Source organism: Abramis brama, assembly GCF_963993115.1.
Source record: "Abramis brama genome assembly, chromosome: 13".
Taxonomy (NCBI): Eukaryota; Metazoa; Chordata; class Actinopteri; order Cypriniformes; family Leuciscidae; genus Abramis; species Abramis brama.
This window is the reverse complement of record NC_139975.1, coordinates 33,881,285-33,953,373: the sequence shown is the minus strand read 5'-3', so window position 1 is coordinate 33,953,373 and position 72,089 is coordinate 33,881,285. Positions and strand designations below refer to the sequence as shown.

The 72,089-nt window shown below is 41.9% G+C and overlaps 1 protein-coding gene across 1 annotated transcript; it reads left to right on the top strand.

Moving 5' to 3' along the window:
* Window positions 1-26,231: 26,231 nt before the first annotated feature.
* LOC311095377 (putative inhibitor of apoptosis) lies at window positions 26,232-50,163 on the top strand (the record flags this gene model as incomplete). Its single annotated transcript, XM_084133868.1, has 5 exons — window positions 26,232-26,337; window positions 26,566-26,714; window positions 39,973-40,092; window positions 40,150-40,785; window positions 49,506-50,163. 5 exons carry the CDS (start codon window positions 26,232-26,234, stop codon window positions 50,142-50,144), a joined length of 1,650 nt encoding a protein of 549 aa, XP_083989994.1. The 3' UTR covers window positions 50,145-50,163.
* Window positions 50,164-72,089: the final 21,926 nt, after the last annotated feature.

Below are 72,089 nucleotides of genomic sequence, written 5' to 3'. Positions count from 1 at the left end.
TATCGACGTATCACATCACGAACATTGTTGGCTGAAAAACAGTCAAAACAAACAAAAGTGAATACCTCAATGAGAGAGAAAAAGAGTTTAACCCATTTAACCCACTGTGGAAGAAATATCATCTTTAATATCTGTGTGACCATCATATGACAGTAAAAGAGCACACACAATCGTTATTCTGATATGGAATGGTGAAGAGTTCTGGTACGTTAGCCTCCACTCAAGGATAAAATATGAGGAACAAGTCTAAGGGGCTGTTTACACGATACTGTTCAACTAAAGACGGAAAACTTTTTATACCGCTTTGGCCATTCATTTACACGACTACAGTGTTTCTGGAGCCTGAAAACACAAACGGGTTTCAAAGTGCAAGTTTTTGAAAACGGTCTCCGTGTAAACAACAAAAATGTGAATCTCTGAAAACGATGACGTCATGCACATGGGTATTACATGTTCTGTCTATAGTGTTTCATTGCCATCTACTGGCCTGGCAGCAGAATACAGCGTTTTTAATCATTTTTGCGGATCTGTGTGAATGGGGATCGCTTTGACAATGGTGTTGTCTGTATGCGGAAAACTCAAAGAAAAAACGTATCCGCTTTAAGCATATCGTTGTCGTGTAAACATACCCTAGAATGCTCCATCATTGACCTAGAGACATAACATTCTGAGAGTCAAGACTATAAAGGAGGAAGGATGCCCTCCCCTCACTGTCACACTCTGCAGACACTCTGTGTGACTGTACGACTGCTGGCCTTTTATTGCAAGAAAATAAACCTCATCAAAGACATATATAGTATATTTGTCTCTTATTCAGAATTGATTATTGTTTATTTGCAACAACACCACCTTCAAATAATTTGACATGGATATTTTTCTTAAGTTTGTTTGGTTTATTTTTCCAGATAAAGTTAAAAAGTATATTATCCATTTGTAAACATATTTTTAGGGGCACTAAGCTAAGAAAAAGTACTCAGCTGTTGAGACCTTATTAAAACTCCTCCATGTATAGAAAGATGTTTGAATATTTTTCTGAGAGGTTAAAGGGATATTTCACCTCTGGAAAGATGAATGTGTATTTAAAATAGGTCATTTATGTAGAAGAAATGTGAAATTATTTTTGAATTTGGAGCTTTCTAGACTAAGAAAAGCCAGAAAATGTATTTTTGGCTTATGTGGATGAAAGACAACAACTCCCAGAATGCACTTGCTTCGCTGCCCTAGGAGGCCACTCCCAAGCCACGCCTACCAGTAAGAGAGCGCAGTTGAAAACAACAAGGCTAGGCTACTAGTGAGTCTCCGTGACGAGTTTGCCCGGGATTTCGAGATCGCCCAAAATGTCCGGGATTCGGCTTTTCAGCTTTTGCGCTCTACAGTCGCCATTCATCATGTTTACTGTGGCGAGCAGGACGAGACTGAGGGGTGCGGGAGAACGGCGCGAGGCCGGTGGCATCATTACTGAGACGCACCGGTCTCGTATCTCTCACGGAGGAGCGGGAATTTTCTTAGCAATGTTAAAACATACATCAACCGATCACTTGTTTAGCGTTCATCTAAACACTACATTCAGATTCACCAATCGGAATGAATTCAGCTAGATTGAAACAAAAGGTGTACATGTAAACAATGAATGGCGACCGCAGAAAGCAAAAGCCGAATCCCGGACATTTTTTACGATCTCGACGCCCGGACATGTCCGGGAAAAAGAGGATGGTAACCACTACTACTCAGCTTTCTCCTACTACTCAGTTTTCTCCACAGAACAAGAGCCTGTTAACCTAGCTTCCAAAGAAAGACGACTGATACTATGTGTACATTCTGTGAGTGAGATCCCACCCTCTATGGGCGGGTTGAAAACATGCGGGACAGCCCCTCCTACTGGCTGTAGTCTTTAGCCTCTGGCCAGAAAATCCTCAGATGACGCAAAATGACGATTTTTGCGTCATCTGAGGATTTTTTCCAGACAAAAAATACATAAATCTCTCGTCTCAGGGGGATATGAGGGTGGAAAGCACGGTCATTCGAAAATATTACAGGTTTTCTACTAATACAAAGCTTAATGCTAAATCCTGAAGTATCCCTTTAAGCTGATAGGTTTTCTTCATGACTTGATAAAGATTTGATTGAGTACTTGTCTCCTGGATATTTTATACTGCCATTGTTTAATTAGTTTGTTTTAATATTTTTATGACCCAAGAACTTAAGTCTAATTTGCTCATTAAAGAAACTGTTTTGGAGTGTGACGTTGTTCTGACAGGACAACTAGTAGCCTTCATCCAATCTGAACCAGTAGCCTTCATCCAATCTGGACTAGCAACTAGATTAAAGACTTTTTGACAAGGTTTTTCACTCAGCACTGAAAATTTTGAGGAATTATTAATATCGGTCCCACTTTACATTAGGTGTATTTAACTAAGTACTTAAAAATATTAATTGTTAGGTACAATGTACTTATTGTGTTTACGTTGCATTGTAAAACACTTTTGCTGCTATTGAGGTGGGACACGGGTAATATATATATATAATGTATATATGAATATAATATATATGTGTATTGTCATATGCTATTTTGTTTGTTTGAAATGGTTATTACAGTACTTGTCAGTGTAATACTGTGTAACCTAGTGAGTTTAATCACTCTGAACATATTTGGAACAAAATTATTTGATGGTTTACTAAATGATTTAAATTACTTAATTACTAAATTACTAAAGTCTTTTCGCACACAAATATATCATGACTAATGTAAATGACTTAAGTCCTGGAATGTATCACATCACTCCTGCATCCTTTTTGAAGCTCCAGCCCCCCTTAATTTTAATTGCATCAGCTTCCAGTAAGTGAAACAACTATCTCTATAAAAACTTTGTGCGAGCTGTGTTTACCTCGTTTTATCTTGTCATATTCATTCTTGTCCTTCCTCTTGTTCTTCTTATGTTTCTTGCTTTTGTTTTTCTTGTTTTTGCTTTTCTTTGCTTTTCTTTTTTGACGAGTCTCTTCTGAACTTGAACTTGAAGAGGAGTCATCACAAGATTCTTCTGTGACTGATAATTCTACATCAGTTGGTGTATTCCCATCACTAGATAGGTCAACACCGCCAGTGTCTTCATGTGCCACTGATGTTTTAGGAATCAGATCATCTGAATGAGGAAATATAACAAATATTGCATCAAAATCAATACAAATGCAATATGCATTTTCGAGTTCCTTTTGTATGCCATTGTATGATACATAAAAGGAAATTCAGGTACACTATCTGAAACAGTGCTCAAAATAAATTAAGAATACAAATATGGAAACCACACATCTAAAATATACAGTGCTATGCATAAGTTTAGACACCCATGCTAAAGTTGACTAAAAAGAGGAATAAAAAAATAATCTTTTGGAAATTGAGCTTAATGCCTTAATTAAAAAAATTAGGAAAAATCCAACCTTTAAGGACACCAATTTTCTTTGTGAATGAATAATGTATCGTAAATAAATAAATGTTCTTCCTTAAAATACAGGGTGCATAAGTCTGGACACCCCTGTGTTAAATTCCCATAGAGGCAGGCAGATTTTTATTTTTAAAGGCCAGTTACTTCATGGATCCAGGATACTATGCATCCTGATAAAGTTCCCTTGGCCTTTGGAATTAAAATAGCCCCACATCATCACATAGCCTTCACCATACCTAGGGATTGGCATGGTTTTATTTCAGTTAGCCTAATAGCTGGTTTGATTTTGATTTGAGAGATGATCTTATGGAAAGTACTCCATGCCAATCTCTAGGTATGGTGAAGGCTATGTGATGATGTGGGGCTATTTTAATTCCAAAGGCCAAGGGAACTTTATCAGGTTGCATAGTATCCTGGATCCATGAAGTAACTGGCCTTTAAAAATAAAAATCTGCCTGCCTCTATGGGAATTTAACACAGGGGTGTCCAGACTTATGCACCCTGTATTTTAAGGAAGAACATTTATTTATTTACGATACATTATTCATTCACAAAGAAAATTGGTGTCCTTAAAGGTTGGATTTTTCCTATTTTTTTTAATTAAGGCATTAAGTTCAATTTCCAAAACATGATTTTTTATTCCTCTTTTTAGTCAACTTTAGCATGGGTGTCTAAACTTATGCATAGCACTGTATAATCTATACAATCCAATGTATATATATATGTGTAAAGATTATACAATGAATGTTGAGCCGTTACTTTGCTGTGCTGAAAGCTCCACTACTTGCTGTTCAGGGCTTCCAACTCATTCACTTTATTTTGTAATACTTCCACCTTGTTCTGCCACATCAGTATTTCTTGCTTTATTGGCTTCATTGTATTCACTGGAGCTAAAACAACAACAAAAACACAGTGATAACACGTTTATGTAGTTTACAGAGTTAACAGCACTATACAGAAATAACGGAGTATATAAATATATTAAGAGAAAACAGATTTCCTATACATTGAAGGGCATAAATAAAACTAAAGAAACCAGTGTAGCAAGTGTAAGAACTGCTATTTGCTAAATGATTACTGTTTGACAAATGACTTACCTTCACATTCATCCTCTAGACTTTCTACATTGTGTTTGTTACGGGTGTTGTAATGTGACATCTAATAATCAAAAAATAAATACATTAATAAATCTTGTCACATACAGTAGTGTAATACTTGTTTGTGGGTGTTCTCGGGGCTTTAATCCAAAAATAACTTTAGAAATATAACAATAAAACCCTCGGACACGGACGAGTTCTTCTTTAGCCTCTTTTCTCATTTTATTAACCCTTTCTCTTCCGCTCTCCTCTCTGTAACCCCCGTCATAATAAAAGTCCTAACATCAACATCCACTATACTGCTGAATTATAATTTAAATATACAAATATAACATCAGCATTAATCTTTTAATTTAATGTGCTACACTTTTAACTCTTACACTACTTCCCCCTTATGAAAAGAAACGTCCTCGTTTCCGGATATACTGAACAGAAACAATACATCTGTAACAAAATATGCGTTCCTTATCTTTGCAATTCAAAACAAAACACTTTGGGGGGGTACAGGAAAAAAAAAATGTGAGAAAACAGTTCAGAATGCAAACATGATTTTTTTTTTTTTTTTACAAAATACAGCGAACACTTTGAATGTGTCAGTTTTTCTGAACTCATTTGACATTACTCCACTCTTTCAACTATACATTACACAATCCCATACTCAAGAATTTTGTTGTATATGAACAAGAATATGTGGAGATGGATATTAAAGACATTATACATCCCTATACCGTAATGGAGGGCGCACCGAACGTCCTGACCTTGTTCTAATGACATTTGCTGGCTGTTCTGTAGGGAGTTCTATACGGGAGTCAGCCCTAGAACCCTCCGAAATTTCAACCTGAGCCTGAACAGGAGGTAATGTACCATCCTGCCTTTGAATCTGTGAAGTTGGCCTTACAGAGTCATGAAAAACATAAGGTCTGGAGCCTGAGAGTGCTGTAAGTGGAGGGCGTCCCATATGAGGGGATGGCATAACTGGATGGGGATCAGGTGACCACACAGAGCGATAAGGTTTCAGATGATTATAGTGAATCACTTTAGGCTTTGACCTAGAATCAAGCAGATCTTTCACTTTATACGTCACTCCAATGTCACCAGTCGGTAAGTCCAACCTGCTCAAGACTTTGTATGGACCAGTCCATTTCGGAGAGAGTTTGTGTCTTGACATAGCTGGAAGATCAACCCATACAAGATCATGAGGTTGATAAGCCACATGTCGGACATGACGGTCATAGTAATGCTTTTGCTGTGCTCCCGCTGTCTGGATGTTATCTTCAACGGTGGTAAAAGCAGAGCGTAGTCGTCCCAGCATAGAATGTGCATATTCAGCTGGGGTTCCGGGTGTAGCCCTGGAAGTTGCTGGGGGCACACCAAGAAGAAAATCAGCAGGTAAGCGAGCTTCTCTGCCATGTGCTAAGAAGAAAGGTGTATGTTTGGTTGAGGAATGAACACTAGTATTGTAGGCAAATTCAACCTGTTTTAAGTGGTCATCCCATTCCCCACCTTTGGCATACAAATATTTTGCAAGTTGATCTTTTATGGACCTATTTGCACGTTCTACCATACCATCTGACATGGCATGATATGGGGATGTCCGTGTTTTACGAATCCCAAGCAGGGAACACAGTTCTTTCACCAAATCAGAATCAAACTGTCGGCCTTGGTCAGTGTGCAAACTCTGGGGCACACCATGTTGGCTCACATAGTCTTCAAATAAGCACTTGGCAACAGTCGTTGCACGTTGATCAGTAACTGCATAGAGATTGAGGTATTTGGTGAAGTAATCCATTACTAAAAGAACATACCGATTACCTTTTTGTGTAATGGGCAACTCCGTTAGATCTGCAGCAACTTTTTCAAAAGGCATGCTTGTGACTATGTTTTGCATTGGGGCCTGCTGATGAGGTGTTTGTGGTCTCCTTGATTCACAAGCTTGACATTGAGCACACCATTGTGTAATGTCCCTAGATATGTGGGGCCAGTAGCATCTCACTAGAGCACGTTGCAATGTCTTTTGTGCACTGAAATGTCCAGAGAGTGAATGACCATGCAAAGTCTCAAACACGTTACATTGTAGTGCAGTTGGAACTACAACTTGCAAAATCTGTTCACCTGGTGGAGGTCTGACTCTTCGACAAAGGACACGATCTACAAAGGTAAGCCTTTTTAACTCTTTCCAGAAATGCCTGAATCCATTAGCAGCCCCTTTGAGCGTTGCATATGGGGGTCTTTTCTGCATTAACACCCATTCAGAGACAATGCTCAAAACAGGGTCATCTTTCTGAGCCTGTAGCATTTCGTCACTATCCATACCCAGGCGTGTAACACTGGAAAAGGCAGAAAACGCAGAATTTGAAGGCTCAAACCCAGAACCGGCACCAGAAGAAACAGGCTGTGCAAAAGTAGGATGTGATTCGGCCACCTTAGTCTGCGTCGAAATAGAAACACAATGGACAGGCTTGATCTCCAAGTCATTGGAAATGTTGCTCTCCCTGTCAGGTCGACGAGACATGGCATCAGCATTGGCGTGTTTGTGACCATGTCGGTGCTCAATGGTCCAGTCATAGAGGTCGATCTCCAGAGCCCACCTTGCTCTGCGCCCCGTTGGATCACCATCCAAAACCATTCTTCTCAGACTAAGCAAGTGCTTGTGGTCAGTAATGATTCGAAAAGAATGACCCATGAGATACTGACGGAAGTGATGAATAGACCAAACAATAGCCCACAACTCCCTATCATATGTTGACCATCGTTTCTCAGTAGGTGTCAAGATGTGACTGCCATAAGCGATGACACTTTCTTTGTCGTCAACATTCATCTGGGACAGAACACTTCCGATAGCTGTGTTGGAAGCATCTGTGAAGAGCAAAAACTCCTTTGAAAAGTCTGGGTAGGAAAGAATTGGAGCATTGGTAAGTGCATGTCGCAAAGAATTGAAAGCTTCCTGTTCTAATTCAGTCCAAACAAACATCTTCGCTTTCTGAGTTAGAGCATGCAGTGGCTGTGACATTTGAGCAAAGCAGCGAATGAAACGTCTGTAATATGAACACAAGCCTAAGAATGCTCGAACTTCTGTAGGATTTCCAGGAGTAGGCCATTCCTTAACCTTCTGAATATTTTTAACATCAGGCTGAAGGCCTGCAGAAGACACAATATGGCCCAGAAATGTCACTTGCTGTTGGGCAAAAGAACATTTAGCTGGTTTCAGCTTCAAGTTTGCTGATTTCAAACGCTGGAAGACCTCCCTCAAATGTTGAATGTGCTCTGCAAAATTCTTGCTGTAGACGATGATATCGTCTAAATACACAAAGACATGTTTTCCAGGACAGACCCTGCAACACTAGCTGCATCAAATGTTGAAAAGTGGGCGGAGCATTGACAAGACCCATTGGCATCACTGTAAACTGATATAAAGAGCGACCAGTAGTGAAGGCCGTTTTTGGTTTGTCTGCCTCATTAAGCTGCACTTGCCAATATCCGGATGAAAGATCCATGGTACTGAATATAGAGGAACCTCTAAGCGCATCCAAGGTATCATCTGTTCTGGGTAAAGGATGGGCATCCTTAATGGTGACAGAATTAAGGCCCCTATAATCAACACAAAAGCGCCAGGTGCCATCTTTTTTCCTCACCATAACGACAGGTGCAGCCCAAGGGCTATGACTGACTTCCACAATACCTTTTGCCAACATGTCATCCACCTGTGCCTGAATCACCTCTTGCATCTGAGGAGAAGTACGATAGGCACGTTTTTTAATGGGAATTGCATTGTCGGTATTGATTTTGTGTTTGACCATATCTGTATTACCAAAATCTGTAGGGTTCTTACTAAACACATCACAATACTCATGCAACAGTGAGTGTAGTTCGTTCACCTGAGGGTCAGAAAGATTCCCACTCTGAATCTCAAATGGAAGAGGCGGCACCTGTGTAGAAGGGGTGGACACATTACATACAGAATCTGAGTGCTGAACAACATCCTCTTGGTTTATTGGGGTGAATTCCCCCAGCTGCATACCTGGTTGCAGAACAAAAGGGCTATTTGTTGGATTCATGACTCGCACTACAGTTTGACCATTTTCAGCTACTGTAAGGGTGCGTGCAACTGCAATACCATCCAACTTAGATGGATATGGCTCAAGCAACCCACTGTAACCGTCTGCTAAACCTGCATTAACAGCAAACGGGATAAGCTGAGCTGTACAGTGCATCTCACATTGGGGAGGAATGGTAGTAGTTGCAGTAATTTGAGCTATGCAATGTACAGGGGCAAGTTGAGATGTGCTTAACAATTGTAAAGTCTGATCATAAAGGCAACATAGCCCCTTACCAACATTCAAGATTACCTCGTGCTTCTGGAGAAAATCCCAACCAAGTATGATACCCTGACTCACATTTCTGATGACCTGCATGTCATGTTGTAACGTCAGTGCACCTAATCTCAGGTTAACAGTCACAGTTCCCAGAGTATCTAGATTCTGACCAGTTACAGACTTTGACAGAATGAAATTACCCTTTAGTGGTCTTTTGCACAACGAAGGAATTGCCATACGGGTAGATTCATTAATGAATGAAATACTAGAACCAGTGTCTATCATGATGTGCATGTCAGTACCTTCAACAATGCCATTGATGTGTACTGTACAAATGTCCTTCATGCTTGTAGCAGGACAGTGTTCAGTCTCTGGACGGCTGGTGTCTGTGGTTGTCATTCGTACAGTGTCTTTGTGTGGGGCTGGTAGTGAAACAGCTGATGTGTGCCCCGCCTCATCAGCTAGTGGAAGTTTCCCTGATGATAGTTGTGATGATCTGGGTAGACATCATGTGGACCACTCTGAAGATCCAGGCTTGAATGCTGAGGTTTGTAATGATGGGCTTTGTACTCCTCAAAGGTGACACGCTTGTGATTAGGGCTTGGACTGCGTTGTTGAAATGATGAGCGGTTGAAAGACATGGTGTCATTTCGTTGTCCCCGTCTGTCATCCTCGAAGTAGTCAGTGCAGACTGCAGTGGAGTATTTAGGGGAATAGCAATCCTTGAACCTCTCCCTACGGTGAGGCGAAACATCCACTCTGACATTATGCTGGTATGTGTCATCGCGTCGTCTGCAAAGGTCTCTGCGACGGCTGGGAGATCTTCTGTAGCTGTCAGGTGAAGGAGAACGAGCATCTGAATGTCTGGTTGGCGAATGTCCATATGGTGCACTCCATGCCATAGCATATCTCGTTGGACTGCGCTGATGTGGTGATGGGGTTTGTCGAGATCGGCTGCGTTCATCATGCAACTGCAGTTTCAATGCTGATACATCCTTGCTTAAGTCTTTAACTGTGTTAGTTAGATCAACAACCACTTGCTTCAGAAAAAGAGTGTCAGTGTCAGAAATAACATTCACTGTCTGTGCTGCTGAATTGCCTCTCACCACAGATGGAACCGGCTGCACCAATCTGGCGGCCTGGCGCGCTCGTTCAGCTTGAGTAGCGACTTGGAAGTCATCTTTGAACGTGTTCACGCCTCTCTCATGGTATTTAATCTGGAGTTCTTGATCTAAACCGGCCAGAAATCTCGACAGTTTCATGTATTCGGAAGCATTCTGCTCAAAATCAGGAAAAGCTTCTTTGACCAGTCTACATATGTCTGCTGCGTACACTTCCATTGGTTCATTGGGCAATTTGTGGCGTGAATTTGGAAATGTTTGAAAAGACGCAATTACATCCTTCTGACCAAAAGCATCTTGTAATTGTTTTTTCGCTGCAGCAAAAGAGTGCTGAATTTCGGATGGAAAATTGTCCCAAACAATAAACAGTTCAGGTGGCAATCTAGTAGGCAACTCAGCTGCTAACACTGCATCCAAATCAACACCGCTATCTTTATAGCGAGCCTCTTGAATTACCTCATAACGACGGGCCCACAGCTGAAAAGACTCGGAGCCATCGTTGCGAAATGGCGGCGGTAAAGGAATGTCTTTCGGAGTATGTGCACGGCGCGTCCGCGCACTGTTCTCCCGCGGCGCTTGTGCTTCCTCGTCTGACATTGCTGACGTTTATTCACGGCACAACAACGTTCACAGCCTCGCTGAAATCACAGTAATGTAACTTACAGACAGCGATCGCCCGAGGTGTAGGCGAGAGAGAAAAAAATACAGAAAAAAAAAAAGAAACTCTGACGAAAAACACGCTGCCACCAGTGTAATACTTGTTTGTGGGTGTTCTCGGGGCTTTAATCCAAAAATAACTTTAGAAATATAACAATAAAACCCTCGGACACGGACGAGTTCTTCTTTAGCCTCTTTTCTCACTTTATTAACCCTTTCTCTTCCGCTCTCCTCTCTGTAACCCCCGTCATAATAAAAGTCCTAACATCAACATCCACTATACTGCTGAATTATCATTTAAATATACAAATATAACATCAGCATTAATCTTTTAATTTAATGTGCTACACTTTTAACTCTTACAGTAGCATGCATCCAATCAATGTAACGTTACCAATGTTCAGGGTAAGACCAGGCTAATTGCATAAACAGTCTTTATGGTAAGAAGTTAAGAACTAGTCTGACCAACTAGCAGTTAGCCAAGGGCTCTTACTTTGGTCTTAGATTTGACCCAAATTTGTATGCACTGACTTAAAATAGTTATAACAAGTCTTTAAAAAAAATTGATTACTATCTTTAATACTATTCTAAGCAGTTTGTGCAACAGGCCCCACTCTTCCTGACTAATGACTAAATGACAAAGTTTATTTTTAACACTTTATCATTGTTATTTTTCTGATATACTTGTATGCAAAAAAAAAAAAAAAAAAAAAAATGCTTTTAGGCATAACTAGTTTACTACAAGTGATTACAAAATATAACACAAATATGTTCTGTTTAATAGAAACAAATAAAGCCGATCACTTTACACTAAATGACATTGTAAGTCAAAAACTAAATAAAATACCTTTTTCCACAGTTGTTAAGCGTTCGTTCACACCGTGCGGGAGTTCAGTTCAAAAATGGCTTTTCTGCCGTTAAGGAAGATCCATTGGGCGGTAAAACATTTTAAGTAGTGTTCCTCAAGAGGGCGTTTGGCTGCAAAGAGAGTCGAATAATCTATTCGAGTCTGTTTTATATAACACTAAAATTTATAATCTTTTATAAACACACAATTTTATTTTCATTTATCTGACATACAAATGAAAATCTGCCCCAGTAATCTTTAAAACATGATTAAATTAAAATTGTTTGAGTAATCGGAAATGACTGTGTGACAACAGCGCTGAGAAATCTACCAGTTACCTTATTGTGACATCGCCATAGGTGCAGTCGGGACAGGAAAAAATACTAAATAATAACACAAATAAACCTTATTACAATTTAATAATAATTAAATATTATAAAAACAAACACCATAAAGTTTATTATTTTATTTAAAATAATATTTATTCCCAAAACAACTGGGCCGTCAAGTCCCACCCATTTCCAGATTTGTCTGTTAGAAATCGCGCCATCAGAGCTCAATATATATATATTTTTAAAACATCTGAATTTGATACAATTCAGGTTATGAAGTTCGGGTTGGAGGGAAGAAATCAAACTTAGAAGGTAAAATAAGTAAAAAGAATAGATGGACATTTAATCAACTGTATAGATGAGCACTTTATTAAGAGCACTCATTGAGAAAGTTTATGTGAGTGAAACGAACAAGTCACGTCTGAAATTAATTAAAGGTGCTATAAGCGATCTCGGTTGGCGTAACCTCTTGTTGATGTTTGAATTATTATCAAACAAAATGGAGGCTAGCTAGACCCTCCCTCCTCCTCATCCGCGCACTAACCCCCCCGAACCCCACCCCCACATCATACTTGTCGGTTATAGGCTGGAACAGTTTGTTATGTTTCGTGCTGCGGGTCGCTCTGTTTGTTGCTCAGTTTGTTTTTGCTGCAGTTTGTGGAGCCTGGGCTGTCTGCAGAGACCGTGTTTTTTTACAGTGTGTTCAGGGGACAGGCAGCTAGCGGATAGTGAGTAGATGTTTGCGGTATGTGCAAAAAAAATTTTTGGCCTAAAAAACGCGTGAGATCGCTATAGCACCTTTAAGTGGATGCAAAAAAAAAGATTACTCCATGGTAGAATGAAATGCAGGCGATGCAAGAAACGCATGAAAATGATGACCTCTTCTTGTAAAGATGGTTACATCTGGTAAGTATCTGATTATGTACTTATTTATGGAAATATCAGGCATGTAAACCAGAAATATGTGTTTATTGAAAATAATAACGTGGAAAAATAAAGTTTCCGTTCACATAAGCATTAATGCACAAAATTATATACTGTACAAATTATATACTGCATTACACTTTAGCTAATCTTTTTTTTTTTTTTGCTACTTTTACAAATAATCTAATAAAATGCAAATACTTTTTTTTTTATTAATTAGTTGTTAAAATATTGCTGGCCCACTTTGGCTGAGTGTGTTAGATAAAGTGAGATCAAGTGGGATTCAGGAAAAATGGGTGACCTTTAACCTTCAGTAATTACTCAAATTCGTTAAATAAATTGACATTCACTGGTTATTTTATATTTGACATGTATAATCTACTTTTTAGAAAATTGAAGTGAGTGTGCATTACCTCCATTCACCCCTAAGGGAAAGATTAAAATACTTTTATTTTTCTACATACAAATTGACAGACATAGTTCCAGAATTTAACAATATGACAATTCCAGAAAAGGTGGGATAATGTTTCTGGTTAATTTATACAGAATTCACATTCATTGGTCATTTAAACTAAAAGTCCATGATGATGACACTAACAGAACATAATGGTGACAATGACAAGGTAGTTATCGAGCACCACAGGGCTTCTCAAACTTAAGTCAAAATAAATGAAATGAGATTATCTTGATATCACACACACACACATATATATTTTTTTCTGTTTCTTCATGTAATCACAGACGGACTCGATGATGGTGAGATCAGATCATACCGGCTGTTGTCAGACTCCTTGTGCATACACAAATCTCACTGGATTATTAATTTATGAATATTATTATTTAAATTAATGACAAAAATAATGTTAGGAAATATAAACTGATATTTCCCACTGACTACAGCAAAAGATAAAAAATAACTGGCTTAAAACCATTAAAAAAAAAAAAAAAAATGCTACCGTGCTTAAGAATGTTTTTTATATGATGAATACTTCTCATTTGCAGGCAGTGCAAGAAGTCATGTGGACAAAACAGAAAAAGCATTAGGACTAGGGATGCAAATTATCGATTAATTCATTAATCATTAATTGATTTACCTTATCGATCGATTAACGATTAACTGATAAGCGGCTATTTTCCTGAGAATGTAAATTTCTCACGGTATCAATAGTGTCTTTAACATAAAAAGCAAAATATTGCTTATAGGCTACTGAATAAAAATCCATGTTATATTGCTCAATTGATGTTTTATTGTAACAGTTGGGATACGGTACAGATAATGGCATTTATGTAGTTTAACAAAATAAATGATCTACAGAAAATTAAAATACATAAAAAATAATTATGCACTGGCTCACCTGTTGCATGTGAAACATTAAGCAACATAAAATACATTTTAAATAAAAATCTACATGGGTAGGCTTAGCCTACAATATTAAGCCTACATATAATAATCTATCTGGTAAACTACTTGAATGAAAAACTTGAAACATTAGCAGCAGCAGCAGCACTTTTAATCCCCCTTGGTCTGAGAAAGGTAACAGTAAGATTACTAGACCTGGAAACTTCAAATATAGAACTGAACACAGCTTAAATCATCCCTGAGGAAGGTGACAGTAAAATTAGAGGGTGTCCCTCGTTTACACTGTCAGTGAAATCGGAAACCAAATTCCGATTTTTTGCTCACATGTGACAGATCCGATGTGTTCTATGACAATGTAAACAGGAAAAAAACGCATGCATTCGGATATATCGAGATCGGTTTCAGGCCTCATTCATATTTGGAAATAAATCGGATATGTGCCAATGCGACTGTCATGTAAACAGGCAGGTCGGATTTTCTGAGGCATTAAGCCGCCTTTCCACTACACATGACATTCGCATTAGATTGTCGCATTTCGCCCCCTGGTGTCAGTAGCACGGAACTTTGAAATTGGTCGTGAAGCAACCGTTACCCTCAGCTATTCACAATAGTAAAATTAATGATTTTAATGAATGTAATTCTGTCAGGTCCATTAAGTCAAGAACACAGACAATAAAAATAATTAAAGAATTTATATTGAATAGATTGCAAACAGGTTGATGTTCCTGAATTGAATTTGGCGGTATGGCTCTGTTCAGGGAGTCCTCTGACCTTTCATGAGCACCATGAAATAGAGGACAGCAGCAGCAGCATTAGGGAACGCTCACACAGTTTAGGACTGTGAGAGCTAAAATATCCCCCCTGTGAACAGAGCAGGCAACATGACAAAGCAAATACCATGTTATGCATAAGGAGGAGCTGGGGAGGTGGTGGGCAGCAGAAGGGAGCAGCAAGTATGTATGAGCAACTGAATGTGCTTTAAATAGGGCGCCTTGTTTGAGCTTTGGCCATTGAGCAGCGAGGGGAGTTAACGAGCTAATGCAGCTCAGCTGGAGCAGATCAGCTGACGGGGCAGTGTTGTTAACAAACAGCATTAGCAGCGTCTTGACTACCTGGCCTGCCAGAACTGACGCTGACGCTCAATTTCTGTCAGGTCCATTAAGTCAAGAACACAGACAATAAAAATAATTAAAGAATTTATATTGAATAGATTGCAAACAGGTTGATGTTCCTGAATTGAATTTGGCGGTATGGCTCTGTTCAGGGAGTCCTCTGACCTTTCATGAGCACCATGAAATAGCAGAGAGTCAGAGGACAGCAGCAGCAGCAGCATTAGGGAACGCTCACACAGTTTAGGACTGTGAGAGCTAAAATATCCCCCCAAACAAAACCACACCTGGCAATCCTCTGAGATACAGAGGATGATTTTATTTTAACAATTTATATGCTTAGTAATCTACAAATATACACGGATAATTTGCAATATGTTATAATCAGATGAGTCCTGACCACCCATGAGTTAGCAGAATCAGGGGACAGCAGCAGCAGTATGTTCTGATCAGATGAGTCCCCTGACCATCATGAATTAGCAGAGTCAGGGGACAGCACAGTATGAGGAGATAGCAGCCGCATATAGGGACAGCATTATCAGCATGAGGGGATGCAGCAGCAGCATAAGGGCTCTCACATTGTTTTGACTAGATGAGCTATTCCCCCCAAAACAGAAATTGAGTGTCTCGAACGGTGTCGTCTGAGCCACCCTAATTTAGCAATTATATTATGGTAAAAATTATTAATTAATTACTGAAATGACTATTCAAGACCACAATAGCTAAAACATGCTGTTACCTAGAATTATCTGTCTTTGACTGTTTTGACAGTCTACAGTGTAAGCGCTATGAAGAGATGACTAAGCCACCTTCTGAGAAACAAGCTAGATGAAGGAATTAAACAGCTTTTTACCAGCGTACAGATCAGCAGAAGCGAGCAGCAAGTATGTATGAGCAACTGAATGTGCTTTAAATAGGGCGCCTTGTTTGAGCTTTGGCCATTGAGCAGCGAGGGGAGTTAACGAGCTAATGCAGCTCAGCTGGAGCAGATCAGCTGACGGGGCAGTGTTGTTAGCAAACAGCATTAGCAGCGTCTTGACTACCTGGCCTGCCAGAACTGACGCTGACGCTCAATTGCATGCATGAATATATCCACACAAAACAAATGACCCTCCATCCATCCATCCATCTTCTACCGCTTATCCGGGGCCGGGTCGCGGGGGCAGCAGTCTAAGCAGGGATGCCCAGACGTCCCTCTCCCTAGACACTTCCTCCAGCTCTTCCGGGGGGACACCGAGGCGTTCCCAGGCCAGCCGGGAGACATAGTCTCTCCAGCGTGTCCTAGGTCTTCCCCGGGGTCTCCTCCCGGTGGGACATGCCCGGAACACCTTCCCGGGAAGGCGTCCAGGAGGCATCCGGAAAAGATGCCCGAGCCACCTCAACTGACCCCTCTCGATGTGGAGGAGCAGCGGCTCTACTCTGAGCTCCTCCCGAGTGACCGAGCTTCTCACCCTATCTCTAAGGGATCGCCCAGCCACCCTGCGGAGAAAGCTCATTTCGGCCGCTTGTATCCGGGATCTTGTCCTTTCGGTCATGACCCACAGCTCATGACCATAGGTGAGAGTAGGAACGTAGATTGACTGGTAAATCGAGAGCTTCGCCTTGCGGCTCAGCTCCTTCTTCACCACGACAGACCGGTACAGGGACCGCATTACTGCAGAAGCTGCACCGATCCGCCTGTCAATCTCCCGTTCCATCCTTCCCTCACTCGTGAACAAGACCCCAAGATACTTGAACTCCTCCACTTGAGGCAGGAGCTCTCCACCAACCTGAAGCGGGCAAACCACCCTTTTCCGACTGAGAACCATGGCCTCGGACTTGGAGGTGCTGATTTTCATCCCAGCCGCTTCACACTCGGCTGCAAACCGTCCCAGTGCATGCTGGAGGTCCTGGTCTGATGAGGCCAACACGACAACATCATCCGCAAAGAGCAGAGATGAAATCGTGTGGTCCCCAAACCCGACCCCCTCCGGCCCCTGGCTGCGCCTAGAAATTCTGTCCATAAAAATTATGAACAGAACCGGCGACAAAGGGCAGCCCTGCCGGAGTCCAACACGCACCGGGAACAAGTCTGACTTACTGCTGGCAATACGAACCAAGCTCCTGCTCCGGTCGTACAGGGACCGGATAGCCCTTAGCAAAGGGCCCCGGACCCCATACTCCCGGAGCACCCTCCACAGGCCGCCGCGAGGGACACAGTCGAATGCCTTCTCCAAATCCACAAAGCACATGTAGATTGGTTGGGCAAACTCCCATGAGCCCTCCAGCACCCTGTAGAGGGTATAGAGCTGGTCCAGTGTTCCACGACCGGGACGAAAACCACACTGTTCCTCCTGAATCCGAGGTTCTACTATCGGCCGGATTCTCCTCTCCAGTACCCTGGCATAGACTTTCCCAGGGAGGCTGAGAAGTGTGATCCCCCTATAGTTGGAGCACACCCTCCGATCCCCCTTCTTGAAAAGAGGGACCACCACCCCGGTCTGCCAGTCCAAAGGTACTGTCCCCAACCGCCACGCGATGTTGCAGAGGCGTGTCAGCCAAGACAGCCCCACAACATCCAGAGACTTGAGGTACTCAGGGCGGATCTCATCCACCCCCGGTGCCTTGCCACCGAGGAGTTTCTTGACTACCTCGGTGACTTCAGCTTGGGTGATGGACGAGTCCGCCTCCGAGCCCTCAGCCTCTGCTTCCTCAATGGAAGACGTGACGGCGGGATTGAGGAGATCCTCGAAGTATTCCTTCCACCGTCCGGTGATATCCCCAGTCGAGGTCAACAGCTGCCCACCTCCACTGTAAACAGCGTTGGTAGGGCACTGCTTCCCCCTCCTGAGGCGCCGGACGGTTTGCCAGAATCTCTTCGAGGCCGACCGATAGTCCTTCTCCATGGCCTCACCGAACTCCTCCCAGGCCCGAGTTTTTGCCTCCACAACCACCCGGGCTGCAGTCCGCTTGGCCCGTCGGTACCCATCAGCTGCCTCAGGAGTCCCACAAGCCAGCCAGGCCCGATAGGACTCCTTCTTCAGCTTGACGGCATCCCTTACTTCCGGTGTCCACCACCGGGTTCGGGGATTGCCGCCTCGACAGGCACCGGAGACCTTACGGCCACAGCTCCGAGTGGCCGCGTTGACAATGGAGGTGGAGAACATGGTCCACTCGGACTCAATATCTCCAGACTCCCTCGGGATCTGGTCGAAGCTCTGCCGGAGGTGGGAGTTGAAGATCTCTCTGACAGAAGATTCGGCCAAACGTTCCCAACAGACCCTCACAGTACGTTTGGGTCTGCCGAGTCTGTCCAGCTTCCTCCCCCGCCATCGGATCCAACTCACCACCAGGTGGTGATCAGTTGACAGCTCCGCCCCTCTCTTCGCCCGAGTGTCCAAGACATACGGCCGGAGGTCGGATGAAACGACCACAAAGTCGATCATCGACCTCCGGCCTAGGGTGTCCTGGTGCCATGTGCACTGATGGACACCCTTATGCTTGAACATGGTGTTCGTTATGGACAAGCTGTAACTAGCACAGAAGTCCAATAACAGAACACCACTCGGGTTCAGATCAGGGGGGCCGTTCCTCCCAATCACGCCCCTCCAGGTGTCACTGTCGCTGCCCACGTGGGCGTTGAAGTCCCCCAGTAAAACGATGGAGTCCCCAGTCGGAGCACTTTCCAGGACCCCTCCCAGAGACTCCAAGAAGGCCGGGTACTCTGCACTGCCGTTCGGCCCGTAAGCACAAACGACAGTGAGAGACCTATCCCCGACCCGAAGGCGTAGGGAAGCGACCCTCTCGTTCACCGGGGTGAACTCCAACACATGGCGGCTGAGCTGGGGGGCTATAAGCAAACCCACACCAGCCCGCCGCCTCTCACCATGGGCAACTCCAGAGTGGTGAAGAGTCCATCCTCTCTCGAGGAGTGTGGTTCCAGAGCCCAAGCCGTGCGTAGAGGTGATCCCAACTATCTCTAGTCGGAATCTCTGAACCTCACGCACAACCTCAGGCTCCTTCCCCGCCAGAGAGGTGACATTCCATGTCCCTAGAGCTAGATTCCGCGTCCAGGGATCGGGTCGTCTAGGCCCCCGCCTTCGACTGCCACCCGATCCACTTAGCACCGGCCCCTTACGGTCCCTCCTGCAGGTGGTGGGTCCACGGGAGGGTGGCCCCACGTCACTCCTTCGGGCTGAGCCCGGCCGGACCCCATGGGGGGAGGCCCGACCACCAGGCGCTCGCATACGAGCCCCAACCCCGGGCCTGGCTCCAGGGTGGGGCCCCGGCTGCGCCATACCGGGCGACGTCACGGTCCTCCTTTTTTTGGGCATCATAAGGGGTTTTGAACCGCTCTTAGTCTGACCCGTCGCCTAGGACCTGTTTGCCTTGGGAGACCCTACCAGGGGCATATAGCCCCAGACAACATAGCTCCTAGGTTCATTCGGGTACTCAAACCCCTCCACCACGGTAAGGTGGCAGTTCAAGGAGGGGCAAATGACCCTCAATACATCTAATATAAAAAATAGTCGATTTTATAGAGATAATCAATATAAATATTGATTTAATAATGATACAAATATTTTTTTCAGCCATAATTATTAATAACCGTCATTTTGCAGGAATAGCGTTTAAAATATTGGTAATTCTAGCTTCGCGCTCATAGTTTTGATTAGAATACATCACATCCGGTCGACCGGTCGCATACGGTCTAGCCGCAGAAGTTCAGATATTTCAACGCATCCGAAGCTCAAATCAGATCCGAAATTTCCGCATACGCATATGATCGGAACTCCCCGCAGCTCCCGTACGACTCTCCATTTGAAGTGAATGACTTCCGGTCCGACGGCTGTCGTTTGTCGTGTATAGTGGAAAGGCGGCTTTAGGCAACGTCTCCGTGGTTTAATGACGAGAGAAACCCACGCGCATCTGCAAAGGGACGGATGACCGGACAGGAATGTGGACAAAAGCTGACACAACATATTGTTGTACACAACAAAATTTCGGACCCACTGCTCCTCGTTAAAGCCAATATTTAAAGCCAGTATGCTCCCACCAGTCCTGAGATCTCTCTCACACACAATAACTGAAGCATATGCGCAATGGTGGCACTTTTCGTCCTCCTTCGCCTCAAATTTGAAATGCTCCCACACTCCACTCCGTTTTGACCGCCTCATGTTTGGTTTCTTTTTTGCCGCCTCAGGTTTGTGTCGGGTCTCTCGCCGCCCGCGAGAATCTCATGTCACGTTCGCAACGTTCAATTAAGTAAAATATACTAATTTAAGTAAAGCGCAAAAAACTTTTACAGAAACTTTCCTTAAATGTTTTACAGCTATTTCCTGAATTATTACAATACAAAAAAAAGACTGTCAGCAATCACTGTCAAATGACTGTTAGCAATGGCTGCCATACAAAAACCGTAAAATGAATGTAAAATTTCCTAATTTAAATAAGTGCAAAATACTATACAAAATACTAAATATTCATGAAACTTTTTAACAAAGTTTTTTCACATATATTTCCTGAATTTTTACCAAAAAAAAAAATCTCTTGCAGTGAATTACATGCATGATTTACTGTGACTATACATCACTGCATCAGAAACTACACAGTTACTGTCTGTTAAATAAAGCAACACATATAGACTAACCTCAGTGTTTCTCTGCTCATCCTGGACTGAAGCTCATACTCTACTCTTCAACACAATGGAGACCCACAAAACAGGTTTAGAAGTTGATGTTTTATTGAAAAGAATAAAGTTTGTACATATACTGTATATATACATATTTACATATTTGTTATGGCAATGAATCCAAGAGAAACTCAGATCAGATTATGTTGGTCACATTTACTGGTACAACCTGAAGTCTAATATCTGATTAAGTCATATATTTATTCATATATATGAAAGTATATAATCAACGTAATGGATCATGTTTCCGGTCCTTGTCAGTGGACTGAGCGTGTCTTATAATGCTCTGTGAAAAAATCGCAGGACTGTTATGGAGGCCTTGTGGCATTCGCTCCCAAGTGTACTGGATTTGATTCACAGTGAAGGCCAGTTTCCACTGATCAGCGCATTTGATTGCGCTGGACCTGATTTGATTTGACAGTGCTCCGTGACATCTCCTTAAAATATCTTCTTTTGTGTTCAGCAGAAGAAAGAAAGTCATACAGGTTTGGAACAACTTGAGGAAGAGTAAATGATGACAGCATTTTCATTTTTGGGTGAACTATCCCTTTAAAGTGTTAATTCTCAGGAGGGCCTTTTGTTTCATTGAGGGGTCGATCAGACATACTGGCACCAGCCTTACAGTTACTTGCCTTGTCGGTTCATCAAGCATGTCTGAATTTTAGTCCGGATGACAGCAAGGTTACGCTGCTGCCTATCCTGCCTTTCGTTCCCAAAGTCAGTGATTCAGCTTAGAACTGCTCTGCTTTGAAGTTGCATGCCTTTGTAACGAATGGCCTTAATCAAAATGACCAAGACATCAGAAAACCTTCCTCCTCTCCCCTGTTGTCATCGGCTTTAAAACCAGTTCTCTTCAAAGGCTGTTATCACTTCGGCTCCACTGAACGATCTCAGCAAGAGACTGTAGCCGTTTCTTAATATGCATCTTGTCTGTACTTGTGTTCTTGTGGACTTGTGAAACGTCATCAGTCGCTGCCCAAGTACTGTTCCAATTCAAAGTTCACATCTAGCCAAGTCCAATTCAAATCCCCGGATGTGTTCTTGATCCGCCCCTTTTACCGAGGATGCATCGAGAGGTGACAGCCAGGTATCCCAGAATGCATCTCACACCAACCATAAGCGTCAATAGCAGAGGAGAAACCCAGCGTAATTTAAAAATACTGCTGTAATTGTGTCACGAAATGTAGTTTTAAGAGTATTTCAGGCGAGAATGTAGTTGTTTAAAGCTCAAATCTTTGGTTTATTTATAAAGATAGCGCCTATTTGAAAATTTGATCTGACGTTTTCGGAGTTGTGAGAACCAGGCAATCGGACGCTAGGGGCTCATGTACCCCGCCGAGAACAGCCTTTCCTCGGCTAGTGTTGCTGACGTTTGCCGCTGGCTCGGATGTCTCTAGTCTAGTGGTTTAACATGAGATATAAATCGTCTTGTGTATATCTAACGGGCGATTTATTTATTTATTTATTTTATTTGTCTCATTAATCTATAATTTGTTCCCTGGCAAAACGTTAAGCTGAGGGCAAAGTTAAGTTTTATAGCTTTATTTAGTCTATTTAACTTTAACGTTGTAGCCTAGAGAGCTGACTTATGTTTGACTGAATCGTTTGCTTTATTATTGTATAGCTTCTTATACCTTTTAGGCTACTTATACTTTTATAATGGCTATTATTGATCATTAAAACGGACATTTAACAAAAAAGGTTATGTCATTTTATTTTATATATTTAAAACATATAAAATATTTTATTATACATGTTGCCTACATTCTCTTCACTGTATGTACATATATAATAAAATAAAATGACACAACCCTGTCTCTTTTTGCTAAATGTTAGTTTTAATGATCAATATTATAATGTTTTTTATTTATCATATTTTTTAAATGAAAACAAAAAGAGTTGTGCTTTATATTTCGTCTTATAAATATGTAGTGAAGATAATCAATTGCGTTGCCTGAACCACATGTGTGGCCATTATGTTTAAGATTTTTTTAAATGAAAATGAAAAGAGGCAGAGTGGTGTTTTATAACATATTTTGTTTTATTTGTAGCCTAGATATACATAAAGAGATAACCGGAGTAGCCAGAACGAGCTGAGTGACGCTATCAAGTACGCCGCTGTTCCATTTCAGAATTATCAGACTTGCGTCCTCCTGTCCTCGGGAGTTCGTTCTCCTGAGTCGAACTTGTCAAGTCCGAACTACCAAGGACTCAAGTCCGAACTTTGCGTACTTGGTATTGAGAAACGACTTGTCTCTACAAGCCTCAAAGACAGCACAGGAGACACTAACCATTTGGTTAAAGACTATAGAGACAAACTCCAATACACAAAGGACATTTACTCCATTCTTACCCACAAGCTTTCCCAAATGTTTATAGTATTTCTCCTGTGTTTTATGCGTGTCCCTATGTTTTATTAGCCTTATGATTTTTTAGTTATGTTAGAGTAACTTCAAATGTTGATATCCAAAGATGATGCATCACTGCTTTAATGTCTTCAAATCCCCTCTTTCTTAGTATCAAAATAATCCCCTTTTGATTTTATAATCAATGGTGCACAACATGTTTTGATAAAATTGCATCATAAATATTTGTACCATACTTTTGTGTAAAGACTGCACAAATTTTCCATGCCAGCATGAACATGCATATGGGGATAAGATGGAACAAAGACTTTAGTCCAGGTCATCTTAGATTGGTCACCTCAACAAATGGGTGTGAACTGATAGGACATTTAAGAGTATCTGATTAGGTCAGATCTTTGCTCAGTCTCTTTGAGACAACATCCTCCTGTCTTCTTCCGGCAACTTCATCTTCAAGTTAACTTCTTTGGATTCAAAGTGAACCACCCCAAGAACGCTTCAGTGCACTCCTGGTGAAATCAAGAATCTCCTGCATCTGGACTTGTTCAGCAACCAAAGTCAATGCAAGTACCTGTTTGCAGCCATTAGATGCGTTTCTAAGTTATTGTGCCCTTTTAAGGTGACCCAGATTCTCTGATGTTTCTCATAGGTTGTGGTTAACTGATTGTAATCTTGCCCTTCACTTTTCTTTGAATCTGTATACAATCATTTGCTTAGTTTAATTGTGTGTAGCCTACCATCATTTCATTTATTAAACCACTATATTGTCTCTGTGTTTGCCACATATCAGTCACTTAAACATCTTGATCTAGCGATAACTATGTATGCGATTACCCAGCTAGAACAATATCAAAGTCCCAAGAAGTCCCAAACAATAGCAATACAGATACCTTGACCTCGATACCGGTTCCTGAACACTACTTTTTTTATACCAATTTTATGAAGTCCATTTTAACAAGATTACATTATTTTAAAATAAATAAAAGTCCAATCAAGCAAAAATATCATTAAACGATTTATTTGGTGATAAACAGAACATTCCATATGAATAAAGCACTGAATTGATCTGTAAAAGAACTTCAGCATGAGTTGGCAAAATCAATGTCATGATTCACATTCACATTGGCCATTACGGTGATAGTGACCAGGGAGGAGGCGACCAAGTTTCACTGGGAACCGCTTTGGTGGTTTGGCCGCAGGCTTCATGGCAGGCTTTGGCGGTCCGGCCACAGGCTTCAAAGCATGCTTTGGCGGTCTGGCCGCAGGCTTCACTGGAGGGATACAGAGTCATCTTTAGTATGTCCTATCTGTGGCATTCAGCACAAAACTCAAATCAAGAATAGCAAGAGTGAATTGTATTATAAATATTCATCATCTTAATTTTGTAAAGCTGTTCTGTGAAACTGTGCTATATGTGCCAAATTTCCCCATTGGGACAGCACGACCGTCAGCATCACCGGACACTGACCGGACTCTACAGAAGAGGATTCAAGAGGATAGTTAAAAGGGACCAGGGAGTGTTGTAATGGTTTCAGTATTTACAAGTCAGAGGTTTTGAAATATAGGTCTCAAACTTGAAAATAGAATAAGAATAAATTCCATTTATCACTAAACTGTCAGCTTTAAAGACAAGAGTAGTGAGGTGTGTAATACAAGCACAATGCAGATAGGAGACATGGACAGTTAATGTGTTTTTCATAAGTTTACTGTTGCAACTAAACATACTGTAGCTACATGTTCAAAATAAGTCATATTTTGTAAGATATTCATTTATGCATTTCTTCAGACTGAGCAATGAAGCTAAAAGATCTTCTCACCTGCGACTCCAGCGTGTGTTGTGCACAAACATGCAGACAGGCACAATAAAACAACACTCAACAAGCAGTACACTCGAGCTGTCATTCTCTCGACCTGTGATCTCACAAGGAGCTCTGCTGGAAAACACGCGGAGTCAGCCAGTCAGAAGGAACAGTGATGCACACAATACTCTAATGCAAACACGTGCTGCTGAACCGCTGTATAAAAGTTTTCTGAAAACGCGTTTTTAAAGATCCAAGGAGGTCTGGGTAACTCCAACCCTGATGAAACTCACCTGCGTGTAGCTTTCTAGTAGCCTAATCTTGAAGACCTTGATTAGCTTGTTCAGGTGTGTTTGATTAGGGGCACGTTCAAGATCAAAATAGGGATGGCTGACCCGAAGCTTTGCGAGATCCCGAAGCGCAGATGTTTCGAAACACTGATCCGAAGCGTGATTCAAAACACCCATGTCACGTGACTATGGCCAAACGAAGCCTCGGAGTCGTTTCACTAGTGTTTCTGTGGTCCGCCGATCAGCGTTTGATTGACACGGTCGGGAACAGACAGACCACACAATCGCACATCTGTATAAAAGTGAAATCAACACATATTGACCTCGTGGGTTTTTGTGAGAGGAGTTTGATTTTGAGATAGCGGATTTTTGGTGATATAGTGACAGTGCGATTTGATTAGTTATAGGCTATTTAGGCTTAGGCCTACATTTAAATTTACACAACACATTGACTGATAGGCTAGAGACAGACAGAGTATACATATAGTGACACATTAATAGATACATAGATATAAATATATATAGACAGCTAGATTAATAGATAGATACATAGATAGATTATAGATACATATAAACTAGATAGATTATAGATACATATATAAATACATAGATTATAGATATAGATACATAGATTATAGATATAGATACATAGATTATATCTAGATACATATCTAGGTACATATCTAGATACATATCTAGATACATAGATATATTATAGATACATATCTAGATAAATAGATAGATTCATATAGATAGATAGATTTGGATAGATAGATAAAATGGGGCTCCCCAGAAGAGATGCCGTACATCTGTGGTGTTGGGAGCATTTCCGTTTAGAAACCCCAAATAAAGTGAGATGTATGTATTGTGATTGGCAGCTAGCCTACTACAACAATACATCATCCATGATGCACCATTTGAGGAGCACTCATCCTGCCATTTTGCAGGGTGCAGAGGATGGCATTTCCCCTGTACCTAGGCCTGCTACTGGCACTGCTGGGCCACCTAAGCAAGGTATGCATTGTTTGAAATATAATTATAATTGAAATATAATTACAAACTTTTGGGACACTTTTTAGAAAGTGTGCTTCGCTGATGCGTTCAAACACAAATCCTGGTGAGCAGTTTCAGTCTGTGTTATGTTATGTAATCTGAATCATGTAATATATACTTCATATATGCTGTCAGTTTAGGATTTGTTACTAATTGCTGTTTTCATTTTTATTCTTTTATTCTTTTTAGAGCCAGAAATGTCAACATCAGACCCATCATCATCATCACCATCAACATCAACACCAGTAGAAACACAGGACAGTTTATGGGAACTTTTTGATACTCGTATCCATCAAACCCAGATGATACACAATGCTACAGCTGATGCCACAGTGGAAGTGAAAAAATACATCAACGATGTGTATTTGCCCAGAACTTCCTGGAAAGAGAGAGCAGTAATCTTTCCTCATTTGTATGTCCTAGCTAAAAAATATCTTTGCATGCCAGCAACAAGTGTCCCTTGTGAGAGGATTTTTTCAAAGGCTGGAGAAATTATAGTAGGCTAAGTCCTTCCACAGCAGAGAAATTAATATTTTTGAATAAAAATCTCCAAAGAAGTGAGACATTTTGGCTTGATTTCTTTTATTAATATTCATTTTGCTGGACCAAAATAACATTATGCACAGTGAGGAGCCTATAGGTTACAAGCTTCACATATTAGAAAAATACAATAATAAAAAAACAACACATTTTTTTAATAGCTCGTTGTTAATGTTGTTTCAGATCAGCACCTGCAAGTGACCACTAGGTGTCACCGTTGAGACGGGTGTCGGATTGATTCGAAGCCTCGAAACAATATGGCCCATTTGGTTCAACTGTTTCATTGCTTCACAAAGCCTCGATCTGCCCACCACTAGTTCAAAACGGTGCGCAACGTTTTGCTACGGTTTCCGGGTTGAACGTCATGTTTCCTGGAAACGGCGTGCACCGGTGTTGAGATACGTTTTTCTCTTGTTTGGTGGGTGTGTCAGAACTGCAGTCCAATCAGCAGCAACATGTATATAAAGCATGCGGTATTAAAGTGAACTCGCACAATGGGTTCAAGGAAAGTAATTTACAAATGTGTTCGATGCAGCTCGGTATCAAGCGTGCCGCACAAGCCCTGAAAAGTGAAGCCAAAACGTCTCGATCGCCCCCCGGTGACTGGTCCTAGTATAGGTCATAAGCCCCGCCTCCCCGTGTTATTCAACGGGACGTGAGACCAACTAAACAATTAAATTACACTTCAAATATCTTTTTTCCAAAGGTGGTTTCTTTCATTTGCTGTCGTTTTTATCACGCTGATGTAAGTTCAAGTGTCTGTTTCAAAAATAAGTTGGTTTTTAGTTAGTTACGTGATGCGGTGGTGTAACGTCATGATTGACAGCTGTGATTGACAGGTTCTCGAGCGAAGTAGTCACTGAAGCACCAACGGACATTTTTTTCGGGATCTTCGGAGGACTGAGGAGATTGTATTTACTTTATTTTAACAAGCCTCTTGTCGTACTGCAATACATTTTTTAAAAAGTGTGCAGAATCCACTCATTCTGCGAGAGTGAGGGCGGAGCGTTGATTTCGCGGCTTTACTTCCTGCTCACTACTGCGCAGGTCTGGTCCCGAGATCGCTACTGCGCAGACTCAAGTTCCAATATGTCAGCGCCATATCGGGACTCTGGCGGCTTCAGTTCTCATCAATGGAAGAGAGCGAAGGGGCGTCGTCCATCTTTTTTTACAGTCTATGCTCGGTATACGCAACAACTGAGGATATTAGAAGACATGTTTGTCATAAGTTTTATTGTAAAAATATAGGATATCAACATAATGATGTGGTTGTTTATATTTGTAGCTTCATTGCAAGTGTATGACATTTGGTATAGAAATAAATAATGGTAATTAAGTGCTTTTCCTAAAAATGAGAAAGAAAATACAGGGTATTAAAACAGTATGAACTACAAATAAAGTCAGTATGTGAGGCTAAATAGATGTGTTTTAATCTGAATTAGGTAAGATGTGTGCTTCCATTTCAGTTTCAGCAATCCCTTCACTCGATTGGGATGTTCTCTTTTGTTCTGGGTGGCAAGTGCAGTAGCTGTAACATCGGGCATATTTTGTAATATTAAACACATATTTATACCAACTTCATCAGGCTCAGAAAATTCTTCACAAAGAACACAAAGAATGGCCTTCTCAGCTGCCGTAGTTGCAACAGTGTGTTCAACGCATCACCGTTTCTGTTTAAGAAACGTTGTGCAACGTTTTGTCGGGGCTGAACGCAGCCTAGGTTTGGAGGAGCGGAGCGCTGCGTTCACGCCAGATGTCGTAATAATAACAATAGGACCAGATGTCGTAATTATTAACAAATAATAATTAGTATTATGACTAATGCCTTGTCCAAATACCCAGGCTGCGTTCGAAACCGCATACTTCCCTACTATTTAGTATGGGAAAAAGAGTAGGCGAGCGAAAAAGTAGGCTTGTTTGAGATGAGCAAAATCTGCGCAGAACCGATCACCGGTGATCAGCGCGAGATGCATGCCGGTTAGAAATGTGTCTGAGTGCGGTCCGCCTTGCTCTGATGTCATGCTCATAGATATCCATATAAAGCAGGGTTCACCAATCTCGGTCCTGGAGGGCCACTGTCCCTGCAGAGTTTAGCTCCAACCAGCTCCAACACACCTGTTTGAAAGTTTCTAGTATGCCTAGTGAGACCTTGATTAGCTGGTTCAGGTGTGTTTAATTGGGGTTGGAGCTAAACTCTTCAGAACAGCGGCCCTCCAGGACCAAGATTGGTGAACCCTGATATAAAGGCTAGATGTCTTAAGGCGGAGTCACTTCCGGCATCACTGGCGGCCATCTTACCACAGGGAAGCTGTGAATTAAGGTGAGTGATCAGCACGCACACAAATCCTCTTATCTTGCTGAAATCTTGACGGGTTTACAAACGGTTTGGTTTCTTACAAACGTTATTAAAGTTGCTATAATTCTTTCATATGGAAGTCCATTGTTATAATTATTCATGTATGCAGTATCATAACTACATCTCTGACGTTTATAACAAACCAAACAGTTTGAAAATCGATAGAAAATTGAGCAAGTTATGGTTATTTAAAAGTACATGCACCATGTTACGAGTGAGCGAGCACCCTGTGGTAAGATGGCCGCCGTGTGCGGATGTCGACCTCCATTGGCCAGCAGCGTGCACGAGACATCTAGCCTTTATTATATGATATCTATGGTCATGCTGACATATGTCAAAAGTCTCTCGCGAGCGCAAGTTGCTTTCCACCGACTGCGCTGATCAAAAGCGCGATGGGAAATGACTTGCTGACGACACAGCTTAATGCTCATTGGTTTAAACAACTGTGATGTATTGTTCTCTTTTAAACTGTTTGATTTTAAAACTCCCCTCCTTGAACTGCCACCTTACCGTGGTGGAGGGGTTTGAGTACCCGAATGAACCTAGGAGCTATGTTGTCTGGGGCTATATGCCCCTGGTAGGGTCTCCCAAGGCAAACAGGTCCTAGGCGACGAGTCAGACTAAGAGCGGTTCAAAAACCCTTATGATGCCAAAAAAAACGAGGACCGTGACGTCGCCCGGTATGGCGCAGCCGGGGCCCCACCCTGGAGCCAGGCCCGGGGTTGGGGCTCGTATGCGAGCGCCTGGTGGTCGGGCCTCCCCCCATGGGGTCCGGCCGGGCTCAGCCCGAAGGAGCGACATGGGGCCACCCTCCCGTGGACCCACCACCTGCAGGAGGGACCGTAAGGGGCCGGTGCTAAGTGGATCGGGCGGCAGTCGAAGGCGGGGGCCTAGACAACCCGATCACTGGACGCGGAATCTAGCTCTAGGGACATGGAATGTCACCTCTCTGGCGGGGAAGGAGCCTGAGGTTGTGCGTGAGGTTCAGAGATTCCGACTAGAGATAGTTGGGATCACCTCTACGCACGGCTTGGGCTCTGGAACCACACTCCTCGAGAGAGGATGGACTCTTCACCACTCTGGAGTTGCCCATGGTGAGAGGCGGCGGGCTGGTGTGGGTTTGCTTATAGCCCCCCAGCTCAGCCGCCATGTGTTGGAGTTCACCCCGGTGAACGAGAGGGTCGCTTCCCTACGCCTTCGGGTCGGGGATAGGTTTCTCACTGTCGTTTCTGCTTACGGGCCGAACGGCAGTGCAGAGTACCTGGCCTTCTTGGAGTCTCTGGGAGGGGTGCTGGAAAGTGCTCCGACTGGGGACTCCGTCGTTCTACTGGGGGACTTCAACGCCCACGTGGGCAGCGACAGTGACACCTGGAGGGGCGTGATTGGGAGGAACGGCCCCCCTGATCTGAACCCGAGTGGTGTTCTGTTATTGGACTTCTGTGCTAGTTACAGCTTGTCCATAACGAACACCATTTTCAAGCATAAGGGTGTCCATCAGTGCACATGGCACCAGGACACCCTAGGCCGGAGGTCGATGATCGACTTTGTGGTCGTTTCATCCGACCTCCGGCCGTATGTGTTGGACACTCGGGTGAAGAGAGGGGCGGAGCTGTCAACTGATCACCACCTGGTGGTGAGTTGGATCCGATGGCGGGGGAGGAAGCTGGACAGACTCGGCAGACCCAAACGTACTGTGAGGGTCTGTTGGGAACGTTTGGCCGAATCTCCTGTCAGAGAGATCTTCAACTCCCACCTCCGGCAGAGCTTCGACCAGATCCCGAGGGAGTCTGGAGATATTGAGTCCGAGTGGACCATGTTCTCCACCTCCATTGTCAACGCGGCCACTCGGAGCTGTGGCCGTAAGGTCTCCGGTGCCTGTCGAGGCGGCAATCCCCGAACCCGGTGGTGGACACCGGAAGTAAGGGATGCCGTCAAGCTGAAGAAGGAGTCCTATCGGGCCTGGCTGGCTTGTGGGACTCCTGAGGCAGCTGATGGGTACCGACAGGCCAAGCGGACTGCAGCCCGGGTGGTTGTGGAGGCAAAAACTCGGGACTGGGAGGAGTTCGGTGAGGCCATGGAGAAGGACTATCGGTCGGCCTCGAAGAGATTCTGGCAAACCGTCCGGCGCCTCAGGAGGGGGAAGCAGTGCCCTACCAACGCTGTTTACAGTGGAGGTGGGCAGCTGTTGACCTCGACTGGGGATATCACCGGACGGTGGAAGGAATACTTCGAGGATCTCCTCAATCCCGCCGTCACGTCTTCCATTGAGGAAGCAGAGGCTGAGGGCTCGGAGGCGGACTCGTCCATCACCCAAGCTGAAGTCACCGAGGTAGTCAAGAAACTCCTCGGTGGCAAGGCACCGGGGGTGGATGAGATCCGCCCTGAGTACCTCAAGTCTCTGGATGTTGTGGGGCTGTCTTGGCTGACACACCTCTGCAACATCGCGTGGCGGTCGGGGACAGTACCTTTGGACTGGCAGACCGGGGTGGTGGTCCCTCTTTTCAAGAAGGAGGATCGGAGGGTGTGCTCCAACTATAGGGGGATCACACTTCTCAGCCTCCCTGGGAAAGTCTATGCCAGGGTACTGGAGAGGAGAATCCGGCCGATAGTAGAACCTCGGATTCAGGAGGAACAGTGTGGCTTTCGTCCCGGTCGTGGAACACTGGACCAGCTCTATACCCTCTACAGGGTGCTGGAGGGTTCATGGGAGTTTTCCCAACCAATCCACATGTGCTTTGTGGATTTGGAGAAGGCATTCGACTGTGTCCCTCGCGGCGGCCTGTGGAGGGTGCTCCGGGAGTATGGGGTCCGGGGCCCTTTGCTAAGGGCTATCCGGTCCCTGTACGACCGGAGCAGGAGCTTGGTTCGTATTGCCAGCAGTAAGTCAGACTTGTTCCCGGTGCGTGTTGGACTCCGGCAGGGCTGCCCTTTGTCGCCGGTTCTGTTCATAATTTTTATGGACAGAATTTCTAGGCGCAGCCAGGGGCCGGAGGGGGTCGGGTTTGGGGACCACACGATTTCATCTCTGCTCTTTGCGGATGATGTTGTCGTGTTGGCCTCATCAAACCAGGACCTCCAGCATGCACTGGGACGGTTTGCAGCCGAGTGTGAAGCGGCTGGGATGAAAATCAGCACCTCCAAATCCGAGGCCATGGTTCTCAGTCGGAAAAGGGTGGTTTGCCCGCTTCAGGTTGGTGGAGAGCTCCTGCCTCAAGTGGAGGAGTTCAAGTATCTTGGGGTCTTGTTCACGAGTGAGGGAAGGATGGAACGGGAGATTGACAGGCGGATCGGTGCAGCTTCTGCAGTAATGCGGTCCCTGTACCGGTCTGTCGTGGTGAAGAAGGACCAGTCAATCTACGTTCCTACTCTCACCTATGGTCATGAGCTGTGGGTCATGACCGAAAGGACAAGATCCCGGATACAAGCGGCCGAAATGAGCTTTCTCCGCAGGGTGGCTGGGCGATCCCTTAGAGATAGGGTGAGAAGCTCGGTCACTCGGGAGGAGCTCAGAGTAGAGCCGCTGTTCCTCCACATCGAGAGGGGTCAGTTGAGGTGGCTCGGGCATCTTTTCCGGATGCCTCCTGGACGCCTTCCCGGGAAGGTGTTCCGGGCATGTCCCACCGGGAGGAGACCCCGGGGAAAACCTAGGACACGCTGGAGAGACTATGTCTCCCGGCTGGCCTGGGAACGCCTCGGTGTCCCCCGGAAGAGCTAGAGGAAGTGTCTAGGGCAGTGGTTCCCAAACCTGTCCTGCCGGCACCCCAACACTGCACATTTTCTTTGTCTCCCTAATCAAACACACCTGATTCAACTCATCAGCTCATTAACCCATGTGATAATGAGCTGATGAGTTGAATCAGGTGTGTTTGATTAGGGAGACAAAGAAAACGTGCAGTGTTGGGGTGCCGGCAGGACAGGTTTGGGAACCACTGGTCTAGGGAGAGGGAAGTCTGGGCATCCCTGCTTAGACTGCTGCCCCCGCGACCCGGCCCCGGATAAGCGGTAGAAGATGGATGGATGGATGGATTTTAAAACTCTAATATCATGGTTTATGTGTATATGTTATGTGTGAATATTCCCAAAATATCTGACAGTGCGATCTCTTTGGGTTATGCAATTTAATTTTTATAAAAAAATAAAATAAATAAAAACACATATGTCTGTATTAAAGAAAAGAAATATTGATAAACATGTATTTGGAATGGAATTAAATAACAAGTACTTTGAGTGTCTTGTTCATTTTATTTATTTTCATATAAAAGCAACAGAACTTGAATTACATCCAGTTTATTAGCAACACTGTGCACGAGCGTGAATCCCGCGATATTCAATTCAATTCAATTCAAATTTATTTGTATAGCACTTTTCACAATACATATTGTCTCAAAGCAGCTTTACAGAAAGTGCATTTCAGAAATGTTCATAGAAAAATACAGTTAGTTAATCATGTATTAATTTAGGGCATAACATATCCATATATCCAAAGGTGATATCCATCTTTGATCTCGCAGGTGTCAGATCCACTGCGAGAAGAGAGATCTGTCCGGTGTGGTGAATAATCCGGTCACTTTGGTGTGATGAGTCCGGGCTTAGGACCCAAGCAATCCGATTGGTTCAAAGCACGTTTTAAGGGTAATCGCTTTAGTGCCTGGTTACAAATCATACAAAATCATTTTATTAAAGAAGACGTTTGTACTACGTTACAACGAGTCATTAATGTATTTAATGTATTTTAAATTATACGTTTCATATACTAGTATTTAACTGAAGCTATAGATTGTGAAATTAAACATTTCTCGTTGTTAGTGTGTTTTTTAGTTAGCTTAGATAATAGCATAGCATACAGCTAACGTTATCCGATTTTTAGCTAACTAAAAAACACACTAACAACGAGAAACAAACGTCTTCTAAAATAAAATGATTTTGTATGATTTGTAACCAGGCACTAAAGCGATTACCCATAAAACGTGCTTTGAATAGTGATGGGCAGATCGAGGCTTCGTGAAACAATGAAACAGTTGAAGCAAATGTACCATATTGTGTCGAGGCTTCGAAACAATCCGACACCCGTCTCAACGGTGACACCTAGTGGTCACTTGCAGGTGTTGATCTGAAACAACCTTGACAACGAGCCATTAAAAAAAAAAATTATTATTGTATTTTTCTAATATGTGAAGCTTGTAAACTGTAGGCTCCTCACTGTGCATAATTGGTCATGAAAAATGAATATTAATAAAAGAAATCAAGCCACAATGTCTCACTTTTTAAAAAAAAATTGTTCAAAAATATATTAATTTCTCTGCTGTGGAAGGACTTAGCCTACTTTTTTTTTTACAAATAATTTCTCCAGCCTTTGAAAAAAATCCTCTCACAAAAACCCACGAGGTTGACTTCACTTTTATACAGATGTGCTATTGTGTGGTCTCAATTTGCGGGTGGGACATGCCCCCACCACTTTTTAAAACTCTTTCGGCATGAATGTACCAATTCTACAAATAAATAAAACATCTCCAGTTAACAGGCAGAGCATTCATTTCGTTCGTTTTTTTTTTTTTTAAATAAAGAGACGATCTAGCGCTGAAATGTGTTTTTTAAATCAAGTTATCAAAGTGCTCGTTGCCGCTGCGATCAGTGGCGCGATACAGTGTTTTCTCGTGTGGCTTGCGCACACTGTCTTCATTCGGACGCGCGCTTCAATCCGTTGTGGAGACTCTCTGTTCGTTCTGGTGAAATCACAAAACATAATGCACGCAAACGTGTCCCTGCTTGATATAATATACAACCACTGATGAACATAATCGGTTTTGATGAGAGAAAAAAAACTTTGCGAGAAAAAAAATATACAAGTTCAGATTAGAACCCACAACCTCTGACATGCATGGCGAAAGTTCTACCACTGGATCATTAAGATACACGTTGATCATAGTATTTGTTCACATGAAAATTCTCGCCACTGACCATGCCACCCGTCGAAACACTTGTGAAACACTCCGAAGCTTCATTTAGCCGTAGTCACGTGACATGGGTGTTTTGAATTACGCTTCGGATCAGTGTTTCGAAACATCTGCGCTTCGGGATCTCGTAAAGCTTCGGAACATAAGTTTTGCGTCAGCCATCCCTAGCTTTCAACTCATCACACCAAAGTGACCGGATTATTCACCACACCGGCTTGCCTGCGCTTTTTTCACTCCTCCTCTCGCATACATTTCAGATGAGGCAAGGCGCATCTCAAACAAGCCTATTCATAAAAGAGTAGGCGAGAAGTTCCCGGATGGCTTACTGCTTCCGGACAGATTTTCGAGTGCTCAACCGATGGATACTCTTCTATCCCAGGAGGCCACGCGAGAGGATACGTCATTATCAAACATCGCAGAGATCAGCGACGCGGGTGCTTTCAAATGTGAGTAAACACGGTTCCTTCCTTGTGTTAAAATCGCATGTGTTGAACTACTGTAGAGTAAACTGTTGAATTGTTGAAGGTGTAAAGACGTTACACAGTAGGGGTGTAACGGTATGTGTATTCGTACCGTACCGTTTCGGTACAGGGCTTTCCGTTCGGTGCACCTGTGTACCGAATGACCGAATGCAATATTTTGTGTGCGGAACATAGATACATTTTCGTGTTTCCACACGAACATATTAAGTGGCGGAAGTCTCCGTGTTCAGCGCAAATCCCGCCCTGCAGCTGATTCTAAAGTTTTACCCGTCGTCACTGTAACCTAAACCAATGAAATCGACTGCAGGGCGAAAAAAAGCTTTTCCGCTCCTTGTGCGCCGCCGCACTCTCCGTTCCGTGTGTGTGTGTGTGTGTGTATGTGTGGACATGTTTTTCTACACCGGTGGGGACTTAAACCTGAATGCACACAGACTCATGGGGACTCGTGTCACCGTGGGGACCTAAATTGAGGTCCCCATGGGTACAAAAGCTTATAAATCATACAGAATTAGTTTTTTTGAAAATGTAAAAATGCAGAATGTCTCCTGTGATGGGTAGGTTTAGGGATAGGGGCAATGTAAGGGGATAGAATATACAGTTTGTACAGTATAAAAACCATTACGTCTATGGAGAGTCCTCACAAAGATAGTGCACCAGACATGTGTGTGTGTGTGTGTGTGTGTGTTGACATGTTTTTCTACACCGGTGGGGACTTAAACCTGAATGCACACAGACTCATGGGGACTCGTGTCACCGTGGGGACCTAAATTGAGGTCCCCATGGGTACAAAACCTCATAAATCTTACAGAATTAGTTTTTTTGAAAATGTAAAAATGCAGAATGTCTCCTGTGATGGGTAGGTTTAGGGATAGGGGCAGTGTAAGGGGATAGAATATACAGTTTGTACAGTATAAAAACCATTACGTCTATGGAGAGTCCTCACAAAGATAGTGCACCAGACTGTGTGTGTGTGTGTGTGTGTGTGCGTGTGCGTGCGTGTGTGTGTGTGTGTGTGTGTGTGTCTGTGTCTGCGCGCTGCGCTCTCTGCTCAATGTTCAATGTTCGACTCCGTGTTTGCGCTGCGCGTTCTGCTCTGTCGTTAACGGCCCAAACACTCCAATCATGGACCGATCACGCACTGGAAAAGCAAAGTCCGCTCAAATAAGGTGAAATTTCTCAGTAGTAGACTTCTGTTTGCTGAGCTGGTATAGTCATGCTGGGCAACAATGGTAAAATGACCTGCTCTGATCATATGCTCTGGTAATAATAGCTTTGTAGGACTATATTTTATTTTGATAATTAGTAAAAAAAATGGGGAAAAAAATCTTAAAGGCCGTGTTGCAGGGTTAATTTTTCAACGAATTTGTGCAATTTACTTGTTGGTAATAAACATTTAAACTGTTATCCATTGTATGTTGTTGGGTATCACAAAACGGAATATAATACGAAAAAGTAGGTACTATCTTACAGCGGTTTGCAATTCTCCTTTCCACCACAATGCATTGCATTACGTCACGTTGGGGAGAGAATTTAATAAAGCCCGCCTTGAGAGCATTGAGAGTGACTAGAGAGACGAGTAACTTAGTAGACGAGACGAGAGTATTCAGATAGCGCAGATTATAGATAAATAGATAAATACATAGACATAGATAGACAGACAGACAGACAGACAGATATAGATAGATAGATAGGCTAGTATAGAGAGAGATAGGCAGACAGCCAGATAGCATAACGTTAGCATAGATAGCTAGCAGTTAGTTAGATAAATATATAGAAATATATAGTAGGTAGATTGACAATGGTGAACTACTGTGTTTGTGCTGAGTGTAAAAACTCTGGATGCTGAGTGAGGCACGTCACATCTGGTCGCTGGGTGAGCTCCTCCAGCGACCAAAACGCACTCACTTCCCTACAGCACAAGCTTTCTAACGCAGTTTCCATGGGACGGCACCGGCGCCCACACAAGCACCTGCCAAATACATCGACAGACACGCAGCGGCTACGTTTGCAACAACATTTTCACCGGAGGAAGAGATAAACGCTAAGAAACGTCCATATAGCTAGCATGATGCCTTCTATTTCTAGATGACAAAGACAAAGTAGTAGTACCAGTACTACGTCTACAACACTATAACAAAGGTTAGCGGTACTTATCTGAACTAACGTCATGATCACTTCTACTAGATATAAAGAAAACGTTGATTTTTCACTCGGTGCTATTCAATGACAGTAAAAAAAAAAAAAAAAAGTGCCGTTAGTGCACTGCTGCTCGTAGACTATTTTTTACAGTCTATGGTAGACTAGCTCCAGTGCTCATTGCTGCGTTGCTAAATTAACTCTCCAGGACACTTCACCAACTCTCCACTCATTCTCGGACCACGCATTTAATTATTAAGTATTTACGACATTGTGGTGGCGTTCAAGTGCGTTTAACTCGTAAATACGATCTATACGAGATGACTTGAACGCACCATAATACTAGGCTGAGGCTACCTTTCCTCCACTTCTCCCCAACGTGACGTCATCACCGAATTGCGTAAAAAAAAAACGTTAATACCAAAAACGTAAAAAACTGGTCTTTAAGACCATTTTTATGACATTTTAAAAATGATATACATATCTTGAGTGATTTATGTACCCATTAATCGACAGTGGTGGTTAACCTGCAACATGGACTTTAAATTGATTATGTTGATTGATTATTGAAAAATAATAATACATTGATATATTTATGTTTAATATTATTTTAATATAGGGCTATTTTCTGTTCCTTTTTCCCCCCGGTGTTTCATTTAATTAGGTGATTCTAAGTTTAGGCCTAATTATTGATGATTACAAGCTTGGAGGAATTGCAATTAATTACAGAAAATTGTGCAATTAATTAGTTCATTTTTTTTTAATCGATTCCCAGCCTTAATTTTTAAATATGAGCAGGCCTACAAGCTGGGATTGGTAATGCTGCACTGTAATCATAGTTATTTATTTATATTTCATTCGCGATAGACGCGAATCTGACGCTCTATTCGCGTTTGGTGTGAACGCACCATTACTGTGCGTTCACACCGGACGCGAATAGCGCGTCAAATTCGCGCCTGCCACGTCTATTTATACGCTTGACCACTTTGTGTGAATTCGCGCGTCAAGAGCGAAATTGACGCGCGTAAAATCAAAAGTTTGAAGCGAAATTTACGTGCGTCAGGCGAAAGTTTCGAAACCTATTGGCGGCCATCTTTTTTTTGTTTATCGAGCATTAGCATTAATCGAGAGAATCACCGCTCGTATATGCTCTGGAGAGCAGAAACAGCTGCGTAGGGGACATCGTCGCTGTACTCGGGTCCACCAAACCCTCCGGAGGGTTTCAGGAGTTTCACAATTTGCTCCAGGAGGTAGGTTTGGTGGACCTAACGGTGAGGACGCTGACGAGGACAGCGTAGGCCGTATAAGCCTCGGCCTCGAGTGGTCGCTGCCTGACGAGCCCGCGCTGTACAGCCCGGCGCGAGGTTCACCCTCACCCGCACCTAATCTGTGATTTATTTTTGTTTTGATAATAAATGGAGCCATCTCCAAAAGTGAAACCTGTCCTGTGATTTTTGTTTGTTTTTATACACTAAATTGTGTTTGTTGTCTTTACATTAGATTAATAATGTTTCATATAATCTAGAATAGATATGGAATAAATAGCATTCAATACAAAATGAGTATCTCTCATCGCGCCACAGGAATTTTTTACGCGCGTAACGCGTCTTTGCATTGACTTAACATTGAAATCACTCGCGCCTGACGCGCTATTCGCGTCCGGTGTGAATGCACCTTTAAAACCACACAAAACTGTGCATAACCTCCATCACTTACCTCGACTAACGTGACACTGATAAGCGGAAGAGGGGTGGGTATGACAAAGCCTACATTCTAGGGCTTCCTGTTTACACACTTAAATACACCGGCCCTAATTACCTCATCCACCCATTACCATATAAGGGTAACGAACGCATAAAACAAGAGAAAGGGAAATTCCCTACTACTACATTAAGTTGTAGTTTATTTTAATTATTGTAATTTCAAACAGAGCTATTACAGCACTTTTCTGTTTCTTGATTTCTGTGCATTTGCTGCAGATCTTTTGTGGTGGAGCAGGACCTGCAAGGAAAGATGATGGCGGCATTTGTGAAAAAAAGCGTTTTTTGTCTTCTAAATAATACTGAAATCAAATGACATTGTGCGGTTAAAATGACTGCTTTTGTGTTATGTTTGTGTATTTTTGTAGGCTCTGAAATGTCAGCAGGCTGGTTTGAGCACTGAGGATGGGGAGCCCAGAGCTGAATCCTGGAGATTGTGGCATGGACGAGACCCTCCATCACTCCACCAGCCCTTATTGCCTCAGATTGTAAAGCACAACACATCACGTAACAACCTCAGGCACGAAGGAACAGCTCACCTCTAGTGGTCAGCTGCCCAAACTCCAGCCGAGCTTGCCAAAAGTGGTTTCTACTACCTTGGCAAGGGCGACAGAGTGGCTTGCTTCAGTTGTGGAGGCCAGCTTAGCAACTGGGAACCGGGAGATCGGGCAGTATCAGAGCACCAGAGGCATTACCCCAACTGCCGCTTCGTTCGAGGTGACCGTGCAGATAATGTACCTTTATCTGGCGGTGACCTTTCCAATGGATCTAACTCGGTAATGCAACAGTGTGAAGAAAGGTTGCTCACATTTGTCTACTGGCCCTCAAGAATAACTGTTCGACCAGACCAATTGGCTAAGGCTGGTTTTTACTATGTTGGTCGTCGTGATGACGTGAAGTGCTTTTGTTGTGATGGTGGACTCAGATGTTGGGAGCCTGGTGATGATCCATGGGTAGAACATGCCAAGTGGTTTCCAAGATGTGAATACCTGTTGCAAGAAAAGGGCCAAGAGTTTGTTCATCAGATTCAAGCACGATTTCCAAGACTATTTGAACAGCTATTGACTAATGGAGACAGCGACTCGAGAGAATTTGTTGATCCAGCTGTTGTACACCTGGGTCCTGGAGAAGACCGTTCAGAAGATGCAGTGATGATGAACAATCCTGTGGTGAAGTCTGCTGTAGCGACAATGCCGGACATGCGGTCACATGCTGTTCCAATTAGTAAATCCTTGTCTCCAAACACATCCTTCGTTGTCTTTTCAGACAACGGGTCTGTGCATGGTGCCGCTAAGTCTACCATGAACAGTCAAAATTGCAATCTGTTGTTCCCCAGAGGAACATTTTAGTCACAAAAGGAACCCTGTTCTGCACAAACCATTCTAAAACCCCCATGTCAGCATGGACTCCCTGTGACTTTACAACCTCATGACCCACACACACACACACACCCCCACACACACAAAACCTCCCTTGAGTACCATTTCATGTAGAAATATGGCTCTTGAGTGTATACCTTCCGATATGTATGTGTGTGATTAGCTTTGCTTTATAATAGAAGTGTGGTTTGCTAGAGTATAAGTTTGAATTCTAAATGTTCACTGAAAGAAGTTCCTCAATAGTGTCTTGTGGTAACCCTACCTCAGACCATAAAACTTTACGTTCGTAAGACATTCCAGAACACACACTCTGGACTTTGAAACAGATATTCCCCCCCACATAACAAGCCACTGAAGGTGGATATGTATTCCTATGTTTCTCAAAGTGTCGTCGTTTGCCATAACGGAAACACTGACAATTTTATGGTGTGTTTAATCAAGCTTTATTTGTGTGTAATGATGCATATGAACGTAATGTTATGTGTGTCCAATATCTACCTGTAATTCTTGATATCTGTCGGACCGTCCTGTTTTAATTCAACCAGTCCCGCACATAGTATTACCGTAAGATGTATTATTCTGTATGTATAATCTTAAGAGGAAATATTAATTATTTCGCTTAGAAGACATATGATACAAGGGGGCGTGTTTTTCTTCACACAAAGAAGACATCTTCCCGCTACAGATCAGAAGTTTTGATTCGCTCTGTCACAAAACAGGGCGTAAAACAGATGTCTGTTAAAAGGACGAGACCCCCACTTCTCTCCCTCTCTTCTCTCATCGATCCCGCTGATCCCACTTCCTCGCTTCTCCGGTCCCTGACCTCCTCCTTCTCCACGTGCAGCGCTGCTCCGGTTGGACAGGCATCGCCCTGGCCTCTGGGACACATGGCCCGCGTCATGTAAAAGCCTGCCGTCTTTGCAACCAAGATTTGCAACGTCTTCCGCACGGAAGACGAACTTTCTCGGTAATGTTACATCCAGTGAGCCTTTAAACTTCGCGGCACCTGAAGACGCAACAGAAACAGGATCGACACCACCCTCTTGTCCTGCCTCAGCCTCGCGCCGAACAGAGAACAAACGTGCAAGTGACGGTAACCTTATCTGATAAAACTGCTTTCCAGGTTGTCTCGTGAATTTAGGTTTTCTGTATGTAATTATTATTTTCCCCTTCTCTGCCTTTCTTTCTTTCTTTCTATCATTTCATGTTATTTCTGACCACGTATTTTTATTGTTTGGTTATATGTTTGTTTGTTTATTGTTGGCATTTATACGTACGTTTATATTCTTAGATCAATATAACCAAGTAGTTTTTACATTATTATTAAATATTCATGAATACCTTTTTATTGTCTCTGTGTTTGAGAAACCACTTGTATAGGTCAATGAAACTTTCAAAGATCCTTTTATAAGCTACAAAGCTCGATATTGTAGACTACTTGAGTAGTTTTAATTAATAAACTCAGAAAGTTCGATGTCCTTGGCCAGAACATAAAACTTTCTTGAAGTGTGTGGATACCTCTTCTTAACTGTAATGATTTTACATTTGTTTCGCTGGACGAATTAAATGTTGGTCAGACCAGTTACAGAACAAGGTAATCTCGAAAATTGATAAAATAAATGTACATGCGACTTATGAATTATGACCATGAGTCATAAATATTAATATCTCAAAATTCCCCATATTCTTGAGCTAATTCATATTTACCCAAAGTCGTATTCGTTACAGTTCTGGTGGAGAATCCAAAGGCAGTTTCAAACTTTATTTTGGTGGGCAAATTCAGTTTCAGTTGAATGTGTATTATTGGTTTAATAATTGTAGGCTATACGCGCGTTTTGAATTGTGAGGTAAGTCGCTAAGGCGAACTCACCCAGCTGATGGTAGCTGCTGCTAGGCACAAAGCCAGCTCAGCTCTGTAAAAAACCTGCAGTTTGTGATATTACAATTGTCTCTGTACATGTAATATTATTTAAACCGACTAAATAAGACAGAGGACTCTTTTTAGTACGGAAACGTAAATCTGATCTGAGCAGTGCGTCAGTTTCAGTCGTAGGCCTTATAATACGTTAACGATAAACTCCTGGTCAGAAATTGGCGTCGCGATCCAATTTTGTACACCTAATGCATTATCATAAACTGCTATTTTGATTAATGTTTATGGGAGATGAGCAGAGGCATAATTCCTGCTCATAGCTGTTTTGATGCCTGTCGTGCTCACAGCTTAAGTAAATAGATGTTTTAATGCCTGTTTGCTCACAGTTTCTAATAATTGAACAGAAGAAAATAATACCTGTTCACAGCTGTAGTAATCACAGATGTTTTAATCCCTGTGTACTCACAGTTTAAGTAAATAGATGTTCGAATCCCTGTTTGCTCACAGTTTCTAGGAATTAAAACGAAGTTTTAATACCTGTTTTTATTGTAAACCGTTTCATATATAATGTGTAATTGGAGACCAGTTTTATGAATTAAAACAGAAGTTCTAATCACTGTTATTATTCTAAAACCGTCTCAATGTGTAATCCCTGTAGTCACATGTTGTGAAACTCGCATTTTCCGCATGCAACAGAGCGCAGAATACTCGTGATTCCACAGAAAAAAAAATCTGCTGTCTAAATTGCTGACTCACGTCACCGACACTAGAGGGCCGCCTCTAGATGTGTGGCAGTGCTCAAATTACGCGCTCCCCACCGACGTCATCCTGCGTGAGCGTCGCCTCCCACTGACGTCAGCCTGCGCGAGCGCAACTACGCCATCTCGTGGCGTTCTAAGATAATACTGCTTTCAATTTCTTTTTCTCTCTGCATTCATTTTCTCTCTCAAATACTTAACTGCATTCAAGCTTAGCTTATGCTGATATTATTTGGAGTTAGACAATTCTGTTTTTTTTTTTCTGTTTTTGACTATCACACTTTAAGTGAAGTTCTAAAAAATACCTTTTTGAGTTAAAGCTTAGACAGTCTCAGTCTGCATTGGTGTCTCATTGCTACCCTTTTCGTTTGATTATTTTTATAAGCAATACTAATAACTTCAGTGTTATTGTAAGGATTATAGGAAGTCATTCTGAATTTCAGTTTTAATTATTTTAGTATTGATACATCACTATCATTCTAATTCTCTTTCCTTCCTTATTTTTTTTGTTATTTTGGACCTCTCCTTGCATGCTTAGTTGAATTTCAATTCAAACTAGTTTGAATTTTAATTTAAAATTGTGTCTAATCAACCAGGCAGACCCTGAGAAGACATCACCCTAGTGGCACAAACCCGGAGTTTATCCCTCTGTCGGCGTCTCAAGCCTGTGTTGTTATTCAAAAAATTTATTTCATTGATAATTTTTTTTTCTCTTCCCTCTTTTCTCCAAAAGGGGGGGGGGGGGGTGGGGTAGGTTATTCTGATAAATCACCATCAGTTATCATAATTTCCTTTTTTGTTGTATCACTATTTTAGTAAAGCCTTTGCCTCTGACTCCTGCATACATATTTACCCAATTTGATGAAACCAGAAAGCCTTAATTCACATTAAGTCCAACCTCTTAATCCCTTATTGTGTATCTATGGGCAGGACTCAGTCAGTGCACTGTGGTGATTGAGACGTCATCACTGGTTTCCACCTGGATGACCTCTATTCACCCCAGGTAACTAAAATTTGATAGAACCCATCCACTTATTATGAACCACAGAATACTAGATATTCCTCCTGGTGTATTTTAAGTGTTTGGCCCACCTTTTTCTCTCTAAGACACACCTTCTTTCGAGGTCCTGTCCCGATAACTCTAGCAGTGTTAATAGGCTTAGGCCTCTTTAATTTTTTTTTTACTTTACTATATAACACTCTCCGTGTTATTGTTTGTGACATTTCATTGCAGACCAATTCACTTCCTTGTGTTGTGTTTCCCTTTTTCTTCCCTACCTCTAACTTTGTCTTTCTCTATTCTGTTGTGATTTGTTTCTCTCATTTCACGTACATACAGAACCTAAGAGAGACCCCAGGAAAGCTGAATAATAGAGTAAACAATCCAAGCGGGCGTCATTAGACGACCCCCAGGCTACCGCCTGTCAAAATCTCTATTGTGGGTTTAGCCATACCCACGAAATTGGCTCCGCTAACTGTCGGCATCAGTTAGCCCCGAAATTCTCATAAACGGCCTAGCCCGTATGAGTATAGCTCATTTGACCCTAAAACAAACTTGCATTTTGTCTCTTTTTGTGTGTGCTGTGCTTCTCTCGCCAACAGTAAGCCGAGATGTCGAGCTCACCCTGTCCTGCAGTCCGCTGGGACGACCTTGAGGCATGGCTGAGAGACATAACAAAGACCGTGCTGCCCCAGGACCCACATCGCTCGAGCCAAGAGCAACGGGACACAGACCTGAGCCAGTTCGAGTCCCATGATCCAGCCCAGACATACAGCCACGAGCAGCTGCCCAAAATCTTCGGAAACCTCGCACTCAAACTCGTCGCCAGGGCCCGGGACAGCGAAAGGAGCAACGCCGACCTGCAGCAAAAGACAGCCGCACTACAGCTCCAGGCCACAGAGGCCCTGGAGGACCGAGCACACACACAGAGCCGTCTAGACCAGTTACTCTTCCCGACCGAGGAAGAGGACGAGACGGACACAACGCTACAGAAAGAAATAGAAAGACTTCGAAATGCCCTGCAAGATCTGCACCTCGACACAGACCAAAGAGAACAGTTGGAGAGAGAAACCAGAAAAGAACTCAACGAAAGGCTCCAACAGGCTGGAGCTCTCCTTGAGAGAGCAGAGACTAGAATTCATCAGCTCGCTCAGCAGAGACACGAGCTCCAAGATGAACTTGACACTGTTCATGCAGAACTAAAACATGCGTACAGATTGCAGAGTGTCTGGAATGGAGAAACACACATCACAGAGTTTCTCCCGGCCAGCCACCCCAACCCTGTCAGCCAAACATCAAAAGCTGAAGGGGGCGGAGCTGTAAAGGGTCAGAATCCTCTCCAGACGGATTGGGCCCCCAGCAACAGCTCTCGTCCAACAAGCCTTGACAAGCTGGCCAGGAACATTCCTACGTTTGCCGGAGACCACAGTGTTCATTCATACCTTCAAGACATTGATTTTCACCTGCAAACTGTCGCTAACGTGACAGCTTGGGACAAGTTGTACTTGTTACGAATCACCGCAAATAGAGAAGTGCGTAGTTTTCTGGATCGCCAACCAGAGGCTGTCAAAGCAGATTACAAGCAACTGCGACAAGCTTTGATCCGTGAATTCTCTGATCCAGAATCAGACCAAGGGTTTATCAAGGCCTTTGACGTCAAACAGGCCCGACTTGAACACCCACACTCCTACTATGGCCGACTCCGACAAACGTTCTTTGGAGCAGCCAACACTCCACATATGGAAGAAGATGTAACCTTTAGAACTTTGTTTCTGCGAAATCTACATAGCACCGTGAGTAAACATCTCGGTGTGCTTGTCTGCCCACGAACCATGTCTACTCGAGAACTCAGAGACTTAGCCCACAAGGCCTACACCAAGCAAAGGGCCATGGATGAAAAGACTATAAAAACACACACAATTCACTCCGTCTCTGAGCACTGCTCAGAGCCAGACAGCAGGTGGCAGCACGACTGTGACGGTACTCGTCCAAAGCGTCGGACCGAGCGCTCAGAAAGATTCTGGAACCAGCATCACCCACCGTCCAGAACTACAAGTCCAGACCGTCGAATCTGTAACCACTCTCCCCAGAGCACTGGTGAGCCAGAGTCTTCTTACATAACAGATGAAGACAGTGCAGCCACGTCTGACACAGACACAGAAAACGAACACTGACACCTGCCGCTTCGAGGTCAGGACTGACCCGCAGCTGAAGTAACCACCCTCACGATTGCAGTGACTACACAGCACAAACGAACTTTACCAACTACACTGCACGCCTCAGAGCCGCTTACACTACCTCCGCTGTGTACAAAGAAGGTCATGCGGGCCTCTGATGAACAGACCTTTCCTATGCCAACAATGATGCCCATGTGCTGAACACCGCAGCACCAACGCCACTCATGAGACATCGAAGCATGTGGCATACCAACCTCAGCGAAGCAACAAGACTGTCCTAGCCAACCAAGGACATCCGTCGCTGAAATTTTTCCTCCCTTTCTCTCTCTCTCTCTTTCTCCTCTGACAGAATGCTGTGGTGGTTCGCGAGAAAGCAGCCACAATCGGACATCTCCAGGTCCGGCATCCGGCATCGCATCAAGAGAGAACACCCCCGACTCCTGATTACCAAGGCAGGACTCACACTCAGAAAGTCTAACACTGTGATGTACATCTCCACGGTCACCGACCACGCCCCGACACTCGTCTTGGCTTTCATCCTGTACCAGACTCGACGAGACGTGAGCATCCACAGCCAAGCTCACAAAGCCGTGTCTGGCGGTTTCCTACGAACCCTGGAAAAGGGGGTCCCACACCATCGACCCCCTCAACCTCACTTGAGCTGAGTCATCAGCCTAGCAACCACCTGCTATTTGACCATCATGATCCACCTGCCCTTCATTGTGCCTATTTGTTGTTCGATAAAAGTCCATCCCGGAATTTTATCTAACAAAAAGGGGGAATGTAGCGACAATGCCGGACATGCGGTCACATGCTGTTCCAATTAGTAAATCCTTGTCTCCAAACACATCCTTCGTTGTCTTTTCAGACAACGGGTCTGTGCATGGTGCCGCTAAGTCTACCATGAACAGTCAAAATTGCAATCTGTTGTTCCCCAGAGGAACATTTTAGTCACAAAAGGAACCCTGTTCTGCACAAACCATTCTAAAACCCCCATGTCAGCATGGACTCCCTGTGACTTTACAACCTCATGACCCACACACACACACACACCCCCACACACACAAAACCTCCCTTGAGTACCATTTCATGTAGAAATATGGCTCTTGAGTGTATACCTTCCGATATGTATGTGTGTGATTAGCTTTGCTTTATAATAGAAGTGTGGTTTGCTAGAGTATAAGTTTGAATTCTAAATGTTCACTGAAAGAAGTTCCTCAATAGTGTCTTGTGGTAACCCTACCTCAGACCATAAAACTTTACGTTCGTAAGACATTCCAGAACACACACTCTGGACTTTGAAACAGATATTCCCCCCCACATAACAAGCCACTGAAGGTGGATATGTATTCCTATGTTTCTCAAAGTGTCGTCGTTTGCCATAACGGAAACACTGACAATTTTATGGTGTGTTTAATCAAGCTTTATTTGTGTGTAATGATGCATATGAACGTAATGTTATGTGTGTCCAATATCTACCTGTAATTCTTGATATCTGTCGGACCGTCCTGTTTTAATTCAACCAGTCCCGCACATAGTATTACCGTAAGATGTATTATTCTGTATGTATAATCTTAAAGAGGAAATATTAATTATTTCGCTTAGAAGACATATGATACAAGGGGGCGTGTTTTTCTTCACACAAAGAAGACATCTTCCCGCTACAGATCAGAAGTTTTGATTCGCTCTGTCACAAAACAGGGCGTAAAACAGATGTCTGTTAAAAGGACGAGACCCCCACTTCTCTCCCTCTCTTCTCTCATCGATCCCGCTGATCCCACTTCCTCGCTTCTCCGGTCCCTGACCTCCTCCTTCTCCACGTGCAGCGCTGCTCCGGTTGGACAGGCATCGCCCTGGCCTCTGGGACACATGGCCCGCGTCATGTAAAAGCCTGCCGTCTTTGCAACCAAGATTTGCAACGTCTTCCGCACGGAAGACGAACTTTCTCGGTAATGTTACATCCAGTGAGCCTTTAAACTTCGCGGCACCTGAAGACGCAACAGAAACAGGATCGACACCACCCTCTTGTCCTGCCTCAGCCTCGCGCCGAACAGAGAACAAACGTGCAAGTGACGGTAACCTTATCTGATAAAACTGCTTTCCAGGTTGTCTCGTGAATTTAGGTTTTCTGTATGTAATTATTATTTTCCCCTTCTCTGCCTTTCTTTCTTTCTTTCTATCATTTCATGTTATTTCTGACCACGTATTTTTATTGTTTGGTTATATGTTTGTTTGTTTATTGTTGGCATTTATACGTACGTTTATATTCTTAGATCAATATAACCAAGTAGTTTTTACATTATTATTAAATATTCATGAATACCTTTTTATTGTCTCTGTGTTTGAGAAACCACTTGTATAGGTCAATGAAACTTTCAAAGATCCTTTTATAAGCTACAAAGCTCGATATTGTAGACTACTTGAGTAGTTTTAATTAATAAACTCAGAAAGTTCGATGTCCTTGGCCAGAACATAAAACTTTCTTGAAGTGTGTGAATACCTCTTCTTAACTGTAATGATTTTACATTTGTTTCGCTGGACGAATTAAATGTTGGTCAGACCAGTTACAGAACAAGGTAATCTCGAAAATTGATAAAATAAATGTACATGCGACTTATGAATTATGACCATGAGTCATAAATATTAATATCTCAAAATTCCCCATATTCTTGAGCTAATTCATATTTACCCAAAGTCGTATTCGTTACACTGCTTTAGAGATGGGATTTGAGCGTGGCCTGGTGAAGCAAACCGTGCAGAGCAAAATTCTCGCAAGTGGAGAAAATTACAAAACCGTTCAAGAGTTGGTGTCTGATTTACTAAGTGCAGAAGATGAGAAGAGAGAGGAGGAGCGAGAAAGTAAGTTTCTTACTTTTCTTAAGAAACATCATCATGTCATGTCACAGCAGCTAAAAAGCGTGCAGAGCTTAATGGACCATCTTCTAGAGGAGAACATCATCTCACAGAAAGAGTATGCCATTATTCGTAACTACACTACAGTCAAGCAGCAGACAGGGCAGCTCACTGAGTTAGTCCTGTCGAAAGGAAATGCAGCAGAAGAGTTCTTCCACAACTGGATCAAGAAGAATGATGTCTGCCTGCTGAGAGAACTGATGGCCCAGACAAATGAAGCTGCATCACCGAGTCAAGATCTTTCAGACTTGCCTATGGAGGAACAGTTAAGAAGACTTCAAGAGGAGCGCACATGCAAAGTTTGCATGGATAAGGAAGTGAACATTGTCTTCATCCCCTGTGGTCACCTAGTTGTGTGCAAAGAATGTGCGCCTTCTCTGCGCAAGTGTCCCATATGTAGAGGATTGGTCAAAGGCGCTGTCCGTACTTTCCTATCATAAAGTGAAGATATTTATCATCCAAGTAAAAACAGTTTTTGGATGTGCAAATTTACACCAACTCTAATTGTTTCACATATAACTGTTGATTGTTAGATGATTTATCTAAGAATTGAAATTGCCGATAGGTTAAAATATTTTTATTTTTATATGTTAAATATTCATTTCCCTCCTTTCACGTAAAAATACCACGTATCAACTGTAATTCATTAGCTTAACCATGTTGTTTAGTGACACACACAAAATAACCGTGTAATAATAACAAAATAAGTGTAATAGTTAGACGAGTTTGAAGTGTAATACTCATCTTTCACGTCAATGTTTCGTATACATAGCAGAAAGATGTTCTAAAATAAATATGATTTGTTTAGTCTTAAACAGTCTCATACTAGGAGGACCGTCATTTAATTCTCTTTATACAATATTTGTTCATGTTTTTTCATACATTCCTATATGAACATGTTTGACCACGCTCTGTGACTATATACTTTTTTTGCAAAAACTGTACAAAAAAAAATGTAAACAGCGTAATATGTAAAATGTCAATTCAAACGCTAAAACTGATCACTATAGTGGCTTTTCTGTATTTGTTTTAAATGGCTCATGATGATACATTTACTTTTAACCCAGTTGACCTCTAGAATTTAGGTTTTACCAAAGTGTAGAACTTTGTTTAACAGTCTCGAGCTTGGATGAATATGCCTCTCTCAGTGCAATAGTCAGATGTGATTCTGTTGTAATAGTTTAAGTGTAAAACAGCATGCACTTTGTGTAATTCGAAAGTTGCACTAAATGAAGTATCAATTTAGTCAAACAGAAAGACTATCACTTAAATTCTTAATTGTCATTTATTTCTATAGACAGCTCTCAAAGAAACGTCTTCACCTAAAACACATACAGTCCAACATACAACATGTGAAAGAGCGTTGTGCTATCTGAACAAGATGACTAAATCTAGCGGAGTAATAAAACCATCATTTGGAAACTTTTGTGTATTTATTATAAATGGCTCTTTTCTTAGTGATTTTGTCTTTTGAATCTTACATGGATTGTAAGGATTCCTGTATAAAGATTATGTTTTAAAGTTAGTCCATAGGGTGTGTAAAAATACACCCAAAGAATTAAGCACAACTATTTACACACATACAAAGTAGGAGAATATCTAACATATTGTAGATTGTGAACATTACATTAGGCCTATCTGTTTATTTGGGATTAATGAACTTCCTTAACTCCTTAGCTCATATGTTTCTTTATTTGTGCAGGATGTTACAGGTATTAGTTATTAACAAACAAACAAAACTTTAAAGCAGCATGGAACCATAATATTAATATATAAAATATGGTATAATTACAGTTTGAAAGTGATTTCCATAATATTTTCTTTTAGTAAAGCTATGTGCGGATCACGCAACACAAAGTTTTGCGTTTGTGAGTGAGATCTCACAAAGATTACACCAATATTAGCTTCCTCGAACATTGCATGTTTGCATTATGTCTGAAACTTAGAAATCAACATGCATTTCCTGTGGTTGTTAAATGCCTCAGGTAATTAATATGAAATGTAAGTTTTTCAGAAGAAAAATGATCGGCCATACTTTCAAAAGGTCTAAGTGAGTACAATGTTTGTCACAAACACATCTAAAGCGTTTTTACTCGTATGAGGAAACCTCTCGCAACATTACTAATCAATTAACCACAGAAATATTGCATGTCATCAGACTGTTTTAAAGAAATTAAAGCATGAATAAAGGCGAATCTTTATTTAAAGAAGATAGAATTCTGCTTTTGCAACACACTACTGTATAAATGTTTGAAGTCGTTTGTGTCTTTGGTAATTTACTTCCAATCCATACTTTGAAGCATCATGATTTTAGGTCTGTTAAAATAGAGAATAAAAAAAAGAAATAACTATATGCCTAACTGAGAAAAAACTGTAGGGGTAAATAAAATATACAATTTTGTTTCTTGGTTTAGTGTAATACCAGTTTTTGTAAAGCAAGAGTTGTATTAATGTTTTTAAAAATAGTTTGAGACATATTTTAACTACTGGTGCATGATATGTTTAAATCATACACATTGTAATGGTCACTTGGAGGATTTACGGTAATTTGAGTTAGAATGACAACAGCTCATGTGTGTAGAGGGTGTGTGTAACGATAACCAGCTGGAGTGCCCTTGAGAGCCACCAGAGGGCACTCCACACCTGACTCTCATGTTCACTCACAGACTACATCTCCCATCATTCTCTGCCTGGACTCATCAGCACTCATTATCACATTCACCTGTATCTCATCTTCTTGTTTAGTTCACCCCATATAAGCCTGGTTCACCCCATCACTCACTGCAAAGTTTTGTTAAGTGTTACACTGCATTTCTGAGCGTTTCCCTGGTTTTCTTGTTTCTTGGTTTTTGATATCTTGCCCTGTTCCCTGGATTACTCTCTTGCCTCTGGTCCCTGCCTGCCTGTTTGTTTTGTTTTGACTGCCTGCCTGTGTATGACCCTAGCCTGTACATTGGATTACGCCTCTGGATTGCCCCAGCCAATAAAGCTGCATTTGGATCTAACCTTTGTGTCTCGGAGCGGTTCGTAACAGAAAACTTCGCCATACCTAGATCCAGCAGCGATGCCATCAGATACAGCAGTACAAATCCTGCATCTCCGTCAGGGGAATCGGCCGATTGAGAGGTATGTCAAGGAGTTTATTGAACTGGCAAATCTCACCTCAATGAACACAGAATGCCTTAAGATCTTTTTTCGGGGAGGGCTATCTGAACCGCTCAGTTCATTCATGCCCTTGCATGATCCTCACGAGACTTTGGAGCACTATATTGATCTGGCCCTTTTGTTAAGCGGATCATCGTTTACTGTGGGCGGGGTAGAGGAGGAGCTCCGTGAGCCTGCAGTATCCCCTCAGCCTGAGCTTCTCCTCGTCAGCCCTGCCGAGCCTGCACTTCACGCCAGTCCAGCCGAGCCCGCACTTCACGCCAGATCTGCCGAAGCCAAGGCAGTATGCGTCATGCCCGCCGCCCCTGAGACTGAGAGCATCATGCCCGCCGCGCCTGAGACAGCAAGCGACATGCCCGCCAAGCTAGAGTCTTCACCGCTGGTCCCGTCCAGCACAGAGCCCTCTTCACCGGTGGTCCCGTCCAGCACAGAGCCTTCTTCACCGCTGGTCCCGTCCAGCACAGAGCCTTCACTGCTGGTTCCATCCAGCACAGAGCCCTCTTCATCGCTGGTTCCATCCAGCACAGAGCCCTCTTCGCCGCTGGTCCTGCCCAGCACAGAGCCCTCTTCATCGCTGATTCCGTCCAGCTCAGAGCCCTCTTCGCCGCTGGTCCTGCCCAGCTCAGAGCCCTCTTCACCGCTGGTTCCGTCCAGTTCAGAGCCCTCTTCATCGCTGGTCCTTTCCAGCTCAAAGCCCTCTTCATCGCTGGTCCTACCCAGCTCAAAGCCCTCGCCGCTGGTCCCGTCAAGCTCAGAGCGCGCTGATCCTGAGCCAGAGACTGTTCACGTCACTTCTGCCGAGCCAGAGACTGTTCACGTCACTTCTGCCGATCCAGAGACTGAGCTTCACGTCACTTCTGCCGATCCAGAGACTGAGCTTCACGTCACTTCTGCCGATCCAGAGACTGAGCTTCACGTCACTTCTGCCGATCCAGAGACTGAGCTTCACGTCACTTCTGCCGATCCAGAGACTGAGCTTCACGTCACGTCAGCCGATCCAGAGACTGAGCTTCACGTCACGTCCGCCCGTCAAGAGTCTCGTCCCGCCGAGACTGAATCTGTTCCTGAGCCTGAATCTGATCCTGATACTGAGCCTGAATCTGTTCCTCTTCCTCTTTCTGCGCCTGTGTCTTCGGACAAGATGGCCGTCTCCACGCCTGTGTCTTCGCCTGTGTCTTCGGACAAGATGGCCGACTCCACGCCTGTGTCTTCGGACAAGATGGCCGAATCCTCGCCTGTGTCTTCGGACAAGATGGCCGACTCCACGCCTGTGTCTTCGGACAAGATGGCCGACTCCACGCCTGTGTCTTCGGACAAGATGGCCGACTCCACGCCTGTGTCTTCGGACAAGATGGCCGACTCCACGCCTGTGTCTTCGGACAAGATGGCCGACTCCACGCCTGTGTCTTCGGACAAGATGGCCGACTCCACGCCTGTGTCTTCGGACAAGATGGCCGACTCCGAGCCGGTGTCTGTTCCTGAGCCGGTGTCTGTTCCTGAGCCGGTGTCTGTTCCTGAGCCGGTGTCTGTTCCTGAGCCGGTGTCTGTTCCTGAGCCGGTGTCTGTTCCTGAGCCGGTGTCTGTTCCTGAGCCGGTGTCTGTTCCTGAGCCGGTGTCTGTTCCTGAGCCGGTGTCTGTTCCTGAGCCGGTGTCTGTTCCTGTGCCATGGTCGCCTCCCTGGCCGCCTGAAGGGTCGTCTCCTCCCTGGCCGCCTGCACTGCCTGCTCCGTCCTGGCCTCCCGTATTACCGCAGTCTCAAGGTCCTCTTCCGCTCCACGGACCTGGCCCTCCATCCCGCCCCCGGATCCGCCTCCGGGCCACCTCCCACCTGGACAGTTTTGGAGCGTCTGGAAGCCGCTCTTTAGGGAGGGGCTATGTAACGATAACCAGCTGGAGTGCCCTTGAGAGCCACCAGAGGGCACTCCACACCTGACTCTCATGTTCACTCACAGACTACATCTCCCATCATTCTCTGCCTGGACTCATCAGCACTCATTATCACATTCACCTGTATCTCATCTTCTTGTTTAGTTCACCCCATATAAGCCTGGTTCACCCCATCACTCACTGCGAAGTTTTGTTAAGTGTTACACTGCATTTCTGAGCGTTTCCCTGGTTTTCTTGTTTCTTGGTTTTTGATATCTTGCCCTGTTCCCTGGATTACTCTCTTGCCTCTGGTCCCTGCCTGTTTGTTTGTTTTGTTTTGACTGCCTGCCTGTGTATGACCCTAGCCTGTACATTGGATTACGCCTCTGGATTGCCCCAGCCAATAAAGCTGCATTTGGATCTAACCTTTGTGTCTCGGAGCGGTTCGTAACAGTGTGTCTGTGTGAGATGCGAGAGCTGTGCAGGAGAAGAGATAACGCTCTATCGACTTTTGTTCTCTTCCTATTATTTGCCTCTTTCACTTTGTGAACCGAGTTGGATGTTTATTTGTGTACTTTTATACGAATAAACCCCCACGCATGTTGACGAGTGACGGCGCGTACGCCTAGAGTTATTCTGTTTAATCATTTACCACCATTTAAATATGTAGCTACCTCTGCACGTGTGTATTCTCCTGCGTTGGGGTGAGTGTTAGGTGGGCGGAGAGTCGCTTCACAGACCAGTCTATTTCTCATTCGTGTTGTGCTTTCGGAGCGCAGTGATGCCTACGGAACCGTGTAGGCTAAGAGATATTTTAGCTAAAAACTAAACAAAACTTAGTAGCAAATCGTATTGTTAAAAAGTTTTGCTTAAACTATTCACTTTATGTATTTTTTAACTGTTGTTGTTTGATATGTTGCTCACGTAATTTACCATTTTTCTGGTATCTTTAAAAGTTGTTCGTGAAAGACATTCTATAACTTGTTTTAAATTATTTAACGTTGACTTTTTTGTTTTTAACAGGGTTTAAAATCTGTATGTGAAGGAAAACAATCTTACTTGTTTTACATTTTTCTGAGGCCTAACGTTTTAAATACTACACCTTTGTATTTTAAAGGTCTGTATCATTTTAAAAAGTTGTATGTGAAAGTGTTAACTTCACTAAAAATCCAAAATGAACTAAAACATGAGTTTTTATTTTTTTAAACAACTATTATTTTTTATAAATGTTATTTAGTGTAATTATAAATAAATCTAGTGTTAGGTGGGCGGAGACTCGGGTTTACACATGATCTATACTCATTCATGTTTCTACCTACGATGAGTGATGTATCATATGGAACTTGTTTTAAATGATTGCACATTATTTTTTGTTGATGTTGTTTTGAATGGTTTTCTAAATCTGAATGTGAAGGACCACATTCTAACTTTTTTCAGATAACGTCGTAAAATGTACGAATACTAAACCATTGCATTTTAACTTTATACATACATTGTTTTTAAAAAGTTTTAAATGAATGTGGAAAACAAAACTCTTCTTTAATTAAAAACAACTCACTGATCTGTTACCCAATACATAGCTGGTGGGTCTTGGTGTGGGAGTGGTCTAGGGCTGGATACTGGGCAGACCTCTGAGACCCCATTCTAACTTTTGGGATGTAACCGTGTGGACGCTTTTCGTTGAACTCCTCACGAGGACTTTGTAACTTTTGGAATTAAAATCTCTACACCTTTGGTCTTGGATATATCTTTGATGTGGAATATACCTTTTGGATAAACATTTGGTCTTGGATATATCTTTGATGTGGAATATACCTTTCGGATATACATTTGGATATACATTTCATGTGGAATATACCTTAGGATATACCTTTGGAGATAAGAGTTTTGGCTCTCTTTCAACAAACGGATTTGCAAAAATGTAAGGCTATTTTTTAGATACTGTGATTTTTTGCATTCTGTGGTTTTAATATTATGATGTGTTTGAGACACTTTTTTATGTTTGAGACAGATATTTTATGTTAAATGTAACATTTTACAGATAATGTGTGAAAGTTAAATGTTTACAAATTAACATTTTTAAAAGATTATCTTTTTGTAATGAAAAACTCTCTTAACTCGTTTTACTTTTCTGTAAATGACTGAACATATAATTTTTAATGTTTTAATGTTTTTAAAATGTTGTTTTATTTGTTTTAATACTAACTCATTTTCTAATAACTCTTTTAGAGAAAAATACAATTTTAACTTTTTCATTAATGTTTTAACATTTTACAAATGTATGGACATTAAAGATGTGTATTTTAACTTTATACAACGTTTTATACACCTTTAAACACTATGTAATTGTGAAAGTACAGCTTTTCTATAAATGTATGTTAGAAAAGTACAAATTTAAATGTGGATCGTAGGAGAATTTTCCCACGGTCACATGACCTGTCCAGAAAGTGGGGAGAGGTGTGGATGTTTGTAGGGAAGGGGGCCGTGGGAGAATTTTCCCACGGTCACATGACCTGTCCAGAAAGTGGGAAGAGGTGTGGATGTTTGTAGGGAAAGGGGCCGTGGGAGAATTTTCCCACGGTCACATGACCTGTCCAGAAAGTGGGAAGGGGGTGTGGATGTTTGGTGGGAAGGAGGCTATTTTATTTTTTGATACTGTGATTTTTAACAATGTTTGTGTTTCATGTAAAAGTTTAGCAAAATACTATGTGAAAGTTAAGTGCTTACAAGTCAACATTTTAAAAATGATCTTTTTGTAAATGTTGTTTTAATCTTTTAACATCTTGAAATAACACTAACTCATTTTTTAATAACTCTTTTTAGAGAAAAAATGATCTTTTTGTAAATGAAAAAAAAAGTTTTTTAATGTTTTAACATCTTGAAATAACACTAACTCATTTTTTTAATAACTCTTTTAGAGAAAATGCAATTTTAACTTATTTCATTAATGTTTTAACGTTTTAAAAGTGATGAATGTACATCTGTCTTCTTTAATAAAAACACTGATCTCACACTCTGACTATGTTTTTATTGTACATTTTTTTTAAAAGTTTTAATATACACTGTTTAGAACTACTGAGCGTGGGAAATTTTCCCACGCTTCAGATGTTCAACCCCTAAGGAGGCGTGACACAAATCCGATTTTCCCACGGTGTATGTACAGCCCATAAGTGGGAGGAGCTAGCGTGGGAAATTCCCACGGTCAAAAGGGGCGGGGCTTTGAGGGCCATAAAGCAATAAAACTGTCAGTTTTTTTGACGAAAGGTGCCCTCTATTCTCTCTCCCGTGAACGCCCACATCCAGTGGCGGAGCCAGAGGGGGGTCCGGGGTGGCACTGGACACCCCTGACATGCGATTGGCCACCCCGGGTGCCACCCCAACATTTTATTTGCTACTGGCAGTTGCTGATGCTGATTTTTTTAAAAAAATTACGTTCGCCGGCAGCGCGTCGCGCGCGCAGTTTTCAAACGGACGAGCAGAGGACGAGAGATGGTTGCAAGATACCGAACTTCACCGAATAAGAAAACATCATATTTGAAGTAAGTTTTTAAGGTTTAGCATCAGGGTGGTTTGCTCCGAATAGCCTACATTAGGCCTAATACACGCATATGCAGTACCTTGCCGTGTGTACGTTACAGTATACAAATGTTCTAGCTAATGTGAGGATAGGAGATCAAAACGCAGGCAAAGAAGAGCAGAAACAAGTGATATCATAATGCGATCACTATAGGACTATGAAGCTTTATGGGTGTAGGGTGTTGATGGACTCGATCTACTGTGTTTTGATCATCATTATGAATCTGATCTAGATGTAGTCTTTGATAAAAATGCGATTTTCTCAGCTTTTTGCTCATGTTGCTTTTTATGAAACTTGCCAACATTCAAGTGTTGATAAAAAAAGACGCACAAAGCTAGAATAAAACAATTTTTTGTCTGTCCATTCTTTTGGTATGTTCAGATATTCATACAACAAAATATTCTGGGGTGCCATGAAATTGTGAAAATTACCAAAAACACCATTTTTTTTTATAGGCTACTGCGAGAAAGAGTTAAGATAAAAATGTTGGTAATTGGATGATGATTAGAATATAAATATGATTGGAATCATATTTTAAATTTGTCATATTTTTGAACAGGGTCAATTAAACATGAAAAGAAAGGGAGAGATTTCAGAGTACTTTTTAAATAAGCACAAACATAGTCCAGTCATTTTATGAAAAAAGGTTGAACAAATTGCAACAGAAGCAAACTCAAATAATTTTGTATCCTCAATATGTCCTGAGTAAGGAAAAAAAGTCCAGAAGAATCCCATTAGGGGAAAGTTTCGAAAACTGTTTCTGGGGATTCACTTTTTATTTTACCTTTTGTCCTTTGCATTCTCCTTACCATTGTCTCCTGTTCTTCCCTCAGACTCGTCCCCCAGAAACAGTCCCACAGACCCAGTCCCAAACCCAATCTCTTGCTTCTGTTGAGTTTGCTTCTGTTGCAATTTGTTCAAGGTTGACTCCCATTTTGGCTTAAAATGACTAACAGGCAGATCAGGTGCAAACAGATCCCAGCCCTTGCATCACCACTGGCTAGTCAGAGTCAGTGTGGTCAGACTTCAGGACCAGCAACAGGTCAGAGCATCTACCAGACACAGGCAGTCAATCACATACCCAATTCAGGAATTTAAGTTGAGATGATTTTGCCAGATTAAAAGGATAGTTCACCCAAAAATGAACACAAAAAAAATAATTATATTTAGAAAGAATAATTATAAATTATTATAAAGAAAGAATTATGTTGTATTAAATCGTCCTAGGATAAGATTTTATATTGATGGGCAATACAATTGTTTACATTTTTCAAGTACAATTAAAAAAACTGGGGTTTTTTTTTGTAAATGTGAGTTTTTTTGTAAATAAACGCAGCTGTACATAACAGACACATGCTACGGTATCTTATCTCCTTGGTGCTTAAGCTTTGTTTTCTGCAAATATTTTGGATGTTCAACACTTATAGACACAAACAGAGTGACCCAATTCCTTCCATAAGCTTTTCCACTGTGTGTGTGTGTGTGTGTGTGTGTGTGTGTACTGTGTACCCCCGAAAGTAGCAGTGGCCACCCCCTGGCCACCCCATGTATAAAACTCTAGTTCCGCCACTGCCCACATCAGCTGGATAACACACACAGCGAGTTCACTTTCAGACTCATGTACTTTACGACGCTGTGAGGAATAATACTATCTTAATAATAATCCTGGAAAATTTACCTCAGAAGTGCTGGAAGTTTCATTTCGAGGAGCAACGGATCCAGCTGAGGAATAGGTCAGTTCTATATCTGCTTTGTTCTAATTGCAAGTGTCTGTATACGCTGAATGAATGAACGCACAGATGTGTGCTGTTATGTAGCTACAGCTGGCAAAAAGACTGTTTAAATATGAATCGCGTTTCTGTGTGTGAATGAATGAACAGCTTTTACCAAACTCTATTGCTATACTGAGATGAGTAAAAATCAGATAGATTATAAAGTTTTTACTGTAAAATACTGCCACATCAAACAAGCTTATAATGTTGCCAATTTCTGCTCGTATGAATAGAATTACGTATGATAAAATGTATACTTTAGTTTTTACAAAGAAAGATTACACTGGAAATATTGTTACAATTTTAATTGTTGTTGTAATTGTTTAACCTTTTTTTAATAAAATAGCACAAAAAAAAATATATATATATATATATATATATATATATATATATACAGTACCAGTCAAAAGTTTGGAAACACAACTATTTTTAATGCTTTAATTTAAAATAATGGTTCTCTTTTTTAATATACTTTAAAATGTAATTTATTTTTGTGATGCAAAGCTGAATTTTCATCAGCAAGTACTCCAGTCTTTGGTGTCTTATGATCCTTCAGAAATCATTCTAATATGCTGATTTATGATCAATGTTGGAAACAGTTGTGCTGCTTAATATTTTTTTATAACCTGAGATACTTTTTTCAGGATTATTTGATGAATAAAACGTTAAAAAGAACTGTATTTATTTAGAATAGAAATCTTTTGTAACAATATACACTACCGTTCAAAAGTTTGGGAACAATAACTATTTTTTTTAAAAGAAATTAGTACTTTAATTCAACAAGAATGCGTTAAATTGATAAAAGGTGATGGTAACGATTTATATTGTTAGAATTTTTTTTATTTTGAATAAATGCTGTTTTTATGAATAAATGCTGTTAACGTTTTACTCATCAATGAATCCTGAAAAAAGTATTCCAAAAAAATATATTAAACAGCACAACTGTTTCCATCATTGATAATAACTGAGCATCAAATCATCATATTAGAATGATTTCTGAAGGATCATAAGACACCAAAGACTGGAGTACTTGCTGATGAAAATTCAGCTTTGCATCACAAAAATAAATTACATTTTAAAGTATATTAAAAAAGAGAACCATTATTTTAAATTGTAATAATATTTCATAATATTACTGTTTGTTTTTTGTTTGTTTTGTTTTTTTTTAACTGCAGGCTTGATGAGCATAAGAGACTTCTTGCAAAAGCATTAAAAATAGTAGTGTTTCCAAACTTTTGACTGGTACTGTATATATATATATATATATATATATATATATATATATATATATATATATATATATATATACATACAAGGATAGATGTAAACAAAATCTTAAAAGGTCAATATAAGCCTTCTCTTTAAATAATTTTATTATGCTTTATTAGTGACACATTTGGGTAGAGAATATATTCCAAATCTGAAAATACAGTATGAGAATTAACTGCACAATTACTAGAAATGTTTACCTTGGATATTATACAATTTGCAAGCACAATTTGTGGAAAAAACAACAACAACTGTGAACCAATTACATATATATATTGTCCTTGCATTCTTTCTTGTGGCTCAGTCACACACCTGAATGAAAGGCTCATTACGTATGCAGCCTCATTATGCGGGGGCCCATTGTCTCCTCAGGTGTGAATCACGCCCACCCGCATATTGCCTTTCCAAACAACAAGTGTCGTACAAAATTTAAATCAATGTATTGTTTTATGTGAATGATTAGGGAGGATGATTTTCACATCATTTTGAAGAAAAAACTCTAGGCGACAAAATGCATTATTCAGAAGTCTTATTGACACATATTTAGTATGTGTTTTGTGGCCTTATTTCAGACATTTTCATTTTTTGTTTTGTCAATAACCACGCATAAACATTATTTTCTCAAAAATACAAACATGTACATACATGTTGCTCACATATTATGGTAGCCCTGTTTGTGCTAAATAGAGTGTAATTACACCTTTGCCATTAATATGTTTATAAGCAACTGAAAAAAGCACAAATGTAAGAGCATATCACAACATCTCAAGGACCCCAAAAACACCTTAGACCCCAGAGGGTTAAGACATGGGACAGTCTCGTGCACTGAGGGTGCTTTCACACTGGGCTCGTTTGCTGAGGTCCGAGCCCAACCACGGCACGGTTCGAGTGCAACTAAACTCAGACCACCTCCTCCAGGTAGTCTCAGGTTCGGTACCCCAGTGCATACCCAGGTCGACATGACAGCGTTCACATTAGCTATTTTTAATGCAAACCGTGCCCTGTTCCGAACTAAACTGCCAGTGTGAAAGCATGCTTCTCAATTCTTATTTTTGCATCCTTGTTTCCTTTTCTCGCTTCCTTTCCTCGCGTCTCAGCTCCACCCCCTGGAGGATGCGAGGGAAAGACACAAGGAAAGAAAAAGAGGACGGAGGAATCGAAAGAAAGCTTATTTATACACTGGAATACTTGATCACTCGAGCGTCACTTCATTGAGTCATCAGCAGCGCTCAAAGGATCTGCCTTTATACGTGTGTCACGTTTAGTCGATAAAACATTTCCGCAAAGGATACACCCATGTATCCTCCCTCATGACTCCCAAGGGGTAATCCAGCATCTGGAAAGTGTACCTTCTATGGGGACATCCATTGGCTAACAAGCCATCATCTGCTTTTAGCATTCCATTGACTTCCATTCATTTTGGCATCACTTTGACAGTGAATAACTTTACATCTGAGGTGATTAAAGACTCGATTTGTCCATTGTTTTTTTCTAAAGAAACACGACAATGTATAAAAGGCTCAATTACCTTGTATCTTACGTTGTTATGGCCCCGTAGAAGCCGTTTTTGTAAAAATAGGCTAACGATTGCGTCACAACCACGTGACTTTCTGTCGCACAGTAGAGAAATTACCGTATAGACAGGAGGAGAAGCTCGGAGCCAATCGGGGGGACGTGGAGGCAAAATGACAAAACAATTAATCAGAATACTTAGCAAAAGTTGCTCCTGCTCCTAGCTCACGGACACCTCCTACTCACGATCTCCGTCTCTGCAAGATTCAGAAGGGGATGATTCAGATTTCTTTGGCACAGCTACTAGAAGACTTACAACTGTCAGATAGGTTGCTCACATCACATCTACGTCGTCAAGCTCAGTTTGAGTCTGCGCAGTACGCTCAGCCATCAGGAAGAGAGTGCTTCTAATTGACTGTGTCCATTTCTTTTACTGTCTTTGATGAAGACTCCTCAGGAAGCTTCCTGACTCCTCGATCCTCGCCTGAGTAAAACGATGCGTTCGTGTAAGAAAAATATCCATATTTAAAACTTTATAGACTAAAATAACTTCCGGCAGACCGCCGTACGCATCGATTTACACCAAGAGTAACATTTGTTTTTTACATTTCTTCATATATTTATTTATGTATTTATTTATTATTTTGTCAGCTTTGGAATCCCATAATACTGTAGTCATGTATACTATAACACTGTATAGTGTAATGTGATGTATAGTGTGATTTATTTTGATATAAGTGTCATGTTATGCTGATTATTTCTTTATTTATGTTTTATTGTAGAACTAGCACACCCACAAATTCTCAACCTCCCACTCATGTACCTCTTCATAAACATCTTCATTGTTCAGTAAACCCCTTTGATTGAATCTGACTGCCCTTATCCACCCGTTTTCTGATCGACGCACCAAAAAGAAGACTAGAGACATTAGAACCGCCTTAGAATACAATCCTAGTTCAACTCCTTAACAACAAGTAACATGCATAACATAATACAGATTACTTTTTGATGTAAGGAGTAAAGTAATGCATTACAAGTTATGTGCATAACGTAATTAGATTATTTTTTGATATAACTGCAAATTACATTCTAATAGCTAATACAAATACATAACAGCCAAAATATGTTACTGCAGATCAAGTATTTTCAAGAACAACAGTCACAGTAATAGTATGAATTGTAGCTGAAATATAGCTAGTGATGATGCATGATGTCCAATTTAGTGGACAGATGATTAATCGGAATTTCCTCCCAATCTAAAATCAATATTTGGATAATTTAACAATGATATGACTCCTTAGATGTTACTTGATGCTACAACATTTTTTTTTTTACCTGCAAGAGTATCCTAGGATAGAAGGAATGTATTGATACTCAAGAGCTACACCGTCTGCATCTGATTTAAATCAATCAATCAAAATGTATTTATAAAGCACCTTAAAAACACAGAGTGTACCAAATTGCTGTACAATTTTTCAAGTGATAAGATGAAATACAATAAAATAAAATACAGATTAAGAAAGAAATTAAAAAGAAATAAAGTCCACAGCAGTAAGTCCACAGAAAAATAACTTTTTCTGAGTTAGAGAGAGAGTATAAGAGGAGTCATTACTTAGAAGCAAGAGTCTCAGACCGCATGATATCTCCAACTCCAAAATGTCCTTCAGCGTCATGGAAACCTGTCTACAAAACTCATTGACTTCAGGGCAATCCCAAAACATGTGCATATATGTCCCTATGCACCCACTAGAGCACAAGTCACATTTAGGAGAGGTGGAAAGCTTCATTAAATGATGCTTCCTGAGAGTGAGATACATCCTATGAATCATCTTGAAATGAATCAATTGATGATTAGGATTTTTAGAGACATGTTTGAGGTCAATATTGTCCTCTGAATCAGTCCCAAAAATATCAGTAAAATTACCTGTTGTGGGCTGGTCAAGGTTGATGGCTTGGCAGATAAAGCGGGTAAAGAAATTACCTGTTCTTTAAAGGGGATATGAACGTAACCCCATCTCGGCCTGAGAGTGACACTGCAGTCGCTGGGTCCAAAACAAATACAATCACCATCCACCGAGAAAGCAAGTAATTCCCCAGTGCACTTGGCAGAAGCCAGGGCAAGAAGCAGAGCAGTTTTCAGAGAGAGCTCCTTAACAGTGATAGAAGCCAAGGGCTCAAACGGTGGTAAAGAGAGATCCCAAGGGGGCATCGAATGCGGCCACAGAGGATGTGACCTCCTTGCTCCCCTGAGAAATCTGACCACCAGAGCATGCCTTCCGATCTATTGCCCATCAACCGGGGAACGAAACGATGCAATAGTGGCCACATAACCTTTTTGCATGGACAGCAGGCTCCCATTATCCAACCTGTGCTATAGGAAATGTAAAACATCCGACACGGGACAGCTCTCTGGGTCGTTATCTGCGTCACTGCACCATTTTACAAACAATCCCCATTTTCGAGCATAAAGGTGCCTGGTGGAAGGCTCACGAGACTCTGTGAGTGTGTCCAGCACTTGGTAGGGCAGGGCGTCTAGCTCCCTTAAGGTCTCTGAAGCAGCCACACAACGCTCCTCGTTACAAACAGATGCAGAAGAGGTCCCATATCATCCGACCTGGGATGAAGTCTCCACTCTCTGTGAGGAATCCCGTTCCTTGAATCATGTCTGCTCTGTGGTTTGGGAGACCGGGTATGTGCATCGCTCTGATGGAGAGAAGATGATGGAGAGAAGATAAAAGACCATTTGTCTAGGGACCACCTTCCTTTATGTGCCAGTTATCCCTAAACTCTTAAAAACCTTATTACCCTTTGTTTTACTTATTTGGAAATAAGACATTTGTACCAATCACACTGTGACATTTCAAATGATACCAAACATGAAAAATACTTGGTGATAATCATTCACATTAAACCATATATTCTTGGGTGAGTCTTTGGTGATCTTCGCATGGGGGAGAAGGAGATGGGGGATGAGGGAAGATTAGGATGACTCTGAGGTGTAGATTAGGATGACTCTGAGGTGAGACTTTCGTCTCAATAGTGCACGAGGGGGAGTTCAAATGTTAATTTCCAAAGAGGTCCTTTGTCCTCTCAGGGTCTGGTCGCTCTTCATCCAGACTGTCCAGCATCTCCTAATTTCTCAATTCTTAGTTTTATACTTGTGCGTATGCGATATCACAATTTTTTTATTTTTTTTAATGTCTCCACGATCTGCTTTTGAAGAAATATGGTAGTATCGTGCTACAGCGCACATTCTATCAGCTACAGTTCTGGCGCCTTAGTCCCAATACTGTAAAACTCAACGTACATTCACATCACATGTTAATGCAGTGGTAGAGTTACACTCACAGGACACTGCACTTATTCACAATCCCAAAAGATCATTATTTGCTTGGGCTTTAAAGCTTTTCCGTGGCTTCCATTTCAGTGGCGTTCTGTTCTGACATGATGCACTTTTTCTGAGTGCATAGACCCGAAGTGGCCAAACTGGACTTTATCTTTCGCGTCTGTGCTAATACTGCCAAATACACACAAGGTTTACATAAACACAGTTGGTTATGTCTAAAGTGGACGAAAACAGTTGAGAGAAAATCTCAAAGTGACAGCACCTAGTGCTGTCGCTTGTCCTTAAAGGGATAGTTCACCCCAAAATAAATTGTCATGATTTACTCACTCTCAAGTTGTTCCAAGCCTGTATTAATTTCTTTCTTGTGCTTAACTCAAAAGAAGATATTTTGAAGAATGTGGGTATTAACAGTTGCTGGTCCCCAATGACTTCCATAGTACGAAGAAAAAAAAATGTACAAGTCATTGAGGACCAGCAACTATTGCCCGCATTCTTCAACAACTTTTATGTTCAGCATAAATATCAGGTTTAAAACAACCTGAGAGTGAGTAAATGATGACAGAATTTTCATTTTTAGTTGAACTATCCCTTTAATGTTAATAAAACAACAAAAGATAAAATCACTCACTACTCTTGACTGAGGAACTTTAAAACAGTAGCTTTAAAGATATTTTACAATTCCCTAACCTCAATAGAGGACAATTCGCTCCGTGCACAAAATGGCGACCGTTGACGTTTCGAACTTGAGTGTGTGGGCCAGTACTTCCGGTGAAAACTTCCGGTGATCTGACAGCGAGAGCGAGAGACAACAGCGACCGAGGTCCATTACCACAGCGATATTTTTCACATTGAGTGTTTTTAGGATTCAAGAGAGGTGACTTGCCTTTCAGAGGGTGACAGCCTCAGCACTTCATTGTTGTGTGCCGTTATGTACCATGTCGTCACGTTATAACAGAGAGGTCAGCTTTCATGCATTCCCCGTTGACACTGCGGAACGGGCATGATCGTGGATACAGAAGATCCGGAGGGATGACTTCAACCCGACCAAATTTTTAAATGCATATCATTTTCAGTGTATTTCACCTGTGCGTTTCTATGCTTTCTATTACTGCATTTATTTTGTGCAAGTGAGATGAGTAAAGACCATCTGTTTAATAAATCATTATCTGTCTGGTGTTTATATGCAGCACATACAGTATTTTACTACGTGTAAAATATACACAAACTTACCCATACAATTTTTTTGTGGTACCTACAGTTAAAAATGTAAAATACGTGATAATAATATTGATTGAGACCTAAACCCAATAGAGAATCTTTGGAGGGAGCTCAAACTCCATGTTTCTCAGCGACAGCCCAGAAACCTGACTGTTTTTTTTTTTTAAAGTGGTGTTGATATAAGCATGGCTGTATTCCCTAGTTGCTTGAAACATTGTTGTTAGTCATAATTACTTGGATCCGCATCGCAAGTCAATCAGCAATGGTAATTCAGGGCCCGTCCACACGGAGACGCGTTTCGCTGTATACGTATACATTTTTTATCGTATTGCCGTTTCGTCCACACGGATCCGGCGTTTTGGGAGACTGAAACCGCTATTTTTTGAAACCGGGTCCCAAAGTGGATAAATCTGAAAACAACACCCTTGCGGTTTCGTGTGTACAGCCAATCCGTATATTTTGTGAAACGATGATGTCATCACATCACGTGTCGGCTGCGTCACACGTAACAGCAACAACAATAATGGCGGACTACATGATTGTGTTCGTGCTGCAGAAGCTACTAAGCCTACTAGCTTTATTACAGCAAAATCTATTGCTTCTATGCAACTGTGGTGAGCAACAAGCGATAATGGACAACACCATACACCACATGCTCTTAGATCCACCACGGAAGACAACCAGGAGAGCAACCAGGAGAAAATTTTGGATAAGACCAGGTAGAACTAGCAGTTGGTGGGACAACTTTGTCAATGGCGTTGTTGTGGAAGATGAATGGAGGGAGAATTTCCGCATGTCTTATTGGTTCGTATACAGCGCGCAAGGTTATGCGCATGCTCAAAGTCTTCTTCTCCGTGTAAAGTGTATCTCTGTGGCAGAATTACAGCGCCCCATACTGGTCTGGCATATATACTACACCGTTTTCAGTCGGTTTCAGTGGTTTCGTGTGCACGCAGATATTTCTTGAGACGACGCCGTGTTTACGGAATTTTTTTTTAGAACGAGGAAAAAAAATTATCGGATAGGGAACGCACCGGCTTCGTGTGGACGTGGCCTCAGTTTCCAATTCTAGACATGCCCCTGTGTCTGTGTATGCTGTGCCTCTTCATATTCTACGCAGATTTATGCCAGTAGAGATCCACTTCCTGTAGAGTTTAGGTGTAAGAAGTTATTCATAGCAACAACTTGTAAACGTGGGATTTTCTGAGAGCTCCGACTTGTACCATGTAATCGCTGTACCACCTGACCATTTTGTCATTGATAGTGTTGCCATAGAAACACTCAATCTTCTAATTATGTCATCTGGCATGACCGCTGTGCTCCACTCCTCCAAACCTAATCAAACACACCTGAACAAGCTAATCAAGGTCTTAAAGATTAGGCTACTAGAAAGCTACACGCAGGTGAGTTTCATCAGGGTTGCCTTGGATCTATAAATCTTTGGACAGCAATTTATGTTAAGGGATTCAGCAGCACATGTTTTCAGTGTTGTTTTGTGTGCCTTACTGTAACTTCTGACTGACTAATTCAGCGCTGTTTCCAGTAGAGTTGATTGTGAGATCACAGGTCGAGAGGATGACAGCTCGAGTGTACTGCTCCTTGAGTGTTGTTTCATTGTGTCTGTCTGCATGTTTGAGCATAAACCACATAGGTGAGAAGATCTTTTAGCTTCATTACACCACCCGAAGAAATGCATAAATAAATGCCTTACCAAATATGATGTTCAGTACAATTAGTTGTAATATTAAACTTATGAACAACATATTGTGCTTCTATAACACACCTCACCAGTAGTGGGGTAGGTTGTAATAGCACTCTTTGTCAAGTCAAGTCATCGTCATTTATATAGCGCTTTTAACAATGTAGATTGTTTCAAAGCAGCTTTACAGAGATAAATGTATAATTTAAGGTAACAGATTTGGCTTTATAGCGGTTCTTTAATAAAGTTATTTTTCAACTAAAGTTAGTTTTGATTGATTCCGTCGCAACGATCATTTGTTATTAAATTAGGGGCTGCTAAGACGACACCATTCTCTCTACATAGACTTTAAACGCGAACCTGTGAGAAACGCTGATGGTGTTCACATGCGCATTAAGAATTGGTTCTATAGTTATGTGTGTTTGAATATGTGTGTGCAGGTTTGGAATTCCCTACAAACCAAGCCTAAACAAAGTACTTGGCTTTCCTTATAAATTTTGATACAGAATTTTATTTTATTTTGTCACTTCGGGGTAGGAACGCGAAACGAATTTTCCCGACAACGCTTTATCTGTAGAGTGGTAAAGGGGTCCTCCATAGGGAGAGACTAGTTGGCACTTCAGCACTGCGTTGTCATCGGGTCCAGGCGAAGGTCCTTTGTCAGATCTGGATACGGCCTGGATCCGGCAGGCTGCGGGAAAACCTCAGGATAAACAAAGACACTAATATTGGTGTAGATGCCATTCTTCTTATGATGTAATGAGTGCATCAGGATTTATGGGAAGTGTTCCCGGTTCCGGCTGACCTAATCTATGCAGCCTAACATTTGAACTAATTGTTCCGCATTTGTCAATGAGAGCATATGGTGTAATTTAGATATTTTTAAGATGTGGAAAAATGCGGTTTTACAGATGCTAGACACGTGACTTTCAAATGAAAGATTGGTATCAAAGAGCATACCCAGGTTCCTAACCAACGAAGACTTGACAGAGCAGCCATCAAGTGTTAGACAGTATTCTAGATTATTAAAGGGATACTCTACCGTTTTTTCATATTAAACTATGTTATTCCCTTATCTAAGACGAGTTGATACATACCTCTCTCATCTCAGTGCGTGCACTTAATCGCTCTAGCGCGCGGTGACACTTTGAAAGCACTTAGCTTAGCCCAGTATATTCAGTGGTATCTAGCAGCAATGAATTTAGAAGTGACCAAACACATCAACGTTTTCCCTATTTAAAAACAGTTACACGAGTAGTTATACGACCAAATATGGTGACACAAAATAAAACGTGGTGCTTTTCTAAGCGGGTTAAAAAGGATAACTATAATGTATGGCGTAATAGCACTTTTGGAAGTACTTCGACTGGCGCAGTAAAAAGTCACGCCTGATCCTCTTTCCACTATTGACAGAAGTGAGAGGAAGAGGATCAATACCACGTGCTAGAGCGATTAAGTGCACGCACTGAGATGAGAGAGGTATGTATCAACTCGTCTTAGATAAGGGAATAACATAGTTTAATATGAAAAAAACGGTAGAGTATCCCTTTAAGTGTGGGAGTTTTTTGTCCAATAATTAGAATCTGTTTTTTTGTCTTTGAAACTAATTGTCAGTTTAGTTATAAATGGTATTTCTACTTGATTTGAAGAAGATAAATGTATGAATATTTTCAAGTTTGAGATGCACACTGCGAAACCCCTGACTTATAAATACTGATACTATTACAACAACACTTCTGTAGTGTCTGGTAAAGCTGACGGTCGTGCCGTGGAGGATGTACTTGTGATCGAGACTGCTCTGGAGGACAATGTTAATCAAACTGAACTAAATGTGAAACTATAAAGTAGAAAGACTAAACTAGTATTTTCTTGTAAAACCTACTCTGATCTTTGACCACTTTTTTCATATCACTGAATGCTGAAAGTCTCATTACTGTACGTTTCTGTCATGTCTCTATCTCAGAAAAACCAGGACAGTGTCCAAGCACAAAATCTGGAGGAGGAAATTGTGCTGAGTTGTGTTTTTATGATAGTGACTGTCCGAAACATGAGAAATGCTGCAGCAATGGATGTGGATGTCAGTGTATGGCTCCATTTACAGGTATTTATGTTCTATTAGTGTTTGAGTCAGCCTTCTCGTTATTTCAGTTGGATTTATTTTATCGTTTACCGTGTCAAACGATAGAGCTGATAGCACAGTTTCAAGCACAGGATTGCTTTACAAATTTAATAGATGAATAATACTTAAAATACAATTCTTTCTGTAAGTACAACTTTCTGTTCATGCTTTGCGTGTTTTGTGCTGTACATCTAAGACTGAATGTTGCAAAATGGACTGACTAAAGCTGACTATCTGAATCCATGCAGTGACGCCTGCAGCTGAACCAGCAAAGCCTACAGTATGTGCTGAAAACTGCCAAAAAACTCACCCTGATGGCCAATGTCCTGACCCTAAGGGGGGTCCTCCAGAGCAGAGGTGTAAAGTTCAGGTTCAGAAAGTAAAAGTCCTCCTCAGAATTTTGTTCCAATCACCTGGATTTGCTAATTAGCACAGTTTTTCAGCCAGGAGATAGAACTAATTAGTGAAATCAGCTGGCTGAGTTCATGGGTGGAATAAACATATGGCAGGACTTTTACTTTCTGACCCCAGGGGCCCGTTCTTCGTACGTTGCTTATTATATCCGAGATAAAATGACACATCCAAGATGATATCATCGTGCGAATCATGATCTGGCTAACTCGGTTCTTCGAACACACTTGCCGGATATGATTAGTATCGCTGGATTGAGTTATGAGATAATTGCGCGTTCATGCGCTGGTTAAAAGGGGATATGTATCGATAGTAGAAACATTGATCAGCAACGATGCTATTGGCTGCTCATCGTGGCCAAAGAGCGCGCTCAGTTTTTCTCCTCAGCAGAGCATAAACTAATAGTCGAAGTTTATTCGGAATTTTAATGT